Source organism: Sciurus vulgaris (genome assembly GCF_902686455.1).
Source record: "Sciurus vulgaris genome assembly, chromosome: 17".
Taxonomy (NCBI): Eukaryota; Metazoa; Chordata; class Mammalia; order Rodentia; family Sciuridae; genus Sciurus; species Sciurus vulgaris.
The window spans coordinates 29,156,486-29,228,261 of NC_136478.1; the positions used below are offsets into that span (position 1 = coordinate 29,156,486).

At 46.7% G+C, this 71,776-nt stretch overlaps 1 protein-coding gene across 2 annotated transcripts; it reads right to left on the reverse strand.

Moving 5' to 3' along the window:
* Positions 1-22,784: 22,784 nt before the first annotated feature.
* IRX6 (iroquois homeobox 6) lies at positions 22,785-28,903 on the reverse strand. 2 transcript variants are annotated; one of them, XM_079117171.1, is made up of 6 exons: positions 28,127-28,903; positions 26,858-27,115; positions 26,102-26,211; positions 25,603-25,910; positions 24,182-24,772; positions 22,785-23,219 (listed from the first exon to the last, which is right to left on the reverse strand). In XM_079117171.1, the coding sequence occupies exons 1-6, from the start codon at positions 28,169-28,171 to the stop codon at positions 23,215-23,217; spliced, it is 1,317 nt and encodes a 438-aa protein (XP_078973297.1). In that variant the 5' UTR covers positions 28,172-28,903; the 3' UTR covers positions 22,785-23,214. The 2 variants fall into 2 exon arrangements, with proteins under 2 accessions (XP_078973297.1, XP_078973296.1); XM_079117170.1 differs by having other exon boundaries at positions 22,785-23,222.
* Between the last annotated feature and the right edge of the window lie 42,873 nt (positions 28,904-71,776).

Sequence of the window (71,776 nt, forward strand, 5' to 3'; positions counted from 1 at the left end):
GAATTCTGTCTCCAGTTCCACCCGGAGCATGCGTTCTCTGGATTCAGGGGTGAAGGGAGATATGCACGTGCTCTCTTTTCAATGGCTGGGGTTCTGCAAGTCTCTCATGGCCTCATCAATCTGCTTGAGCAACATTCTGTAGTTTCAGGGTAGACATCCTTTTCACAACTTAGCTCTTAAATGCAAAATGACTACATCAGCCAAAATGAACGCAAAGAAATGGCAATCTATTTTTTTTTTAACTAGAAGAAAATCTGACTTTATTGGAATGTATTCAACACATTATTCCTAAAGCTGTGGCTCGTTTCAGAAGAGATCTTCAAGTTTAAGTTCACCTAAATGCCATCTTTATGTCCCCAAGTCCTGGTTAAGATTTTTGTCACTGCATAAACCCATACTAGCATTGAATTAAGTTACCCACATTTAATTAGCTGTTTATCCATCTTTAGAGTTCTGGCATGGTGTCTTAGTCTGTTTTCTGTTGCTATTACTGAATACCACAGACTGGGTAACTTATATAGAATAGAAGTTTAGTTAGCTCATGATTTTGAAGGCTGGGATTTCAAAAGCATTGCACCAGCATCTGGTGAGGGCTTCCATGCTGTATCATAACATGGTGGAGGACATCACCTGGTGAGGCAGTAAGCATGCCACTCCTTCAATAGCACGTTAATCCATGAATGCATGAATGGATTAACCCATTCATAAGGCAGAGACTTTGTCACCCAGTCACCTACCAGAGGTCCACGTCTACATACCATCAACAGATGAACCTGAGGATTAAGTCTCCAGCACATGAAATTGGGGACACATTCCAAGTAGAGTATGTGGGGAACACATCCCTTACTTTCCACCATGGGTCACCTCTTCTGGCAACTCTCTGCTCCTCCTCCCCACCTCAGCAGGAATTCATCAAGGAGGGACTCCATGTCCAGTTCATCTTTGTTTTTCCTATGGTGCCTGGGCAGTTTGCAGCATCCAGTGGGTGATTAATAACTATCTGTACAGAGAGCAAATGTTTCTCCTTAAATCCATGTTTCTGCATCTGACTCAGCCTCAGCCTGTTTCTGAAGAATGTGACATTATTAAAATAAAAACAGTGAAAAGATTACTCAGAGGCTGGGAGAAAATATGTACAAATATTTACAATATACAAAATAAACAAAGGATTCATAATGAGACTGTAAAAGGAGATTTTATGAATCAGTGAGAGAAACTGGCTTGCGGTAGAAAAATTGGCAAAGAATATGGACAGATTAAGTCATAAAGGAGGAAGAGATATTCAATCACTTGTAATAAGGAAGCTGGGAATCAAAATAGCTGTGAGATTCCATTGCTCACCATTAGCTGGTACAGTCTTTTAAACACCAGATAACTTGGAGTACAGGTAGAATGTGGGATCTCAAGAGGACACTTTAGGGGAGAATTTAACTTGAAATTTTTAAAACATTTCCATGACCCAGCTATTCTACTTTTAAAATCCACCCCAAATAGATACATTGACCTGTGTGTCCAAGGAGGCATAAACCTAGATGTCCAGTTCAGCAAAGTTAATAAAAGTTAAATTGGCAGGGGGTTAGAAAGAAGTAAATAAATATCTGTCAATCAAGGGGCAAAATGTACTATGAAAAATGCATACTTTGGGTCACTGGGCAGCAATCACAGGAATGAGTTTACCTTACTGCTCAGGAACAAACATCTTTTTCCTGGGCAGTTAACACCATGTATGGAAGAAATGCAAAAACAAATCTCCCTCTACCTATTTGTAGGGACTTGTACATGCTTATGTGATGCAAAGGAGAGGGTTAGAAGGCAGTACCTCAAATCGACAGGAGTGCCAAAGAAGAATCCAGAAATTTTTTTTTTTTTTTTTTTTTTTTTTTTTTAAGGAGAAGGGGAGTCAAAAAGACTATGGCAGGGCCGGGTGCAGTAGTGCATGCCAGTAATTCCAGCGACTTGGAGGCTGAGGCAGGAGGATTGCAAGTTCAAAGTCAGCCTCAGCCACTTGGCCATGTCCTGAGACCCTGATTCAAAATTAAAACATGTAAAGGTCTGGGAACATGGTTCGGTGGTTAAATGCCCCTGGGGTTTAACCCATGGTACAAAAACAAACAAACAAATCTGTGGCAGAGTGTCTGGCTGCTACTCATACCTGTTCCCTCTTCTTTCTGGCAACCCAACTAGACATTATTTTTAGCTTCCTTTGAAGTAAAGTGTGGTCATGTGACTAAATTCTGGTCAGTGGAAATCGGGCATAGGATGTGTTCCAGGCCTGGTGCATTTAACCTAGCACAGGGAGCCCTCTCTGCCCCTCTGGGACCTGGGATGGTGAGGTCACAGATGGAAGGAGCCAGGTTCTCGGCCCTCTGCCTGGGAGAGTTGCCTGTGGAGAGAAGCGCCAGACTGGACCTTCTAAGAGCAGAAAACAGACTTGTACTGTGTTAACTCCACCGCGTTGTGTGTGCTCGGAGCTGGTTTTATCCAACACTGGGGTTTTAGTGTTCACTGAAGTGTTTTTACTTTTTAAATGAGAAGAAGGCATTCATGTATCACTTGTGCAGCTAAAGATAAATTTTCAAAGACAGAGTGAGCCCAAACCCCACCTCAGAAGGGTTTAGACTTCGATGTGAGTGATAGTGGATGCTTTTCTGGCTCTCTGAAGCTCTTTGTGGAGTCCTGTTACATAACACCCAGAGAAATTCACTCTCCACACCAGCAGAATAGAGTCCAGAGATCTGAAACGCAACTTCTGATTCCACCACCTGTGGAATCGTGTGTCAGTCACTCACCTGTAGCAGAGGGCAGGTTCCCTAGGAAACAGACGCAGAGCCTTCCATGTGTAAGGAGAGCATTCTAGATCTGTGTGCGGCAGAGGACTGGGCTGAGGGCGTGGTTGACTTTGGATGCAGTAAAAAGAGTTCAACCGGTTCTGCAGGCAGCTGGGATGGACATTGAGGGTTGTCCACATTGAGAGTAGGTGGTCTAAGTCCCCTGGCTGGGGAGAGAACCGACCCAGACCCTGAACCGCAAGAACTTTGTCAACTACATGGAACCTATGTAGTCGATTGAAATGTGTACCATTTGCCAAAAGCAAATAGACATATTTGTACTCCATAAATGTACACAATTATTATTTGTCCATTTAAGTAATTTTTTTTCAAAAACACCTTTTTAATAGTTTATGTTTTAAAAAGTAACAATCATATAAGTGGAAAAAATTCTGCTGTTGACCTTCTCTAAGATTTCTCACTTGCCTTTGTCTCTCTCCTTGACCCCCACCCTTTGGTTCATCTCTATCACTAGATTCAATTTCCTAGTCTTTATATCAGTGTTACAAGGGAGTTTGTTCTATGATTTTCCTTTCTTGTAGAGTCTGTATAAGGTTTTTATGTCAATTAAAAAATCCAAATAAATGGAGGTCAGTTGGATTTTCCTGCTCTCTGCTGTCTGAAGGGTTATGGGTGCGAATCCTAGAGGAGATGAAACTCTAACCCTCCAAGTCCAGCGAGGTTCCTAGGCCAAGGTGGGTCCCGAGCAGCCGGTGTGGCTCTTCCTCTGTGCCTTTCCACTTAGCACTGATGAATGGAGGGGTCACACTAAATGTTAGTGTCCCTCCAGTGGTCTGAAATTAACAGAGACCAGGCGGGGGTCAGAAAGGTGAGAGTCAGGGTCATTCTGGGGTGAGATGGAGGGAAATGGGCTCTGGGCGATCATCCGTGCTGCGATCACCATCTGCCTGATTATATTAAACCCTAAGAATAAAACCACCACTTTGTTCATTAAAAGCTGAGACTGCGGTGCAGATTTTGGACCTGGGAATACTTGTTTAGCCAACAAGCCCCAGGTACTGAAAACACGATGCCAAGGAAGGTATCGGCTTCCTCATGATGCCGTAGGCAGATCTGCAGCTTTCTAGAGAAGTCAAATGTGACCCAGGGGTTTCTATTTCCTATGCATGGCACTTGGTAACCTAGAGTGGGGGTGACTGGGTAGTGGGGAGATAAGCAACTTCATATTGATTCCAGAGGTGACTCTCCAAAAAAAGGAATCAGTGCTTTTCAAGGGATGGGGGCTGATATATTCTTTTAGGATGTGAAAAGAAAACACTAGGATTTCTTATTTTCTTGCTTTGTTAAATGAATATTTTATATATATTTATTTTGTATATGCTCCAGTGCATACATATCATTTGTAATGAGACACACTTATATTTTTCCTCTTTAAAATTTTTTAACTAATGGCCATACACACTTTCGGGTGGAGAGAGGAGGATCTTTTCTAAGATCACTGACCCCCTCCTTAAGAATCCGATGACAACTACAGACGCCCTTTTCCCAAGCACTGCACAGTGTGCACAGTTCTTCAGAAAGTTTTAAGAGGTTCAGAGAGTCATGGAAGGTCGCCTGTGGATCCCAAGGGAATAGTCCTTCTTCTGTGTGCTCGTTCAGGGACGACTCTAGCATGTCTTCAGGACCCCGCAGGACCTGGTCACACAGCAGGGTCTTCAGCTATGGAGCCTGACAGTGGGCACTGCAGGGTGTCACTGTATCCCCCTTGCTGGAGACTTCCCCAGCCCAAAGTAAGGGACCCATCTGAGCCAGCCATGCCAACAGTGCACACCAACCCTCACTGTTCACATTAGTATACACACGCATGTGCACACACATGCAGATTTATTACATATTTTTTTATTATAAGGCATGATCTTGCAGAAAATTTGGGAAGATAGAAATATATAAAAATGGAACCATTAAGACACTCATAATCGCATCTGCCAGAGATAACAATGGTCCCCATCTGGGCACACGACCTTGAAATCCACTTTTCTATGCACATTTGAACCTATGAAAAGATTAATTTTAACATTAATTAAAAGGAGGCTGGTCTTTTTTTGAGTTTACTCTGTAATACTCAGGCTTGTATATTTTAAAACTTAATTCCAGATCTTTAATTGAATTTATTTTTTAAAAGTTTTGTTTTTTTCTTGAACACAAACGAGAGACACAATTGCACTGCAATATGCCTAACCAAAAATAAACACCTAACTACCTGAGGTTCCAGGATCTGGAATTCAAGGACTGACTGCTGGGCTCTTCCCTGCTTTAACTGCCTTTGGTTCACTCTCCAATTTTCTGTCCTTTTTCTCTTTTCCTTGTCTGACTTCCTACCCACTTCCTCATTCATTCGCTCTTCCAATCTGGTTTCTGGGGGTCTACCGTGTGTCACGGAGATCACTGTAGGGAAAAGGGTGGACAAAACCAACTCAGCCATGCCCCCTGTTTCACTTCATGTTTCTCTTTCTTGTCTTGAGTCACTTTTTGTCATTGACATCCTACCTGTAGACATTCATTTTTTTCTTTGTGACTTACACCTCTAGAAACATCCACATATGCAGGTAATGTCTCTGAAGATCAGCATTCCAGAAACTGTCAGGTGCACGGAAGAGGCCTCTCTCTGCTGAATTTATGGATTGGCAAAGCCATTTCATAAAACATGATTAATGATAATTAACATTTTAACTTCAGGCCATTTAATGGCCCCCGACAAAGGGGTCAAGTGAAACTCATGGGTGTTATATGTCAAATGTCACAGATATGAGATGGGGCTGTAGAGTAGCTGAGAATTAGATGAAGAAGATGTGAGAGGAACTGCAGATGGCGCTTGTACACCCCTTCCTGGGGAGCCTGCTTCCCCTCTGCCTACAGCCACATCCCACAGTAGAAGTCAATGGGTTCAGTTTGTACATTTGAGAATTCAGTTTTGTAAAAATCATAACAGTATCCAACTCCCTCCACCTGGTGTGTTCCACACTCCACCTACTGTACACAAAGGCAAGCACTCTGAATGTCCAGGATTGAGGGACTCTATTTCTGGAATTTCCCAACCTTGCTTACTTTGGAACTTGGTCTCCACTCTCTGGTGACTCTGCCAGATACTCTTCCATGAGTGTGGAGTGTCCATCCACCCTCATGTCCCCTTTTCACTTCCTTGCCCCAAACCAGGTTCCATCTCTACTTCTCTTCCACCTATTTCCTTGCCCTCTCTTTTTGCTTTTGGAAAGTTTAGGGTTTACCCTTCCACAATGCCCCTTCTGGCCCCAGCTAGTCTCTAGGAACCTCTTCCAGAGGGGATCTCCATTCACTCCTCTGCCTCAGCCTAATAGCCAGGGACTAAACACTAACCAGTGACACAAAAAGTTGAGTGAGCTTGAAGTAGGAAACAATAGGTTTCAAAACTGGAAGGTCAGTGTCTTCCTAGAAAGTGATCAGATGGATGACCAAGGACTAGACAAGATGGCGGACATGATGCAGCAGATCTGGACACATGGGAGATGGAGCTGTGTGGAGAGAGCAGCTGGCTAATGAAAAGGGCAAGCTCCTGATGAGGGAGGAGACCAGCTCCCAGGGACACAACAGTGACATGGTTAAGCAACGCTTCAGTCAGTGTCACCAAGGTCTGACTGAGCTGGGACCTCACAGTGAAGTGGCACAGGAGATGGATACTCAGGAGGAATCTGTATCCTGGTCAGAGCAGGGACACGGAGGGACAGCTTAGACTGCTTGTCCTTTCCCAGTGAGCCCAACCTCAGGTGAACAAGCTGACAACCAACTCCTGCTGACGGTGTGCCCGTCCTGAGGAAGACACTTCAGATTCGGCAACTGACTCATCCTGAGAAACTAAGGCTCAGAGAGATTAAGGAACATGCTCTCTGTCACCCAGGACTCCATGGTCTCGGGGCAGGAACATGAAACCCCCGGGGTCTGCTTCCTGGGTCCTCGTGCTTAACGTACTCACGCCACCATGCTGCAGGCCAGTGAAGCATCTCGCGGGCGCGGCCTGTCAGTAAGCTGGATGTAAATGGTGGGATGCCACAAAATGTTTCCTTATGTTCCAAAAACACTCGTTTAAATATGCAAAAGTGAATCATTTTAAAGAAAAATATGAAGTAAAAATAGCACAAGTTTGCATATGGCCTAAATGTGGAAGGTGAAATGAAAGCCAGCCCAGGCCGTGAGCTCTGAAAGGCACCTCCCAGGCCCCGGCATATGGCGCTGGTGGGCACGTTTGAGGAGCAGTGGGGATAATGAGGAATTTTCCAGGGTGTTAAAACAATTCCCACTGTTAGGCAGAGGAAGAGCCCCGTGCACTGCAGCTCTTCTGACCTTGCAAGCTTGTCAATGTCAATAGCTGTCGTCACCAGCGCACGGGCCTCCCGTTTGGTACTTAGAGATTCTCTTTATGCACTTAAAAGGCGTCATTAGTAGCAAGTGGCTATTAAAGCAGCCTTGCTGTTCGGAGTGATTTTCTGAAGCAAATGCAGAGGAAACGTGTGGAGGGCTAAAGTCATTAGCTGTGACCACAGAAGGACTGACCGTGGGCAACCACGCCATTAATCTTGATGAGGGGAAGAGCGAGCGATTCATAAAATCTGCTTGGTGAGGTTTCTTCCTAAATGGACACCCGAGTGAGTGACCCCGTGTCTTTACTCTAGGTAAGAGGGACTCCTGCGAGTGGTGACATCGACTTGGCCTAAGGAGTTGTGGGGCACAGCAGGGGTTCCAGGCCCCCCGTGGCAGAAGCAGCTGGGTACGGGAGCAGGAGAGTAGTTTCAGCTGAAAACATTCTAGGATGCGTGCTGTGGGTCAGGCACCACGCTAACGCCACATGCTAACTGCTGAATCCTCACCACATTCCTGGGAGGCGGGTCCTGTTGTCATTTCTATATTAGAGGTGCAGAAACTGAGGCACAGAGAGGTATGTCACTTGCCTGAGGTTACACAGCTAGTAAGTGACAGAGCTGGGACTCAAACCCAGGTAGCCTGGTTTCAAAGGTTGTGCTCTGACCACTTGGCTACATAGTGTAACCTTAGAGAAAGAGAGGAGAGAGACAGAGACAGAGAGAGACAGAAACAGAGACATGCTTGCCTCCTGAGTGGCAGGCAAGTGCTCTACCACTGGGCTGCACCCCCAGTTTCTTCAGAATTCTTTTCAACATGGGCTTTGGGGCCACATAGACCTGGATTTGTACCTCTGTTATTTTCTGGTTGTTGGATCTTGGACCAGGGGTTTTATTTCGTAAAGGCTCCTTCATTTATAGAGTAGAGAGTTGTTCTGAAGTTCTAGGAAGGCTCAGGTACTCAGTGCTTCAATACACATGGTACCCTTTTCCTGCACACCAAAGGGACAGACACTGTGTTACCAGGCCAGGATGTCGATGGGGGAATGTGGATATGGCAGGATTCCTGCTTCAACCAGACTCTCTGTGGCTAGGGGTCACCCAGACCAGTGGTAAGAGAGTCAGGGCCTTTTCCTGGGTCCTGCTTCCTTGACACCCTCTTCCATTTTAAGTTCTATGATAGAGCCTATTATGGACAGAACAAAAGCATCCTTAAAAATTCATGTATTGAAGTCCTCACCCCCAAAGTGACTGTATTTGGAGACAGGGTCTATCCTTAAGGAAATGATACAGGTTACATGAGGGCATAAACATGGGGTCTGACCTGAGTCCTTATCAAAAAAGCAAGAAGTATCAGAGTGTGCTCTGTCTCTCTCTCCCCCTCTCTCTCTGTCTCTCCCTCTCTCTCTCTGTCTCTCCCTCTCTCTCTCTCTCTGTCTCTCTCTCTCCCTCTCTCTCTCTGTCTCTCCCCCCTCTCTCTCTGTCTCTCCCTCTCTCTCTATCTCTCTCTCTGTCTCTCCCCCCTCTCTCTCTGTCTCTCCCTCTCTCTCTATCTCTCTCTGTCTCTCCCCTCCCTCTCTGTCTCTCCCTCTCTCTCTCCCCCTCTCTCCTTCTCTCTCTCTCTCCCCCTCTTCCCCTCTCTCTCTCATGTGAGCATATAATGAGAGTGGTCAGAGATGCAAACCAGGAAAAGATCCTCACCAGGAACTGAATCACTTGGTCCCTTGATCTTAGATTTCTCAGGCTCAAGCACTGTGAGAAAATAAATTTCTGTTGTTAAATGGTGGTGCTACGGCCGTCCAAGGTGTCTATCAGCTCCTCATAAAAGCACGTTGGATGCAGAAGTGAAGTCTGAAAGTATGACAAAACTGACCTTCACTAGCCACACCATTTTGGTCAAGATGGCTACAAATTATTGGCTGCTCGTCCCATGAAGCAGTAGAGTCGAATCTCCCTCCTCAGTCCCCTCCTCTTGAATGGAGACGTGATAATTGCTTGACCCACAGAACATGGTGGAAACTATGCTCTGGGACAGGTGATAAGAGGCCTTGCAGCTTCCACCCAGGCCCTTGGCTCTCTTTCTCTCCCCACACACTTAGCTGCCATGATGGGAGGAACCTCAAGTGGCCACAAGCACTCTACAGGGCGTGGACCCTGGATCCTGCTGAGGAATGGACCCTCCATTCCAGTCTTCCAAGAATAGGATACGGGGCAGAAACACATCATTTCCACCGAGTCCTATCCAAATTGCAGATTCATGAGAAAAATTAATGACTGCTGTGGGTTTTTCTAGTCATTAGCTTGGGGTGCGATTTTTCTACTGTAATATGTAACTGGAACATCGAGGAACACTTCCAAAAGACATCCACCCCAGCTCAACCTCTGCGTTTCCCCAGTTGGTGACTTGGTGCCCAGAATCTCATGCGAGGAATCTCCCCACGGAATTTCCACAGTAGGTGCAGAAATCTGGAACTCAGAATGAGGAAGGACCAACAGGGGTCTGTCCTGGCTAGAAACTGACCTGGAATCCAGGAATACATCAGTCTTTCAATTTTTTCATAAACCATGTGGTAAAATGTAAATCTGAGACCCATTTTGCCATGGGGAAAAATATGCAGAGTACAGAGTCAGGGAGAAGCCACAGGCTTCTAGACATCCCTTGTTCAACTCCTCACCCTCACGTACACATATACATATCTAGAAAATGCAGGTGCTGGACAAAGAAGCAGACTGGTTTCTCACTGGTTCTCACCCTGACTGCACACTGGAATCACCTGGGAACTTTGGAAAACACCGCTGGGCCGCACCCCTAGAGACTGGATTTAACTGGTCAGGGGTACAACTTCTGTGTCCATACAAAAAATAAGACACAAATACCTCCCCAGTTGATTTTATGCACCACCAAGGTCAAGAACTATGGCCCTAGGCACATCCTCCTTATCACTGGTAGCATCATAGTTCTGGATCAGGTTTTCTAAGACTTTAAATAAAGCCCAGATGGAATTTGGAGACAGTCTAAATGAGGGAAGTCCCATGAAATAAGACCAAGGTCCCTGGTGATCACATTAAAATAATCATGCTTGTATCAGTCTATTTTCTTTGCTATAACAAAATACTCAAAACTGGATAGTTTATAAAGAATAGAAGTTTAGGAGATCCAAGATGGCGGACTAGAGGGAGGCTGCGTTCCACATCGCTCCGTAACTCCGGTTTCAAGCAGAGGATATCTGTTTCTCAGCGAGGCAGTTTTTGCTGCTTATTGATCCCCTGCTGTTTACCCCATTTGTCTGCTGTGATGACCTGCAGTCTGCCAGCATAGCCACGCCTTTTTTGAGTGCAGATTGCTCACTGTCAGGCATCTATCATCTGCCATTTGCCTGCCTCTCACCTGTCCATCGCCTGCCTTACACCTATCCATCACCCAAAGCATGAGGTTCACCTCCCGATCATCCAACAACAGTCAGCAAACTGATCGCCCACTGCCAGTGGAGCACCAGCTGCCTGCTGTTGCCTGGAAGTTCACTGTCACAGTACCTGCAGGTTTGATTACATGTGGCTGCCGCCATTTTGAGACAACAGCCAGGCCCATTAGGACTCCTGGCTGGACTGACTGAACCCCGTCTCCAGGATCCCTCAGCCCGACCGATCACTCCCTGCCTCTGGGGCCCTCACATCGACTGACTGCTCCCTGCCACCAGGACCCCCAGACCAACTGACTGCGCCCTATCACCGGGACCCCAGACCAACAATTGCACCCAGCCTCCAGGATCCCACAGCCATATCAAACACACCCAACCTCCAGGACCCCTGCCTGACCAACCGCATCCGGCCTCCAGGACCTCCAGCTGACCACATCCACACCCTGAGCTGCAGCTGCCCATTTGCCAACACATTTCGAAGCCAGAGCAGCCATCTTGGATAATCCTGGAAGCCGTAGCTCCAATCTTTAGATGGGGCAAATCCCATCCTGAGACGCCTGCTGGAGGCTTGAAGATCATTGTCAGGTACCTCTCATGCATCAGGCTACTGAACACTGGGAGATTTCATTCTATATGACTGTTATATTGTAGATTTTCTTTTATCTCCTTATTGAAAAAATTTAAGTTTTTATATCTTTACTTTTCTTGCTCTCTTTTCCTTCTGTTTAACTGTTCCCTCAGAGTCTCTTTCTCCCTTTTTTGCATGCTAAAATACAATTTCTTTTGATTACACTCTCACCCTTTCTATTTTCTAGAACTTCTGTATATTCTTTTCTTAACCCATTAACAGCCACATTCTACATCCCTCTGCATCCTCTTTGTCCTCCATTAGAAATTGCAGACCTTATTGCAAAACTGTTTGTTTTACCGAAGATAATATTTGAACTTATTCTGTTTATTATGACAATTTTGCTATTGTCCTCATAGGGGCTATTTGGTCTAGGATTGCATAGAGTCTGAATTGGGCATAGCTAATATTGATCTCCCCTTAAAGAAAGGGTTTTGGAAACCTATAGGGCCACTATTAAGCCTATAGGGGGAAATCTGCAATACCCCAGATCTGCACTGCTAGAGAGGAAGATACATGAACAACATGAAAAAACAAGGGAAGGAAATGACCCAAACAAATCTAGATTCTATATTAATAGAATCCAATGACAGTATGTTAGAAGAAATGTCAGAAAAGGACTTCAGATTATACATGATTAAGATGATTCGCGAAACAGAGGATGAGATTAGAGAACAAATGCAGGCAATGAATGATAATACCAATAAGCTGAAAGAGCACCTGCAGGAAGCAAAAGATCATTTCAACAAAGAGATAGAGATTCTCAAAAAAAAAAAAAAAAAAAACCAAATGGAAATCCTTGAAATGAAGGAAACAATAAACTAAATAAAAAACTCAATGGAAAGCATCACCAAAAGACTAGACCACTTGGAAGACAGAACCTCAGACAATGAAGATAAAATATTTAATCTTGAAAATAAAGTTGTCCAAACAGAGAAGATGGTAAGAAATAATGAACAGAATCTCCAAGAACTATGGGACATCATGAAAAGACCAAATTTAAGAATTATTGGGATTGAGGAAGGCACAGAGATACAAACCAAAGGAATGAACAACCTATTCAATGAAATAATATCAGAAAATTTCCCAAACCTGAAGAATGAAATGGAAAATCCAATACAAGAGGCTTACAGAACACCAAATGCACAAAATCACAACAGATCCACACCAAGGCACATTATAATGAAAATGCCTAACATTCAAAATAAAGATAGGATTTTGAAGGCCACGAGAGAAAAGCATCATATTACATACAGGGGGAGACCAAGATGGATAGCAGCTGACTTCTCAACCCAGACTCTAAAAGCTAGAAGGGCCTAGACCAACATATTTCAAGCTCTGAAAGAACATGGTTGCCAACCAAGAATCCTATACCCAGAAAAACTAACCTTCAGATTTGAAGATGAAATAAAATCCTTCCATGATAAACAACAGTTAAAAGAATTTACAAATAGAAAGCTACAGAATGTTCTCAACAAAATATTCCATGAGGAGGAAATGAAAAACAACAATGTAGGTCAAAAGGTAGAAACTACCTTAGAGAAAAACCACTCAAAGGAGAAACCAAGCCAACTTAAAAACCAAAAATAAGCCAAATGACTGGGAATACAAATCATATCTCAATAATAACCCTGAATGTTATGGCCTAAACTCATCAATGAAAAGACATAGACTGGCAGAGTGGATTAAAAAGAAAGACCCAACAATATGCTGCCTGCAAGAGACTCATCTCATAGAAAAAGACATCCACAGACTAAAGGTGAAAGGATGGGAAAAAACCTACCACGCACATGGACTCAGTAAAAAAGTAGGGGTTTCAATCCGTGCATCAGATAAAGTGGACTTCAAGCCAAAGTTAGTCAGAAGGGATAAAGAAGGACATTTCATACGGCTTAAGGGAAACATAAATCAGGAAGACATAAGGATAGTAAATATTTATGCCCCCAAAAATGGTGCATCCCTGTACATCAAACAAATCCTTCTCAATTTCAGAAATCACACAGACCACAACACAATAATTCTGGGTGACTTTAACGCCCCACCGTCACCACTAGATAGCTCTTCCAAACAAAATCCAACCAAAGAAACCATAGAACTCAATAACACAATCAATAACCTAGACTTAATAGACATATATAGAATATTCCATCCATCAACGAGCAGATTCACTTTCTTCTCAGCAGCACATGGAATCTTCTCAAAAATATACCATATGTTATGCACAAAGCAGCCCTTAGGAAATGCAAAAAAATAGAGATGCTGCCTTGTGTTCTATCAGATCATAATGGTCTGAGATTAGAAATCAATGACAAAATAAAAAAGAGAAATTACTCCAACACCTGGAGACTAAATAATATGCTATTGAATGATACATGGATAACAAAAAACATCAGGGAGGAGATTAAAAAATTCTTAGAGATCAATGAGAACGACGATACAACATATCAAAATCTCTGGGATACTATGAAAGTGGTACTAAGAGGAAAATTCATTGCATGGAGCGCATTCCAGAAAAGAATGAAAAGTCAACAACTAAATGACCTAACATTCCAGCTCAAAGCCCTAGAAAAAGAAGAACAGAATAACAGCAAAAGTAGTAGAAGACAGGAAATCATTAAAATCACAGCTGAAATCAATGAAACTGAAACAAAAGAAACAATTCAAAAAATTGATATAACAAAAAGTTGGTTCTTTGAGAAAGTAAACAAAATAGACAAACCCTTAGCCACACTAACAAAGAGAAGGAGAGAGAAAACTTACATTACTAAAATTCATGATGAAAAAGGAAATATCACAACAGACACCACTGAGATACAGAACATAATGAGAAGCTACTTTGAAAATCTGTATTCCAACAAAATAGAAACTACCGAAGACATTGACAAATTTCTAGAGACATATGCTCCTCCCAAACTGAACCAGGAGGACATACATGATTTAAACAGATCAATATCAAGCAATGAAATAGAAGAAGCCATTAAAAATCTACCATCCAAGAAAAGCCCAGGACCAGACGGATTCTCAGCCGAGTTCTACAAGACCTTCAAAGAAGAACTCATTCCAATACTTCTCAAAGTATTCCAGAAAATAGAAAAGGAGGGTACCCTACCAAACTCATTCTATAAAGCTAATATCACCCTCATACCCAAACCAGGAAAAGACACATCAAGGACAGAAAATTTTAGACCAATATCCTTGATGAATATAGATGCAAAGATCCTTAACAAAATATTGGCAAACCGTATCCAAATACATATTAAGAAAATTGTGCACCACGATCAAGTGGGGTTCATCCCTGGAATGGAAGGATGGTTTAACATCCGTAAATCAATAAACGTAATACATCATGTCAACAGACTTAAGGATAAGAATCATATGGCTATTTCAATTGACACAGAAAAAGCGTTCGACAAAATAAACACCCCTTCATGCTCAAAACACTAGAAAAAATAAGGATAGTAGGAACATATCTGAACATTGTGAAGGCTATTTATGCTAAGCCCATGGCCAACATCATTCTTAATGGAGAAAAACTGAAACCATTCCCTTTAAAAATGGGAACAAGACAGGGATGTCCTCTTTCACCACTTCTATTCAACATTGTCCTCGAAACTCTAGCCAGAGCAATTAGGCAGACCAAAGAAATTAAAGGGATACAAATATGAAAAGAGGAACTTAAGCTGTCACTATCTGCGGATGACATGATTCTATATTTAGAGGATCCAAAAACCTCCTCCAGAAAACTTCTAGACCTCATCAATGAATTCAGCAAAATAGCAGGGTATAAAATCAACACCCATAAATCTAAAGCATTTTTATACGCAAGCCATGAAACAGCTGAAAGGGAAATGAGGAAAACAACTCCATTTGCAATAGCCTCCAAAAAAATAAAATAAAATACTTGGGAATCAATCTAACCAAAGAGGTAAAAGATCTCTACAGTGAAAACTACAAAACATTGAAGAAAGAAATTGAGGAAGACCTTAGAAGATGGAAAGATCTCCCATGTTCTTGGATAGGCAGAATTAATATTGTCAAAATGGCCATACTACCAAAAGTGCTACACAGATTCAATGCAATTCCAATTAAAATCCCAATGACGTACCTTACAGAAATAGAGCAAGCAATCATGAAATTCATCTGGAAGAATAAGAAACCCAGAATAGATAAAGCAATCTTTTAGAAGGAAGAATGAAACGGGGTATCACAATACCAGAACTTCAACTATACTACAAAGCAATAGTAACAAAAACAGCATGGTATTGGCACCAAAATAGAAAGGTAGATCAATGGTACAGAATACAGGACATGGACACAAACCCAAATAAATTTTCTCATACTAGACAAAGGTGGCAAAAATATGCAATGGAGAAAAGACAGTCTGTTCAACAAATGGTGCTGGGAAAACAGGAAATCCATATGCAACAGAATGAAACTAAACCCCTATCTCTCACCCTGCACAGAAATCAACTCACAATGGATCAAGGACCTTGAAATCAGACCAGAGACACTGTATTTTATAGAAGAAAAAGTAGGTCCAAATCTTCAACTTGTTGGCTTAGGATCAGACTTCCTTAACAGGACTCCCATAGCACAAGAAATAAAAGCAACAATCAGTAACTGGGATAGATTCAAACTAAATATCTTTCTCTCAGCAAAGGAAACTATCAGCAATGCCAAGAGAAAGCCTACAGAGTGGGAGAATATCTTTGCCACTCATACTTCAGATAGAGCACTAATTTCCAGAATATATAAAGAATTCAAAAAACTCTACACGAAGAATACAAATAACCCAATCAACAAATGGGCTAAGGATATGAACAGACACTTCACAGAAGAAGATCTACAAGCAATCAACAAACATATGACAAAATGTTCACCATCTTTAGTAATAAGAGAAATGCAAATCAAAACTACCCTAAGATTCCATTTCACCCCAATTAGAATGGCAATTATCAAGAATACAAGCAACAATAGGTGTTGGAGAGGATGTGGGGAAAAAGGTACACTCATACATTGCTGGTGGGGATGCAAATTAGTGCAGCCACTCTGGAAAGCAGTGTGGAGATTCCTTAGAAAGCTTGGAATGGAACCACCATTTGACCCAGCTATCCCATTCCTCGGCCTATACCCAAAGGACTTAAAATCAGCATACTACAGAGATACAGCCACATCAATGTTCATAGCTGCTCAATTCACAATAGCCAGATTGTTTCTTTATCCATTAATGAATGGATAAAGAAACTGTGGTATATATATATATATACAATGGAATATTACTTAGCTATAAAGAATAGTAAAATTATGGCATTTGCAGGTAAACGGATGAAATAGAGAATATCATGCTAAGTGAGATAAGCCAATCTCAAAAATCCAAAAGACAAATGATCTCACTGATAAGCAGATGCTGACACATATTGGGGGGTGGGAGGGGGCAAGAATGGAGGAAGGAGGGACTGTATAGAGGGAAAAGAGAGGTGGGAGGGGTGGAGGGAAGGAAAACATAACGGAATGACTCAAACATCATTACCCTATGTAAATGTATGATTACGCAAATGGTACGCTGTTACTCCATGTACAAACAGAAACAACATGTATCCCATTTGTTTACAATTAAAAAAAAAAATAGACGTGTATTTGGCTTACAGCACTGGAGACTGAGAAGTCCAAGAATGCGGCACTGGCCTCTGCTGGGCATCTGGCGAGGACCTTCTCGCTGCATCATAATACGGCTACGGGCACCACGTGACCAGGCAGAGCAAGTGTGCTGGTGCAAGTCTCTTACTCTTCTTATAAAGCCACAAATGCCATCACGGAGGCCCCACCCTGATGACCTCATCTCATTCTAATTATCTCTCAAAGGCCTCCAAATACTGACCGTGAACAAATTTGGCGATTCAGTTTCAACCTGTGAATTCTGGCGGAGTACTCTCAAACTACAGCAGTGCTCCACATGAACCCAGATGAGTCACCAAAGGACAGAACGGGTCACCGCTGGCAACAGGGCCGGTCACGGCATGAAACAGTAGTGCGTTCTCAGACTAACTCCAAGTATTTATTCCCTTCCAAATGTCTCTTCATCCTCAGATCACACCAAGGAGACGTCGCCGGTGCTCACCTGCCTTCTACAACCAACTCTTGCCACCAGCTAAAATTCAAGTGATGCTGCTCTTCCTCTTTGTCCAGATAAAAGAACTGTGGAGCTTATGAAAGAGCCGCCTCCCAACCTGCCAGGAGAAAACTGAGTCTCAAGACTTTGGGTGACTTGTCCAAGAACTTCGGTCACTGCCCCCAACCCCTTCAACTTAACATTTATTTTTAAATTTTCAATTAAAGCAGAGTAAGTGTTCCCCCCTTCAGTATTTTTTCTTTTTTATTTGTTCTAATCAGTTATACATGACAGTAGAATGCATCTTGACCCATCATACATAAATGGAGTCTAACTTCTCATTCATCTGGTTGCACATGGTGTAGAGTTACACAGGTCATGTAATCATCTTTGCAAATAGGGTAATAATGTCTGATTCATTCTACTATCATTCTGCCCCCATTTACCCTCTCTCCCTTCACTCCCCTCTGTCTAATCCAAAGTATCTCTATTCCTCCCTAGTCCCACTCCTCCTTTCAGTGAATTAGCATCTGCATATCAGAGGAAACATTTGGCTTTTGGTTCTTTGGGACTGGCTTATTTCACTTAGCATGATATTCTCCAGCTCCATCCATTTACCAGCAAATGCCCTCATTTCATTCTTCAAAGGCTGAGTGATATTCCATTGTATATATGTACCACATTTTCTTGATCCATTCATCTGTTGAAGGTCACCTAGGTTGGTTCCATGGTTTAGCTATTGTGAATTGAGCTGAGGCAGTGTAATTGTATGGGGTGTATTTATTGGGTACAGTGTGACATCTTAATACATGCACATAATGTGTAATGATCACATCTGGGTTTTTGCATATCCATCAGCTCAAACATTGATTATTTCTTTGTGTTGGGAACTTTCAAAATCCTCTCTACACTACTTTGAAATGCACAATCGTTGCCAACCATAGTTATTGTACCACACTACAGGATAGGAGAAGTTATTCCTCCCCCCCAGCTGCACCCTTTCCCATTAACCATCCTCTCTCCACTCTGCTTCTCCACATCCTTCCCAGGTTCCCAGGTAACCAATATTCTACTCTCTACTCCCATGAGATCAACTTTTTAACATCCAGATAAAAGGGAGACTGTGAAGTGTTTGTCTTCCTCTGCCTGTAAAACTTAATTTTTTAATTGAAGAAAATTATGCTGATAGGCTCTTTTGCCATATTATTGGGAGATGTTCATCTTTATGGTTTAGATATGAGCTATCCCCCCAAAAATCATGTGCAGAACAACACAAGAATTTTCAGAGTTGAAATGATTATGAGAGGTGAGACCGACTGGCTTATTAATCCACTGATAGGAATTAACTGGGCAGTAACTGTAGACAGGTAGGATGTGGCTGGAGGAAGGAGGTCACTGGGGGTGTGCCTTTGGGGTTTATATTTTGTCTTTGGTGAGCGAAGCTCTCTCTGCTTCCTGTTGCCATGTCTTGAGCTGCTTTCCTCCATCATGCCCTTCTGCCATGATGTTCTGCCTCACTAGGACCCAGAACTGTGGAGTCAGCCGACCATAGACTGAATCTCTGAAACCACGAGGCAAAATAAACTTACCCTCCTCTAATTGATCTGGTCAGTTCTTTTGGTCACAGCAATGCAAAAGCTGACTAAAATACCATTAGACTGACTCCATTTCTTACCCTGATTACAGAGTAAGGGGCAAAACAAGTTCCACTGGGCAACAGGGAGAATCAGGGAGGGAAGAGAAAGAAGGAATCATGGAGAGGAGTAAGACTTATTGATTCTGGAGACAAATTTCAAATGTTACAGGGAGAAGAAATTTGGTTTGAAACAGAAAGAACTTTCTAACCCTCAGGCTGAGACTGGCGGTGTTAGGAGACAGGGTGGAAGGTCCCACCCCTGCTGGTTCTTTCATTTGCTTAAGATTTGGTCTTCCCTAGTGAGATCCTGGTGTTGCAGTTCCCTAAATGCAAATAGATTCTGGACTGCAAGGTCATGTTTGGGGACGCCACAGTACAGGGCACTACCAAGGAGCTTCCAACCCTGGAATCCTGAATTTAGGCAGCTGGGAGGCATTATCCTCCGAGGTCTCTTCCTCCCCTTTTCAGTAATAAGCCTTTGAGCTTCAGAATGGGGGGGGGGGGGCATGCAGGAGGGGCAGGACAAACCAGATGAAGAGATTGAATGTGAATCCAGATTAGATCCAGGCGGAAATGTTTGCACCTGTTACTGGAAGCGATTTACTCTTGGCCAACAGCAGGTGTCCTTCGCCCTCCTGCTGAGCTTAGAGTCTGGCCACTTGAGGCTCTGTAGCCACCTGGACTGAAGTCAAAAACCCATCAGACCACCTGGGGTGCTTTTTACCCAGGTAGATCTCTCAGCCCACCTCCTAGTGTGATTCTTCAGCTATGGGCTGACTCCGACGATAGAGATCCAAGGGTTACATTTTGCTGAACACCAAGGGCATCTGAGACATTAAGTCCCAGGGAAATGTGGCAATGGATAGGTAAGAGAGACTCTCAGCCAGGACATGAGTGGGTCCAGGAAGCAACAGAAGTCTTCCCCCTGGCCATTCCTGAGAAGAAAGGAGAGTAACGTAGGATTCCAGAGCAAAAATATATGTTCTTAATAATTCAATAAAGGATCTTAAAAATAATAGAATGTATTAGCAGGAGAGTCAAGGGGTTAAGAATTAGTCTTCCCTAGAGTCTGACTTCATTATTTGGTTGCTGGATAAATGATATGAAGTTACTGAATCTCTCTGAGCCTGTCTTCTCACTCAATACATAGGTGGCCATATTAGTTAAGTATAACATGATGTTTCTTCAAAATGTTGTAATATATAAATGGGCCCATGCATTGCTAGGACATAGGCTAAAAAAGAATTCATGGGTTGAAACCAAACCCTCAACGTGATGGTATTTGGAGGCAGGGTCTTTGCGAAGTGTTGGGTAACGCGTGTGGAACCCTTCTGAATGGGATTAGGGACCTTGTGGAAGAGACCCCAAAGAACTTTCTCCCTCTCCTACCATGCAGTGTGCAGTGAGAAAGTGCCGCCTAGGAACTAGAATGGGCCTTCGCCAGGCGCTGAATCTGCTGGTGCTTTGATCTTGAACTCTTTAGCTTCCAGAGTTGTGAGAAATGAATTGCTGTTGTTTATGAGCTACCGGGTCTCTGGCATTCTGTTACAGCATCCAAATGGACTAGGATGCACCACATTGAGTCTGCACACGGGAAGAGGTCCAGGAGGTCTGGTTATTCTTAACAGGGTCATAGAATAAAATGGCCACAGAGATCTAGTGTGTCCAGTGTCCACGTGGTGATCAATAAAGGAAGAGAATCCTGGGTGACTTCCCTGAGGAGCTTCCTCTCTCCTCCAAGGGATAGGTCCCTGGTGTTTCCCAGGCATGGGACAGGGTGGATCAGTCACGGGGGGGGGGGGGGGGGCGAGCTTGCAAATCCAATCTCAAGCTCTGCATTCTGCATTTACGGACACTCACTCTGCAGAGCTCACAGCTGGTCCAGCAGTCTGTAGGTACCAGCCGCCGAGGAGAGCAGAGGAGCATCCTCCCTCCCCTTGCCCTGGTGTTTAATCAAAACTGTATTCAAAAATATGATTCTGAGAGATTATACTGGGAGATTTGCAGGAAGCGCTCAGTGGGGACAGAGATAGTGGCAACAGATTGTGGCTGGGGGTCTGAGGCTGGGATAATCGCGGGCTCAGACATGCCATTCTCAGGCTCTTCGCCTGGACCCCTGGAGCTGGAGGAGACTCTGAGCACCAGGGTGGGACGTAGATTATCTCAGAATTGTAAAGCTGGAGAAGTCAGAGGGGAGGGTCTCGTCCAAGCAGCACACAAGGTAGAAACGCAACTGAGAAGGTAGCGTGGGGTTTAGGGACTCTAGGCTACCCTTTCCAGCCCTCCTCACACCTCACTGTCTCCAGTTAGGCCCAGATCTTGGGAACAATTCTAGGCTGCTCTGGACTGGGAAAGGAAGGAGAGTTCTTTGAGTCAAGAAAAGGTTCTTGCAGCTGGAGAGACAGTTGCCTGGGGCCCAGAGTGTCTCCTGTCCAGGATCCCTGTGCCTGCAGGAGGCTGCAGACAGTGGGGAGGAGGGGATCCCCCACCCCTGACCTCTGCAACCTAGCCCCTGCTAAGCCACATGACCTTGGGTGTAGGCCACTCCCTTCTCCGATCTGTCCCATCTCCCAGCGCTGACTCTGTGTGGTGCTCAGGGCCTCTCTCCCCTGTACCAACCACTAGCTGGAGCCCCATCCTCAACCCGAGGCCCCACAAGGAAATCTCTGCCGCCTGCGCGGTATCCGGAGGGGTCTACCTGGCCCCCCAGGAGGGGGGTAGGGTCGAGAGCGCCTTGAAAGAAACCTTCAGTTAATGCTCTTTATTACAAGCGTTAATCCCGCAAAGCCGACTGGAAATAATGTTTATCTTTTCGCAGTTTAATTTTCCGGACCCTAAGCCGGGGGTCAGCGGGGGCGACTGGATTGTGTCCTCAGGGAGGCTGGGGGTGGGACCAGCTGTTGCCCAGGAGCAAAAAGAAGCAGGGAGGGGATCTCCCGGAGGGTGGGCCAGCAGGAAACGGAAAAGGGGGCTTAGGACCCAGAGTGGAAAGCTAAGGTACGTTTCCACCACGGACATGCATGACCTTGAACCAGTCACCTGCCTCCCCAAGTGGCCTCCGTTTCCTCATCTGAAGAAGAGGTTTGTGTTTTTGTAATTGTGATCCTTAAAGACCCTTCCCACTCCAAAGGGGTCTCTCCTATAGAGAAGTAGAAGGGGTGGGGCGAGGGAGGGTGTGGGGGATGGCTCGCTGCCTCGGCTCACTCTTCCCTCTTATTTCCTGCTCCCAGCTCCCCACTCCGCAGCTCCGAGGGTTTAGAATCTCTGCCGAGTTGATTCTTCTCACTGCAGCAGCCTCAGAGCTGGTCTGGAAGATCACCTCGCCCAGAAAGGGCGACAAAGCTCCTGGAGGGATCCAGCGCAGCCCTTGGAGGCTGCCTTTCCTCCAGCGCTCCGGACTCCGTCAGCCACCGGCGCTTGCCTCTAGGACGTGCCCTGGTCCCTCCCTGCAGCGGTGCGTTCACTCACTGGCTGCATCCCGAGCCTCCAGACTCGCTCACATTCAACTCCCCACGTAAATTTTTGCAACCCAAGTACGAACCTGGGAACAAATATCCTGACATCTACCGGATCCGGTGTCACCTCCCACATTGGCCAACCTAAGGGGACTTCAGCCTGGCTCAGCTGCTTCTTCACAAAGTTTTGGGTCTGCTAGACTGCAGGCTCCCTGTCATTGCGGGTCCCAGTCAGTTCCCCTCCCTGTTAAAAGTCTGCAGTCCGTTCGGCCCTGTCCCCAGAACTCCTGGCTGTGTTCCATCCTCCTCCACCCTGACCTTTCTAAGCGTCCCTGGCACAGATAGGCTGCACAGTTTAGGTTCAGCTTGATTATTTTTAAGGACACAAGGAGTGGGGAAGGGGAGAAGGTACGTGGTCCTCAGGGGCCAGACCAGCGATAAAGCTACGAAGTGAGGGGGGAGAGGGGCAGGGATGAGCAGGAGAGGAAGCAGTCCAGGCCTTTTATCCAGAGAAGGAAGGCCGACTCGCAGAGTCTGCGCCCAGCAGACTCCCCGGCTTTCCTCAAGGTGCCCTGCCACTTCTTCCTCGCAGGATCTGGGTAGGCACAGGTCTGTCCTGCCACCTCCAGCTCTGCGTTCAAGGATAGCCGCTATAGGAGGGTTTCTGTGTGTCTCTTAGGCGAAGTGAGAACTCTTGGTCCCTGTCAAGGTCTGGCAGTTTCCCAGAGCGGAGATGAGTTCAAAAAGTGGGCCCATTTCCAAGATTCTTCTGCAAATCGCGGCCGTTGCGCTAACCTGCTGAGAAAGGAAAGGTTGATTAAAACCCGAAGACCACCTGGTGTCGGTTCCTAGGAACTCCCAGGTCAGCTGTGTCTCATTCTAAGAGAAGCAAAAGTCTAGAGGCAATTTGCTTGCCAGAGGTATGGCTTGGACTCTCCGTGTATATATTCAAATAAAAATGGAACCTAAGTTGCTAAGGCAGTAGCTAATGCTGGGAGAAATTACTACGAAGAACAGAATCTGACAGTAATTGCTAAAGGTCGCCTCATGCTGGGGGGAATGTCCCTTTGTGGGGTGAAATTCCCTTCCACCAGGTCCTAGCATAAGAAGGAGCCAACTGGACGCAGGGAACACCAACTGGCAGTCTTACCCTGCTTGGGAATGAGACTTTGCTGGTGAGTGCTGTCCATGGACAGCACCAACCTCAGCTTCCAGGTTCTGGAAAACAGGGGCATGTCTATATCTCCTAGGGTTTTAGTTGGTCATGAAGAGTGCTGTAGGCTGTACTTAAGCAGTGACCTTGAACTTATAGAATGTGTCTGGCCCACCCTTTCAGATGTCTCAGAAATCTCTATTGCCCTAGAAAGCCCTGGGTACCGGTACAACTAGTGACCAGGGGAAGGGCAGGCAGAAGGCAAGGGTGCTTGTGTTAGAAGTGTGGCAAAGCACACCAGGTGCAGTTGGAAGAACAGTGGACCATGAATTCACAGATCTAGGCTGTCCATCCTTCCAAAGACTTTCTATGTGGATCCTGGCTCAGTTTGTCTCTCTGAGGTTAATACTATTATTTGGCTTTAAAACCAGAGGCCTAGAACTTCCATCCCTAAGCATCCCTTTGAAGGAGGAGCTGTAGGACAGTCCCTGGCCAGGTCTGAACCGGGATGGCGTCAGAGGCAGAGAGGGTATGTAATGCCTGGGCAGGATGGTGGGTGGGTGTCTTTTGGGCAGGCATTGCCAGCGCGTTGGGGACCCACTACCTTCTGCTCCGGAAGGGTACTGGCACTGTGCTGCAGGCTCCCTCCGCCTCGGGCAGGGCGCACAGTTCAGCGGCAGCCCCTGAAGGGTAAACGCGGCGTTTCCAAAGGCTTTGGCTATGAGGGAAGACTCTTCGCACGCGGGTCTCCTGGCGGAGCCTCGAGACTGTCCGGGAATCATATGGCACTCAGGACTTTGTGGCCTGGGCCGGGTTGAGGATGCGCCTTCGACCGCGCTGGCTCCCGCGGTGTGAGCCAAAGACCAGATGCGCGGTTTCTCTGCGCATGGGTAGTGCATGATCATCGTCGGTCCCCCTGGCTCCGCCGCGATGAAGTCCGCTTCTCCTGACCCGCGGGGCTCGCTGAAGGAGAAGCGGGGCGCCGCCAGGCCGCACTCCCTGCCCTCCGCCCGGCCCTCCCGAGCGGCAGCGCACGCCGCGGGCAGCGACTGCGCGCCTTTCTGGAAGCCCGCCAGCCTGTCCACCGCGGTAACCGCGGCTTCCTCTTCTTCGGCCTCCTCCTCTTCTTCCTCTTCCTCCAGGTCTTCCAGGTCACTCAGAGGGAGCCCCTGCGCCTCCTGGCTAGCAGTTACGTCTGCAGAAAATCAAATCAAGAGCGAGTGAGAAAAGCCCAGGGCCCATGGGAAATCCCGGGAGTGCCCATCCCGCAGAAGCTTTTAGCGAGACGCACCCGCGCTCGGGGTATTCGCGGTGTGATTCACCAGACCCGCGGTGCCAACCCGCACGCTTGCCCCAGGACTGCTGGCCCGCCCTTGGGAAACAACTCTCACTCCAGGCCTGTCCCACACACCGCCCCTTGGAAGACTCGCCCTTCCTGAGAAGCCAGGGAAAAGCCACCTGGCTGCTGCTTTGAGTCTGGATCTCAATTTCTCAGTTGTAAAAAGGCAAAGGACAGTTCTTGTCCAACTTCAACATCCACGGGTGCCTGCTGTTACATTGTTTAATTCAGCAAATGTTTGCTGAGCGCCAGCTATGTGCCAGACATCCTCTAGGTGCTAGGTATGTAGGGGACACAGTGGTAAGACAGCTTCTGATAGAGCTGGCTTTCTCAAAGGGTCAGGCAGACCTTAAGTATGTGAGTGTTCTTATAACGGTCAATGGCAAAAGAAATAAAGCAGGTCGATGTGATAGAGAATAACTGGGAAGCTACTGTGGTGTGGCTGAGGAGGTGACACTTTTTTTTTGGGGGGGGGGCGTGACAGTTTGAAGCAGAGAAGCAGCTGTTTCTGCAGGGAATTCCAGGCAGAGTGAAGTGCATGGGCAAAGGCCCTGGGGCGTGCAGGGGATTCCAGTGCAAGAGTGAGAGGATCATCTTCCCAGAAAATCTGCCCCACAGGGCGACTTCCATCAAACTGCAGGATGGCTTGTGAAACCTATCAGGTGACGGATGAACACGGCGGGTACCTTTGGTGTCACTGTGTAGGCAGCCCAGTGACTCCTCTGCTCTGGTCTCTGCCTTCCTCTCCTCCCCGCCTTTGTTCTTGGGTGCCCAAGTCATCTTGTTCTCCTTCTTGAGGCGCCGGCGCGCGTTGGCGAACCAGGTGGACACCTGGGTGAGGGTCATCTTGGTGATGATGGCCAGCATGATCTTCTCGCCCTTGGTGGGGTAGGGGTTCTTGCGGTGCTCGTTGAGCCAGGCCTTGAGTGTGCTGGTGGTCTCCCGGGTGGCGTTCTTCCGGCGCCCCGCACTGCTGAACTCCACCCCACCATACCTGCAGGGAGAACCCAGCTCATCCTCCACCTGCGAACCAGGGGCTTTGGACAGGGGACCTCTGTCACCTGAAAGTGTGATTCTGCTCCCTCCCTTTCCCTTCTTCCTCCCACTCCACCTCCACATCTGGCCAGAGGCAGAAGCAGTGGGGAGCCTGCTGGCAATTTGCGCTCCTTACCTGTCGCTCCTTACCTGTCGTACTGATACTGCCCCAGAGTTGGCTCATAGGGGTAATAGGCTCCTGGCTGCCCCAAGCTGGGTGTGAAATTCCCCGCAGCCTCCTTGAATTCGTACTGTGGATTCTGGTGGGAAAGGAAAAGAGAATTGAGGACGAAGTGTGCGGAGGAGGAGGCTGGCGGGCGAGGTCATGGACTCCGGGTTCCAGCCTGGCTCACACTCCAGTCCCACCGCCTCCATTGGCTCTGCGACTTTGGACACAGTGCTTTAACCACTCTCTGCCTCAGTTTCTCCCTGGGAAAAGGAACTGATGATACCAGTTCCTGGAGGTTGCAGAAGAAGCCCATGCTGGTCGCAGGCTGGGCAGATTCGCCAGGTCACGCAGTAGCTGCTTTCTTACTGTTCAAACGCCAGTGGGGTGCGTCCCAGCTTTGCTCTTCTTCCAGAGCTACTCCTGACCCTCTGCACCCTCGTGACTTCACAACAACTTCCTCATCTGTGAGCTGGGAATGTTGGTGGCTGACCACCTCACAGATGTAATAGAACTACAGAATGCTCTCTAAACAGCATGGACACTATCTGTAAATTCTAAAGTGCTCTAAAGTTGATCCCCCACCCGGTGTACACAACCCTAACCATTTCCTGTCCTTGGAGCTGTGTGCCCCTCCTAGATTTTCCTTGGAGAGGTCACAGGCTTTCCCCTGTCCTTACTGCCCATGCCCTCAATCCCCACATGTCCTGCAGGGCAGTCCCAGGTCCCACTCTACTCACCAGTGCCCCATACAGTGGGGGTGGCTCCGGTCCATAGGGCAGGTAGCCAGGGTAGTTCTGGGCAGCTGCGGCAGCTGCATAAGGGGCTCCGTAGATGCTCAAGGCAGCACCCAGCTCTGGCCGGGCACTGCCCAGCAGCCGACTGTCATAGGGGGCACAGCAAAGTGTGGGTGCTGGGGTGGAGCCTGAGGCTACCTCTGAGACTGAGCGTGGAGCAGATTCGCAGCAAGTGGCACTGGAACTTGCAGACACCAGAAACTGCAAGGTTGAGAAAGTGGTCACTGGAGGTCAAGACCCCCACCTCCCCCTGCCTGGGACCAGAGGGAAGTAGGGAACTGCCAGATCACTCCTTCATTCCACTTCAACTAACTGCCACCGTGGCAGAGTGTTCTGCTACCTGCAGGGGCGGGATTCTCCCCCCCCCCCCCCGGGGGGGAATTCATTCAAATTCCTCTTATAAATGTGCCTATGCCATTACTACAGTTTCAGAGTCCCAAAGGATTGGGGAAATGTGAAAGTCAGAAGCCTAAATTGGAGAGTGAACCTCTGCTTACCCTCCATCTCTACAAAGATAGAGCTAGAAGTTAGCCTTTGAGACCATCATCAACCTCTCATTCCTATTCCTGTTATATAGCTAGGGAATTCAGGACCAGAGAGTGATAGACTTGTCCAAGATCACACAGCAGGTCAAAGGTCAAGCTGGTACCAGACCTCAGGAAAGAATTCCAGGCACTCTGGGGAAAAACTGAATAACAGTGGTGGGATTTTTCCAAGAGCCTCTTGTCACTACGCAACACCTCCCCACCACTTGGAAAATTGAGGAACCCAGAGGCAGAAAACTTGGACCAGCCCAAAGAAAGAGAAGGATAAGAACAGAGGTCAACACACGAGCAACAATATGGCCAGAAGGGCAGTGCTCCGTACTGGAAGTCCTCTTTTTCTCCTTTGAGAGTCCTCTGGTCAGCTCACACATCTGTACCGACAGGAGGCCTGACTGGAAGATCCCTGAGATCCCACCCACCTCGCTGAACGCGTGGTCAGGGTGCCCACGTTTCCACGGTCACACGGTTTTCCAGCATGCACTTGGGAATGGAACGTTCTCAGTCAGGGACTGGGGGTGTCAGAGGAAGCTGTGATACACTACCCCGGCCTTGCTCCCTCTGGCTTCCCGGGGGACGCGGAGCGAAGAGAGCTCAGGGTAGGCGCGCGCACCAGGCGGCCACCCCTCCACCCAGGCTGCCCCCCAATCCCCGTGAAGGCACTTCTTACCTGGGAAGCGCCGCCGTATGGGTGTCCGAAGTGCGGGAAGGACATAGTGGCTGTCCCTGGCCTGTCTCCCTCTTCCCTTAGGAGTTCCCCTCTCAGCCCCGCGGTTCGGCGCCCCTAGCCTTGCGGCGTCTGGTTTCCTTACACCGCTGCGAGTGCCCAGCGCCGGTTCCTTCGCCCGCTTGGAGCGACTGGAGGCAGAGCCGAGGGCAGCCCAGCTGCCAAGCCCTGCGCTCCGGAAGGCGTCCCTCCAGCCCGCGGGGTCCAGAAGACAGAAGGGCCCATGGATGGGCAGGGGAGGGAGAAGGCGCGGGTTCCCAAGGGCGCGCGGTGGCGAGGTGAGGCGCGGCGCGGCGCCTGGCTGTAAGGCTCCCGAGGTGTCCCAGTCCTGGGTGGCCAGAGGCTCAATGTGACGTCACGGTAATCCCGGGCTGCCAGACCGGACCCCGGGCCCCGGGGCCCCGGGTCACCAGGCGTACTAGGCGCAGCCAGCCCGTGCGCGCGCGCGCGCACTCTCACCCACGCTCACTCTTGCTCCGGGAGATTTGTGCAATCGGCGAGGAACGTCAAAGACCCTGACCCTCTCCGCTCGGCGCTAGATCCTACCCCTTTTTGCCTCAAGCTCACGCGCGCGCACACACACATAGACGCTCTCCAAATTACCCGGGAGAAGTCGGAGAAACGCCTCCCTCTGCGCCGCGCAGGCCCCGGGCGCAGCGCGCACACCTCCTCCCCTGCGGCCCGGAGGAGGCGAGAGGCAACCGGGGCGGCGAGGGAGGAGAGAATACAAAAGAAGAGACAAGAGAAAAGTGGGGGAGAGAGGCAAGAGGGAGGAGGAGGAGGGGAGAGAAGAGAGAGAGAGATGAGGAATCTAAGTGAACCGAGGCGCGCGGGGGAGGGGGAGGGAACTGGGGTGGGTGAAGGCTGGGCGGAGGCTGAGCACTGGCAGGTGGAGGAGAGCCGAGGCTCGGGGGAGAAGCCTCCAGCCCGGCTCCTCCGCCTCTCCGCTGCAGGAAAGTTTGTTCGCACCACCAGCCCGGCGCTCCTCGGAATGGCTCCGGGCAGCGTTGGTGGATCCCTCTGGACCGCCCATCTTTGTCCTGGGGATCTGGCTTCCTCCTCAGTCTCCCCAGGACTCTGCCTAATTCCGACTCTCCAAGCCCCGGCCTCTGCCAGAGCCCTGACCCTGGGGCTTCTTTGCTGCCGCTTGACCCTCGAATAGGCCGAATAGTGCCCCCTCCAGGCCAGAGTTCAGGTCCCTTTCGGATTCCGTCTGGAAAAGCGCCAAGTTTGACCCTTGGCAACTCAGACTAGGACCAATGCCCCTGGGCAAATCCTCGGAAGGAGAGGCTTGGTTGTCCCGAGTACTTCGCCCTTGGCGTCCGCCGGGGATCGGGGAGCGGGCGGAAGGCGTCGGGGCCCGGCTGCAACCGCTGCGCTCCGCTGGGGGTGGCGCTGGCGAGCCGCAGTGGAGAGCTCTGGGAGGACGGCCCATTCCCTGAGCTCCGCCCGGACGCCGGGCTGGGCCCGCGGTGGAACCCCGGCTTCCATTCCAGGGGTCCCTGTCAAAGGGCACCGATGGGCCTGGTGGAGGTGGACGTTTGCTGGTGCCGGGGAAGGGGCTTCGTCCTTTAGGGCCCGCCCCAGGACAGGGGGCGGTCAGTTTCAATCATCGGTTTGCACATCTGATGGCGCCATCCCCAGGCCACTAACCCAGGGCGTCTAGGGGCGAAAAGGGACTGCCAGTCTGGCAGGGAAGGCCTTAGGCGGGTGTTGCCGGGTCAGGTGGAGTTTGCAGTTCAGAAACCTCAGAAAGCTCTTCCTTCCTCTCAACCGGGTCACTGCGCCCTTTACACTTTATAAAATGCTCTTCCTCTCTGCAGCTCCCCGAGGAGTGCTGCGGGTTGGTTCAAGGCCTCAGTTTTATTTTCTAATTGGAACACAAGACCGTGTGGCCCAGAGGAAAGGAGCCGCGCTGGGGTTCCTACTAGGCGAAGAAAGCCCAGTAACAGGCAGGTGTGGGTCCCTGGCCCGGGAATCTCTCACCGCTAACTTGCCTCTGGCACCTTGCAGAGGGAACTAGTAGGCCCCAGGGCCAGTGACCTCTTTAGAATGACAGCTCTGGCTATACCGCACCCCTCTTTTCTTTCACAGATTCTGCAGAACTCTCAAGGAGCTTAAAGAGCCCACAAACCGCAGACGACTCCAAGAGATTATTAACATGAGAACAAGCGCCATTCTAAATACTGACAAACCCAGCCGCGACTGCCTGCCTAATGCTGTTACCTTGGAGAAACCTTGCTTTCAAACCGGGAAACTCCTAGTTAGAAAAAGAATTATAGTCATGGGCAGACTGACTTAGTGATAAAAATCACAGTAATAAATAGATCCCTTGATTTTTCAAAATGCACTTTGGAGGCACCCATCCATTGCAGTTGGATACATCTAAGCTTTTTTTTTTTTTTTTTAAGTAAGAATTAAAGAATATTCATTAAATTAGTCTCTTGGGGAAGATTACTACTAATTAATTAATTGCAAACATTTCCAGAGGGAAGGTCTGTCAATTGGAAAGTAATAAAATTAGATAGTCGAAATACTTACTCAGCAACTTTGATTGCCCATTCACTCCTGAGCAGATTTTTTTTTTTTTTTATGACATAAAAATGGGGATGGTGGTGGAAAAAAGCATTAGCCCTGTCCCTTGGCAATATGGTTGCAAAGCAGAGACTCCCATATAGGATTTATTGATTTTCAGCTGATTTATAAGACCTCTGTGGTATCAATACTGTGAGCAGGGGCTCCAGGCTTGCCTCTTGTCTTAGAACTAGGATTAGAGAAAGGCACTAGATTTTTTTTTTTTTTAAAGAAAAGAAAACAAAAAAACTGTAGCAAAATAAACTGGGAGTAGAACAGTGAAGAGATGTCAGTATTTTTTTTTTTTCTTTTGTGGAAATGGACAACACACAAACAAAAGAGCATGTTTTATGTTAAGGCACGTCACCTATTGTCTTCAAAGTTGCTTTATGGTTCTTATGACTTCGATCAGAATGTCTCCCAGGGAGAAAGCACTACCTTGTCCCCCCTCGTTTCTGGCTTTTGGGAGACCCGGATTTAATATGTCTTTCCCAGGCGGAGACTGCACCCCACAGCCAAGCTCCCTTGTATTGATGACATTTGATTGTTACCACCTGGAGTATTTAATGGGATTTCCTAAAAATAGTTATTATGAGATATGTCCAGACTTCCTGTTATTTTGGGATCCTCATAACAAAAGCAAAGCTGGTAGGTTACGACAATATCAACCTGTGTGTGTGGCAGAAACCTCAGGTGTAAAGGAGTCTGCTTCTTGGAAAGTCTGATTCAGGAACGCTGCTGTGGAATTGGTTTTCGTCTTCTTGTCTCTTCCCGGGCCCTCACTTCTACAGCCAGGTGCTCTGGGCTTCTCTACCAACGTGGATTTTCATTGCTTTGTTCGGGTGCTGATTAATTTAGTTTCAGGGGGAAATCCCCAATTGTATAGGTGTGCACATAGAATTTTATTGAAGCAAGTAAATAAACCCATCAAATACAGACCCCCTCAGTTATATTTAAGGGAGTCATCCCACTGAACGTATTTTGAACAAACGATATAGATTCTTTTGTTGTATTGTGCAACATGCCCGATAGTTTCTCTAGCTGCTCATTAAAACTAATATGAAGCAAAGCAAACAAAAGCCGACCTGAACCACAGAGAGTACTAATCCACATTGTTTATTTGAAGTTCATATTGCTTTGTGGGAAATGCACTGAAGTTCCTGAGCAGCAGAGTTAAGAATGTGTGTTTGACAATGAGCTTGAAGGCAGGTACTTCCAAAATAAAAAAGGAAAAATAAATCATATTTCACTTTGGGTGGTTAAAAATGTCTAGTGTTTCTGAATGATTTATAAAGACAGCAGATTTTACAGAAGGGGAATAGCAAACTGGAACTGCCCCCAAATCAGCCTGAAATGTCTCAAATCACAGACGATATGAGTGAGTTCATGGGCATAGTAACACAGTTGAAAATGTGCTAAATTATATTTTTTAAGTATGGAATTATTTTTCTGACTGTTTTTGAACTGAGAAGAATGAATTTTCCTCAAATCTATGCATGAATGAACAAGTGCATCTGGACAGATGCATCCATAATTTATACTGATCAGTCACCGCAGGTCTCCCCAAGTAAAGCCGAAATGAACACTAATTGTTTTGACGGAAGTAGTGTGCGCAGCATCTGATTGTGAAATGCAGCCGTCCCTGCTTTGCCTGAGTACATATTGTCAACAGCAACTCTGGCATCAGGAGGAGAAAATAAAAAGGCAATAATTCCCAGATGAGGGTGTTGTTGTTGCTTGTCAGCAAGGTGGCAAATAGAAAGAAAGAATTAACTTCTGTGAGATAAAGTATATAAAATGAGATTGGGTGTGGAGATCCAGTCTTGTCAGCATTGAACCTGAGCTCAGAGTGAAAATGAATAGCTTGTTCATAATGGCGAGATTCCTTTGTATTGTGTCAGGTCTGCGTAGCTTTCTGAAACACCTCGGCTTTATCTAAGGTTCATGATAAGAATATTGGAGAGGGGAGAAGCAAGACCAGGCTTGCTTCATCATGTAGCCAAGCAGGTGACACAGAAAGGACCAGATTCCAGATCTCCTGGCTGGGGGTCTTTCTCTAAGACCTTATTTCAAGCACATACCCAGCCAGACCCAGCCAGGAGGTATTGTGAGTGCCAAAGGGATGATGGGAATTCACGTTTAGTGCCTCGTGATAACACAGGGTAATTTAGCAGAGAAAAATATCTAAAGAGATGCCACTGTGGGAAAATGAGTGCAGAGTCTCTTCTGCATGCTCTTATATCAATCTGCATTATGAAAGAGCTTATGTAATAATTTGGAGGTTTTAGAAATTCAATGTGGATCATTCATTAAAATGGCACACAGCAAACAGATCCAGCTGTGAATAAGTATACACAACCAAAAACAGCAACCCCTCCCTCTCAAAAAAACCCCTCTTTGAAAAAAATCCAGCTGGGATATTGACTATATATTTACACTGACTTAAAAAACAGTAATAGAATTTGGTTACTGACTATTTTCAGAAGAGGTCTTTTTAAATTTTTTTTCTTTTTCTTTCTTTCTTTTTTTTTTTTTTTTGCATCAGTGCATAAGGGGTTTGCTGCATGAACTTCTCAATTTCAGAGCCATTTTTATGTATAGGAAATTCTTGATTATTTTTATCCTGGGAATGATGACTTCTTTTTAATGATAAGCTCAAGGCATCTGATGTGTTTTCAGGGAATTAGGCTTTAAAGTAAACAACACATGTATAGATTTGAAGACCAGGAAACAGGTTTTGAAGCCAAAGTCTTTGAGAAAGAAAATTTATAAGCAATAAAGACCTTAAAGGGATAGCATGTAGGGACTCATGGGGAGAAGACGCCACGTCCTTTTCTTCCCTACATGACAGGGCCTGGGATCTTGAATGTACGGTTGGGGAACAGAATCATGGCCCAGACAAATGAGAAAAGGAACCACAGCATTGTCAGCTGCCACTGCAGTAGGGATGGGGTGTTTTGCATACAGAGCTCTAACTGAAGCATTGCTAAGGAGCAGTTTATAAGGATGAGGTTTTATCATTCTAATCCTGAACAATTTCACTGCATAGACATGAGGACTTCAATTAAACTAGGAGCAGCTTCATGCTGTGGACATTGCCATCTGATTAGTGGCATTCACCCAGTGTTCTCTCTTGCTAGGATTTCTCTGAAAGCTGAGCATTAGAATTGGCCAGGAGTCTTCTCTTCTTTGCCACCTGGGGCCCACTACTTTGGGGAAGCTGGGACCATTTGTGATATCACATGCTGGCCAAGGTTAATTTATGACAAATCTTCACACACAAATCAATAAAAATATGGGGAGTATATCATTTTGAGAAAGAGAGAGAGAGAGACAGGGAGAGAGAGAGAGAGAGAGAGAGAGAGAGAGAGAGAGAGAGAGACGAGACATGCCTATTAAGGGCATAGCTATTCTAATACCTACAAGTCTGCTTGGGTCTGCAATTAAAAACATTCTGATAATAAATCTCCTCACCGTCTCTTTTAATGCTTTTAACTTTCCTGAAGGTTCAAATTGGTATCCCAAAAATGTGCCAGGACTCTCACAAGGTATTTTATAGACTCATAAATAAATACGGCAATTAATCTATGCTATATTTCTTTCATATTTGATGACGATTTATTATGGCGTTCACCCATTCAGTGCACAAAAACTCTAATGCACTTAAAATCGGATTTCAAACCAAACATTTTATGGGAAAATATAGTATTGATCATCCATTTAAAGATATCATGAAGATGATTCATAACCCGCCGTAAAAAAAGATCTCAAGAGGATCTTACAAATGAGTGGGGTGGCGGGAGAGTCTATTCATAAAGCCAGAGCTATCGGATCAGCTTCTCTTGTTTTCTTCATCTATCTTTGAGTTTTCTAGCACTGATTACTTTTGCATGCCGCTGTTTTATAAGAAAAATCCCTTTCCATGACATTTTTCATCATGACAGAGGTTGTGGGATTTCACAGCGAATATTTTCTCTGCGATTTTTCTGCTGACATTCTGACTGCAGAGTTTCAGGGGTGATGGAAGTTTCTGTAGCTTCAGAGTCAAAACTCCTGGATGGGGTCCTCATGCTCATCCGCCTTTAACAGACGGTGCTGCTTCTGGGCCGCCTCCCACCCCCGGCGGTCCCAAGGTAGGATAAGTGCTTCCGCACCTCTTGTGCACCTACAGCCCAAGACAGTGGTGAGAACGGAAGAGGATCCCAGGGTGCTGGCCCTTCTCTAAGAAGAAAGACACACGTCATTCATTCAACAGATCCTGGGAGTGTCTACTGAATGCCAAGCCTGGTTCTAGAACAAGGGCAGATGATCACCCTCATTCAGGGTACCTTCTGAAGAGTTAAATAGTTTCAAATCGCCCTGGAATCACTTGTCTATCACCATAATAATTTGCAAAAGGGGCCTGGTGTTTACTGGAATACTCAAAAGTTTCTAAGTATGAGATGATGCACTTTCATATGACCCTTCTTTCCTTCTTCCCAAAGCGTTTATTGAGCACTTATTATCAAAGGGCACTGAGGTGAAGCCTGGAGGTTTTTGTTGGTCAGAAAATGACAATCTCTGTCCCTACACAGACTTCACAATTTGGCTCTGTTATCTACTTGGAAAGTAGATATCATTTGTTTCTTTTCATGGAAGTTGGAGCTTAAGAGAGATCCACCTGCCCAGGGTCATAGAGCTAGTATTGACTATCTGGGTTTGAGCTCAAGCTGTAGGCTTCAAAGTCTTAGTGGAAAAAAAAAAAATCTCAGATTAAATATTTAATTGTGGAAATGATTAACTTCAAGAAATAACGACCTCGCCCCATCCATGGTGCTATGTTCTTTTTATATCACGGGTTCGTTTCCCCTAATCTTTTATGTCTACACAATACCAACTATTTATACAGAAAAATGTGAAGGTTGAGGGAAACCAGGTAGAGACATGTTGGTCTGCTCAACACTGGTGCCTCTGGATGCTCGGCTGATGTTTTGCACAGTTGCCTTCAATGATGACTAGTGCCATTGCTAATGTCCAAAGGACAAGCGCATGTCCCATAGATATTGGTTGATGGGGGTGGAGGAGGACGTGGAGTCTGGCTGGAAGGGTAGGACTCGCTCCCTCAGTAACCTCAAATCCACTCACATCATCAGCCACACATCTGACACTTTCCTGACTTGCTCTCTTGGACCATCCCTGTCACTCTGGGGGTCAGATAGGGCAGAGTTCTCACCCTCTTTTCACAGACCAGCAACAGATGTGCAGAAGGGTTGAGCCACTGGCTCGGGTCACGTGTAACTGATTAGCACCAGAGACAACCCAGGAGCCTTTGGGCGTCTGAATTCCTGCCTGGTCCTCATAGGCTTCAGTATCTTTGGGAAAACAAAACAACAACAACAACAGACAAACAAACAAACAAAAACCCCTAACAGGCTTAAGAGAGATTTGACCTTGGAGGTATGAACAGGATTTAGGGATAGCCCAGCACTCTTCCCATCTCAGGAAAGCGGGCACCTTGCTTTTTCCAGTTTGGTTTTGCAACTGGATTTGTCCTGTTTGAGAAGCACTGTGCCTCTGCTTTCTCGTGGTCTGGGTTTGCTCACCTGGAGCTCCAAAGAGAGAGGGCGCGTCCGCAGCGCTCACACAGCACGTGGGTACAGCACCAAGTACCAGGGATTTAGTCAGCGGCATGAACTCACACAAGGGTCCCTTTGCTGCATTTTTGAGCCCCTCCACCCTGAACCTGGCTTCTTTCAGAGGGGGTGTCGGGATGGCTCCAGGCACGCGCTATTCTGAATCTGCAGAGACCAGAGATGGAGGCTTAGGGGAAAATGTCTACCTCGTGGCTGGGAGAAAATGGAGTTGACAAAGACAGCCTGAAATACAAGAGGGGGATTAGACTGTCAGTGAGTCCAGAGAACATAAACCATCTCCTGTGTCACACTAGGCTCGAGGGCAGGGGCAGAGCAGAGGGGAAGCCTGCAACGATGATTATGACATATAAATTCATACTTATGTAAAGGGAAGCCTGAGAGTAGATGTGAACCACTGAAACTCCTTCGCACCGGAGACACCACGGAGGGACGGGGAAGTGTGTGGGGATTAAGGGCATCTTGTGGCATTGGGGCTAATTTATGACGCTCGATGACGCAGTTACAGGAGAAAGGGAAAACCGATACTCGGCTGTGTCTCTGTAAAAGTTAAATGTGAGCAATGAGAAGGTCCTGCTCTTGGCTGTGCACATTTGATGGTGGGGAATAAAGGGGTCAGGGGTCGAAGGCAGCAGAGCGCGGCTGTGGGAGATAGAACTCTGGACTCTACCGTGGCTTTGCCAATGATCCCCTGAGAGGCTTTGGACAAGGATTCCCCCAATCACGGACCCTCAGTTTGCTCATCTGCAAAATGGAGGCATTGAGATCAATGATCCACAAAGACCTTTTAGGTTTATATATGTATAGATGTCAGATTGCACTTCTTATTCTGGTACTCTAAAACACTTCTGCTACCTTTTTTTTTGTGGGGGTGGATAGTGGGAATTGAACAAGGGGCACTTTATCACTGAGCCACATCCCCAGCCCTTTTACTTTTTTAAAATTTTGAGTAGGGTCTGGCTAAGTTGTTTAGGGCCTTGCTGAATTGTGGAGGCTGGCCTCTAACTTGAAATCCTCCTGCCTCAACATCCTGAGCTGCTGGGATTACAGATGTGCACCACCACATCTGCCATCTTTAAGTGTGGACTTTCTGGAAAGTTCTTTTTTTTTTTTTAACCATGAATGGTGGATTAGATGTTTTAAAAAACAGGGATACCCATCCTCACCCTCTGAGATTCTGAGCAAGACTGGAGTGGGTTCAGGCATCTCTACTGAGCATACACATGGTAGAATCCACACTACCTGTGGGCAATGCCCTGCTTCCTTGCTGAGAATAGCTTGCGTTGCCTGGAGGGGCATGCATGGCTATGGACGCCCCTCCTGGCTTTCTAGCACTTGAGGTGGGCTGGGAGCATGCCATCTGACCCTATTCAGGCCAATAAGACTTAGGGGGAATCTGCAAGGGGGATTCTGGGAAAGGATCTGTTTTCCTGGTACCCGCGGAGGGAGGCACCAGTGCTATCTGCCCCTTCTTTAGAACATGATGTACCTTCATCCGCCGTGTCACCCTTGGTCCTTCTATTCATTCACCAAAGGTTCACTGAGCTCTTCCTCTATCCTGGGCAGGGTGTCAGGGTGCTGGGAGGTGGCTGTGAAGGAAGCAAAGCGGTGTCCACACAGCTGGCATTGCACAGAAAGGAGAGAAGAAGCAGGTGTCCAGGTAAAACATGAGGGTGGCTGAGAGCACATTCCCTGGAGAAAAAAGTAGGGCTGCCAAAGGGAGCGGCCATGGCCGAGGACCCAGCTCCTTGCACAGAAGTCGCCCTGATGTCAGGCAGACAGCAAACCACTCCTGGACTCCGAGCTATGCAAGACAAGTAAACTGGTTTTGTTCAAGTCTCTGTTAATTTGGTTTTCTATTACTCACAGCTGAGTGATTTCCTGAGACAGTGTGGTGGGGTGCAAAGAGACAAATAAGTCATCTGATTATTTCATCCCCTCTCCCCAGAGGCATGGATGCCTAACAGTTTCTTGGCTACTTTCCAGAAATTTCCTATGTTAATACAAGCCATATAAATATAAGCTACAAGCCATATAAATATGAGCTATATATACAAGTGACCTCCCTCTCTCCCTCCCTCCCCCCCCTCTGTCTCTGTCTCTCTCTCTCTCTCTCTCTCTCTCTCTCTCTCTCTCTCTCTCTCTCTCTCTCTCTCTCTCTCTCTCACATGCACACACACAGACACACCATGGAAATACATACCATGGTTGGGACCCTGGGTGTAGGTAGCCATTACAGAACAGCATGATATAGTAGCCTAACCACTTAATAGTTATGTTATCTTCAACAAGTTGCTTACCCTCTATTTTTCAATTTCTTCATCAGAAAAATGGGAATAAGAAGGCTACCACACGGGTTTTTTCTGACAATTTACTAAGTTACCGTGTAAGGGATGTAGCACTGACCCGGGTGGGTACATTGTAATAACTCACATAACTTAGTTATTGTATATGCTAATGAGAATGGTCCTGTTGTTTTCCTTTTTCACTTAACAATCTACTCGTACAGCTTTCCAACATACACATGGCTATCCCTTTTTGACCCCTGTGTACTATTTATTCCCCAGTATGGAGGAACCAGCACTTTTTCTCTTAAGGTTCACAGGATGTTTTGATAGAAGTTCTTGATGGAGGACCACGTTCTGCACACACGGAAGCTGACCAAAGTGAAAAGGAAAATCTGCTGAGTTGGATCTTCTTTTCTTCTTTGCTATCCTTCACAGGACTCCCTTCCTGGTCTCCCACTCTGTCTCACTTTTCCCTTTAGTTATGTGAAAGGTCAAGTGTGCTCACAGGGTAGGATTACTGACAGACGATTCCTCAATATTTAATAACTGATTCTTCCCAGACTCTTTCTCCCCCCAGGAGGTCACATCTCCTGTTTTAGGACAGGCTAAAACAAAAGCGCAAAAGCAAAACCCAGAGGTCCTCTCTGGACAGAGGTATGTGGTAGCTAATTTGGTAGCATTCATTTTGTGAAGAAAGAGGCATTTAAGGAAGATGTGGTCCAATGGTGGACAAAGACACTCAATCAGAATAATAATACAACACGAGAAGTGGAATGAGGGGGGTCAGTGTAAAAGGAACGGGAGGAACTAATTTTGAGAAGTTCTGCTGGAAGTGATCTGGCCACGTCTGAACTGGTTGGGTTTCTAACCAGAGGAGAGGGGCATTCCAGGAGAGAACTGCACACGCAAGACCAGGCAGTGAGATCCAAAGAGTGGGAGGGAAGGGATGGACACCTGGGGCCTGGGAAGGCGGTGGGGAGGAGCAGGGGGAGCCGGTGGTGCCGGGCCAGTCCCCCTGGGATCTCACGCAGAGCCTCATGCGTCTCCACCCAGACAGAGGCTCAGGCGCGGCACCTTCCAGAAAGAACAACTCTTGCCCAGGCACAGGTGCTCAGCTTCTGACCTGTGTGTCCCACGACCCAGCTTCCATGGGGACTCTACAAGAAAGTAGGTGCAGCTGCGAGGTTTAGGGGAGAAATAATACGGGAAAGCAGGTCGCGGGCAGTGCGGAGATAGAGATGATGCGTCCTGTGAGGATGGAGGCGAGCGGGCATAGACGCTAGTCAAGGTTCTTTGGCTGCAGCACCAGTGGATGCTGGCTGGCTTCAGTGACATGAGAAGACTTGCTGAGGAGGGCAGTGAGTCGAAATCCTGCCTTGGGGGCCTGATCTGGAGATCTCAGCAAGAGGCCCTTTCTTGCCCGAAGTCTGCCATTAAGACTTGGCCTCCAACAACTCTGTTCCTTTTAATAAATGTCCTGTTCCTAAGAGAATCTGATTGATCCAATTTGGGATCCAATTGTGGCTGAACCCATCAGGTAGGACTCCAGAAGGGTGGAGGTGGGGGTACAAATTTGAAATTGGAGGTTGGGGGACCTGCTAGGAGCCAAGCAGAACCCTTCCCCAATCCAAAATGGCAGATGGTGATTTGTTAACCCTTGAAAAGAGTAAATAAGGTCAATCCTCAAGAATAAAAACGCTCGGTCTCCTATTCCAAGCACGGAGTGGGGGCAGAGCTACCCTTGCTGGATCCAGGCCCTAGGAAATTTGGACTTCATAATTTACGAAGGCAACGGGGAGCCAACAAATCCATTCAGCACACATGAAATATTTCAAGTGAGGCACCAGGGACCTGGAACAGGTCTTAGAGAAGATGGATTTACATCTGGCAATAAAATCCCAACTCCAGTAACCTTTGCACTTAGGTCTGGATTTTGTCTGGATCTTAAAGCTTTTATAAGTGTTTAAGAGCATGAACTCTGTAAGGGTTGAAATTTCTCTTGCCTTCTCTCTCTAGGGATTGGGCTGCCAGGACAGGATGGGGGACCTCATACCTTTTATTCCATTGGCATGGGAACTTTTCGCCCTGGGTATGCTGCATCTCTGTCCATAGATGATCTTGGCTTCATGGACTCTTGAGTGATATACTTAACCTTGCTGAATCCCAGTGTCCTCAACCTGTGAAATGAAGGTATTCCTATCAACTTCACAGGACTTTCATAACAAACTGGAATTTTATTTAAAAAAAAAAAAAAAAAAAAAAGAATGAACCAATGCAACTGTTACGGAATGGTGGAGTTTGGTTTTGGAAGCAGAAAACCCTTGCTTTAGGTGTCAAACTCTGTTTTGGGGAAGCAATTTCATCTTTCTGAACCTCAGTTTCCTCTTCCATAAAATGGGGACAATAATTTCTGTCTTGTAAGGGTTAAATGGGAACACACATGACTTGTAAGATCTGAAGACAGGGTCAAGGTAAAGCATGTGATAATCATCCTTACGTTGACTTGGTGGAACCACTGGTTCTCAGTCACTACACTGTCTTGCAGACCTGTTGCAAAGATGAACCATGGACATTTGGGGGATATTTGTTCTTGCAGCACATCCTAGACCATCCTGACTAATACATTGTTATATTTGCTTATTTACCTATGTGCTTTTGTGCAAGTCATTTAACTTCTCTGAGGTAATTTGCTCACCTGTAAAATAGGATAAATAGTGACATTAACTCATAAGGTTGCTAATGAGAAGATGAATATAAAATGCTTAGCAAAGGGTTTGGCATATGGAATGTACTTGATAGATGACACAGCAACAACAGCTATCGTGGTAGTCGTGTGATGGGGATGATGATCATGATGCTGATATTTAGAAGCTGGGTGTGGTCACAGATTCAAACCGTTCTATTTAAGTAGTTGAAGCCAGGTGCTCTCTACTCTGGGCAGTGAGAACTTTCCTGATACATGTTGACACAATTTTTTAAAAAATATGGTTTGGTACCAATTAATTGCTGATATCTGTGGCTGTTTACACAACTCCCTGGTCTATGCTTAAAAAGATACACACAATAAAATTAATCTCATTTAGAAAACTATTCACCAGAAAGTTCAGCCTGCAGACTGTATTTCTATTTCTAGTGCTATTAATGACTTTTTTTTGCATTTAATGAGAATGTGGAGTCAGCATGATGCTGAGCCCTGCCACTATAGCAACCAACGGGAACTGGCCTGAGCCCTCGAGGAACTCACAGTCTAGTTGATGTTCATGAAAATGACTTCGGGATAGTGTTTGAGTTTCTCTCCTCTCCCACCTTGACAGATGTCAGACTCTCTCACTGTGGTTCCCTGAAAAAACTCTGGGCTTTGTAGGCAGGGGGATTTGAGTCTGAATTCCAGCTTTGACATGTTCCAGCAGAGTCTTTGGGTAAAACTGCTGACCTCTGTTAGCCTTAGGTTTCATATCTTTCAAAGGGGGATAACAATTGTTATCATGTTATGATAATTAATTACAACATAAGTAACATATCTTGAACAGATCTCAGCATTTAATAGGAGCTCAGTAAATAAAAAACATACATTTTTTCAATTCTGTATTATTCAGTATTCATGATGCATGGCTCATAGAAAGCATTCCATCTCTATTTATGAAATGGAAGGCAGAGAAAAGTATATGCACCAGAAAGCAGTTTTGAGGGTATTCGAAATATTTGTATATTTTGAATTCACTTAATGTTTTAGCAGAAACCTTTATTTAACTGCCATATTTTAAGATAAATAAAATATGAACCTCTGTCATAGAATTATGCTACCCAAATATTTCAGTTCTTAACCCATGGTTATCTTTGCTCAAGTGAGACCTTTGCTTGCTAATTGTATTTATATTTTTTAATGATTTTCATTTCTGTTCTTCCCATGAGGAGATGTGGGTGATGTCTGTGGAGTGTATGATGTAGCTTTTGGATGTGTTTCTAATTTATGCAAATTGAATTTACTGAAAATTTCTTCACTTTTCCCCTATTTTCGTAATTCACCCATCTTTTCTGTGTATGTCTAGCTCATTGTTCCTTACTACTGTATAATATTCCATGTAGTCACTTTCTATAAACCAGAAAATTGGATTTACCAGAACATCTCTATTCGCTGGCCAAGTCCGCTATGCTAGAAATGTTGTCTTCATTTAGTTCTGGGTAACTCAGTCATTAAATTATGACTTTATGAGGCTATTGTAGCAATAACAATGGCACATGCCCACTTACCCACATTAAGAATTACAGAAGCAAAGAACTAAAGGCAAATTCTTTGATTTTCTGTTTCTCTCTTGTGTGTACGTGTGCACAAGTGCATATAAGCTTTTGGTTATATTGTACTTTCCTGTGTTTTAAATAAATATTCCAATTTACATAATTGAAGTGAATTTCCATGGTGCATGAAAATATAAACTCAGGGCTCTGATGTCAATTAGAACAACTCATATCCCACAGTAAAAAGAGCCTCAAGTGTAGAGCCAGGCGATCTATGTTCAAGTGTGGGTTCTGCCTCTTGCAAGGTGAGTGATTTGAGCCAAGCCGGGTCACCTCTTCCATAAAGGGAGACTAACAAATACAGGAATGTCAGAAGCCAAGGTGACATAGCAATTAGAGATGCTGGAGAAACGAACAGTGTTTCCCGTATGTCATTTCATTTCAAATGCAGAGTTCTAACCCTGTGCCTGTTGCCTGAGGTCCGGGTGCATACTGACCGGACTCCTTCCCCCTGGGTGCCCATGTGAGGCATTGCTACCTGAGCTGGACACAGCCTCATGCCACTTCCCAACTCAGCCCTGCAGGAAGTGACTGCCCACTCTTTAGCGCTGACTCCACCCCTAAATACCATATTTGCCATTCCCAATTTAGGCACTGTACTAGGAGGTCTATGGGAGATAGCAGAGAAAAATGTGTTCCCGATCTGTCCTCAGACAACTCCAAGTCCAGCAAGGCACACGCACACCAACCCTGAGACAAGATGAAATCCAACCTTACTGCACACCAGCCCCATGGATGGAGACTGGAGGACTGGGAGGTTGATTCCATGAGAGGAAGCAGTGACAGCGACGGCTCTCTGGGGGCTGGTGACATTTTAGCTACATCTTCAAGGTCGGAGACAATTTGGGAGTGGCACATGCAGGGAAGAATACCCCAGGCAAGAGGAAGAATAACTGTGTAAGATGTGGGTACCAAGTGTGTGCAGGGAGTCCTCAAGCTGGCTGAAACCCAGATGGGGTGTTTACTAGGACAAAGAAGATGCATTGAAGGTTATGGCAAGTTCAGGATTTTTTTTTTTTTTTTTTTTTTTCTGCTGCTGCTACTACTATCAGCACTATGCCTAATACAAACTGGTATTTATCGAGCATTTACGCTGTTCCAAGCACAATGCTAGGCACGCTGGATACATGATCTCATTGGATAATTATACAAACTCTCTGAAATAGTGTGTCAGTTTGTGATTGCTGTGTAACAAGCCATTCCAAAATATGGCAGCTTCAAAGAACAACCATTTATCATTTATCACAAGCCTAGAGGGGTTCAGCAGACCTGGGCCAACCTTGGCTGATCAGACTTACTCACACACCTGGGCTCGAGGGGTGGGTCAGCTGGGGCCTGGCTCGTTTGCTCTGGGCTGTTGATGGCTTTCTTTCAGTCGACTAGCCTGAGCTCATTCACCTGCCTGTGGCAGGATTCGGAAACATACAAAGTGTCCCGCAGGCGAGGCTTAGCATAGGCACACGGTCACTTCTGCTGGATTGTCCCTGCTTCAGGTGTCCAGCCAAATTCCAGGAATGCAGCAATAGACTCCACCTCTTGAGGAGAGGTGCTAAAACTCACCTTGTAATCTATCCACCACAAGTACTGGCTCCAGTTATTATTTTTGTACTACAGAAGCAGGGACCGTGGTTGCACAAGGGTGAGTATCAGGCTCAAGTTCCTGATGCTGCTAAGTGAAGAACCAGCCTTGCCCTTGGCTAAGTGAGCAGTGCAGGGGTCATTGAAGACCTTGAGCTTGGGAGAGATGCTATTGGCAGACAAAAAAGGAAAGGCTATTTCTATGGCTAAATAATAGCACCGGGGGAATGCAAATCGTGCGCATCCCAGTCCAAGCTCATCCTGTGTTTCCCACAGATGTACTAAGATCTTGGGGCTTTGTATTCTCTCTGCCAAGCTCTGTGCTCACGATGCTGGCTTTGGAGAGACATCCTCACTGGGCTGCTTTTGCTCCAGCCCTTGGATGGACTAGGCTCCTCAGGAAACCCAGTTCCATCCTCTCAAAGTGCCTTCTCCAGCCTGTTGTGGGATTTTGAGGCACCTGTAATGTGAAGGGCACAGTCAATCCCAAGACTCACATGGGTACTCACCTCCACATCCCTATGTGGCAGCTGCCCTTGACCCAGTGCTCTAGAGACTGCTGACAGCAGGGTGCACCGAGCATTCTCAGCTGCCTCATCTGCCAATGGGGGGGTCCTGGAGCCAGAAGCAAACCCGAGAGCCAGAGCCAGACCCATGTAGCCGCAGAACCGCATGATCACTTACGCAGGCACCTGGAGGGAAAAGGCACGCAGCAGCCTGCTTTCCCTCTAGGGCAAAGGCGAGGGGTCTTACATAAGTTACTCACTCCACAAATTCAGAGCCAGGTGACTGTACCTGTCAGCTGAAGTGGCTCCTGTTCAGGATGGAGCGTGGGACAGGAGCACAGACTCTGAAGAAAGGGGCGGATTCCGCCCTTCATTTCCTCTCTGAGTGGTGCGGTAGATAAGAGAGCCTCTCTGGGACTCAGTTTCCTCTTCATAAAAGGAAGATGACAATATCTATTTTTCAGGGTTGTCATCGGAATTGTTGAGCTAGGGGGACAGGGACCTCCCCAGGAGCTGTTATGATCAAGAGCACAGATGCATCACTAGATAGGAATAATCTGGAGTCTTACAAAACTGCTCAAGAAAGAGCCAAGTGCCTGCAAAAAACCGATCACTATTCAAGCCCTGACTTCCCGCGATTTACAGCTCTGCCTGTGGCTGCTGTCGTGCCCGGGCAGACCCACTGTCTGGAGTTTTAAAAGTGGCTCCATGTTAGAAGCACTTGATTTTGCAAATCTCCCTGCCAGGGTCCATCCCTCCACCCATCAAAGCAGAACCTCTGGTGATGTGGCTCAGGATGGGTATTTTTTTTAAAGCTTCCTCACAGGGTTGAGACCATTGTCGGGTAAATCAACTGCCTAGTTGGAGAAATTCAGGGAGTTCCTCGTCTTCTGGTGGAGACATTGCCTTTACATGCTGCTGAGAATGAGCACCCCCTTAAACGCTGCACCTAGGTGCCCCCAAGGACTCAGCCCAGTCCTCACTCTGCTCTCAGGGGAGTCCAATGGTCTGCCCCAGTTTTAGCAATGATACACACATGATGAACTTCCGTAACGGGCCACCAGAATGGCTGGATTTACGAGCATCCTCTTCCATCTTCCTTCCTCCCCTCCACCCATCTGCACTTCCCTGGGTCCTTTACTTTCTCCTCTCGCTCCCCGCCCCCATGGAACTCAGAGGCGCTGAACCACTGAGCCAGATCCCCAGCTCAGGGTCTCACTGAGTCGCTGAGGGCCTCGCTAAGTGGCTGAGGCTGGCTTTGAACTTGCGATCCTCCCGCCTCAGCCTCCAAGTCACTGGAATTAGAGACGTGAGGTCACTCACTCTCTCAAGTGTGTAGTGTAGTACATTTTTTCCTTGACGTTTCTCAGGGGGACCCTTTGATTCCCAGTGACTTACCAGGATTTCCTTCTGAATAACACTGGGCTCCCCACAAGAAGGATCTGCTTAATCAAAGAAAACATAACAAAACAAACCCCCGCACCCCTGCCTCTCTACCTCGTAGCCCCTGATGCTTACATTGCTATATTATTTTGCAGGGGGCTCTCCAGCAGGGCCATGTTTGGCTATGGCCATGGCATCTCTTAGGCACCTTGGAAAATGAGCAAGCGAATGCGTGGCCCTGTGTTTTGGCACCACCTGATCTTCCTTTTGGGGATGTAACGATCCAGTTTCACCGTAGCTCACTCTGGGAGCTGGCCCAGGACGGGATGACTGTCCACACCACGCCTTGCCAACAGTAGGGGCATAGGATGCATTTATTGAATGAGGCTAAGCACGCGTGCCCCTGGAACTCAGCCCTCTCAGCCTGCAAGGGGCTCCAGGAAGCCCCCAAGAAGAGCCAACAGCTTGGTGGGCCATGCTGTGAAAGTCAGGGGCTTGAAACCAGAGCCTGCCATCTGTCCCACGGGCAGTGGGAAGGCCAGGTGAGTCTGTGGCTTGAGAATGTGTGCCCAAATGGGGAGGGATGGGATGGGGCTGGAGAAGAGAAGGCTGACCTCTTCTTTCCTCCCCAGATGACCTTATAGGGTTGAGGTGGGATGTGGGGTGGGGGAGGGAGGGTTGGAGGCGAGGCCCAGAGTTCAATTTGCCATCAGATATGCCACCAGCTGCCTCTATTTGAGGACATATATCTACGAAAGAGACCTGCGATTCATAGCTCGGCAGCAACCAAAATCTTTTTTTTATTAAAATGCTTTGTGCTCCCGGATACCAGGGAGGGAGTTAAGCTGGTCTGTCTGCAGGAGTATGTTTGCCTGGAGCACGCGATTAGATACTTTGTCTCCTTTAAAATAACACTAAGAGATGGGCTTTATGCCTCTCCCTCCTGCATGATATTGCAATTTGCAGAAACGGGGCCACTGGCCTGGATGCACCACCAACGCGGGGCATTCAGGCTGCCTGGGCCCCCGGAAGTCTGCAAACTGGAGAAAGCCAACTGGTTAGCTTTCACCCAGGTCGCTTGTGAAATCATGAAATCAAGGCCTCGTGCACCAGGCTGGAGACAGTGTCTTCCAGCTCCATGGCAGAGTGACAAAGGTGGCCACATCTTTCACAACGGCACTCCTGGCGGATAAAAGATTTTATCGAGATCATTTATTTATAAAGAAAATAGTGCCTAGAACGGCCTCATTACGCTCTCCGTTAATCAGCTCTCTGCCTTTCCCGCTGTGTTCAAGCCCATAAGCATTAGGAAGATAAAATAGATACATTTGATTATTCCTTGGCAACTCGGGATTGAAAAAGGAAGAAGGGAGGGAGGAAAAACAGCGGAGGGCAAATCCTTTCAAGTGACGGCTTTTTGCGGGCTGCGTGCGCAGTTTTGCGTTTCTCCAAGCGCGCAGGCCTCTCGGACCGCGGGCGGCGCCGTGCAGCCTGTCATCTTAAGTAACCACCTCCTTAAACCGTGCAGGTGCAATCGGTATTTTTAATTCAAGCAGAAGCTAGAAGAAATGTCGTGTTTACAACTGCACGAATGCTGGGACTCGGTGATCTGTCGCCAGTCGCCCCTTTCCCCAGATTCTCCAGGACTGCCTGAGCCCTGCGCCTCTCCACTTAAATCTCTCCTGCCTGGGAAGTCACAAAGAGCCTTTGTGCATGATTCTGAAAGGCCCTAGGCAGAGGATGATGTGTTCTTACACGTCTTATTTTAGGCACCCACAACAAAGTATACCAAAGGCAAGTTTATGTTTAGAGCTATCAATAAAACATGACTGAGTCTGCTAAATTAGTAATCATGAAAAACCTTCCCTGTTTTCTCTCTCTCTCTTCTCTATCTTGATTTCTCTTTTTTACTATTACAAAGCAACTTTTAAAGCCTTTGCCTTCGGTGTTTGGGTGGTCTCCTAAGACGACATATACTTAAATATCTCAGAGGTACCTCAAGGCCTTATTTGGGGATTGAGATATCCAGGGAGAGCTAAACGAAAATCTAATAATGGTTTTCAGTTAAATGCCTTCGAGTGTCGCCAAGGGTCTAGCAATCAGATGTCCATCGGGCCGGCATATTTTCTCAGCAAGATGGGAAAGATACTATTTGTCTGCCGTCGTTATTAATGCAAACGAAGAGCTAGTTTTACGGAGGCCTCGGAAAGTTCTGTTTCCCTCTCGCGGACACCGACACGGGGAAACCACACCTGAAACCATTTAGCCAAGAGCGACAGTGACTTCTCCTCTCATGGCAGTGACTCTGAATTTTCAGAAGGGAACATAAGCAGCCAGGCGGAAAAGAAAGATGCTCGCCAGAGGCCGCGTCAGAGTCCAGGACATGGACAGGGCTGCTGTCCGGGCTGGCCTTCGCGCTTGGAGGGAGAGGGAGGGCGGCCCTGCCGGTACCCCCAGATGTGGGCTGCAGACAGGCAGCCGGGCGCGGTTTCTGTTTTGGAGCCTCAGTCATTTGCGAGAGGTTGGCGGGCTAGAAAACAGACAATTATCTCTCTTGACTGCGAGGATATGAGAGCTGGAAGGCCTCCGAGATCAGTCGACAGAGTGGTTTTCATTTTCTTTTTAGCCTCAGAGCTCTTTCTTCCCTCAAAATATTATGCAGAACTCTGATTATAAAAAAGATAAAAGCAGCCAGCTCTGGTTAAGGTGGGGCTGGGGGGTTAAGAATCCCACCCACCGAGCGCCTCGCCCTCCTACAGGAACTTCTGTGAATGCCTCAGGGTGCAGCAGAACATCATCTTAAAGCCAATGTGTCTTAGTCTCACATGCTCCCCACTCATAGGTATAGAAGCCATGTCTCAGAGAGGGCAAGCAACTTTTCCAAAGTCACACAGCTTGCCAAGGGCAGAAAGGAAAGAGGAATGCCCGACAGGGGTGCTGCGTGCTAGAGTTATTGATTCAAAAGCAGGTAACTGGCTTCATGGCCACACCTTGTCACAGTTGATTTGCCAGACTCAAATCGGTTGTGGTTCTCTTTCCTACCTTGCTTTGTTCTTATTGGCAGCGAGCAAGAATGTTCATTATTAAATTTAAAGATGGCAAATAACTCTGGTGACTAGTTTCATCTCATTTTATTTTTAAACATAGGATGCTTGCCATGTATATTGCTTCTTTTCAATTCATCATAATTCTATAGAGAGGCAGGGACTTTACCTCCTTTTGGGGCATCGATGGTATTATAGACCCAGCATCTCCTAATGGCCCCTCTACCCAGCCCTGTGGTTCCAGCAGGAGCAGCCGATTTTTACCAAACCCGTATCCCGACCTCAGTTTACCAGCCTGGGACTCTGAATGGAACCACGGCATACAAATGCAGGAGCCGGTCAGAGCCGCATTCTCTGCCAAGAGGAAGGAGGGCTCATCTGCGGTGAGGGAATGAATCCTGCCTGCCAGCTTGGGGCCAAGGTGGAGAGCCCTCGGTGCATCCCTGCAGCCTGCTCCCTCCTGTGCAGTGGCTGCTTTGCCCTTCCTTCCGTCAGCTGGGTGCAGCAAACAGGCTGCGGGTTAGACTCGGGAGCTTGGGGTGTGGGATCACACAGACCCGATCACTAACTCTGCTGGAACAAGCCACCTGGGGGCTTCTCTTGCCTCAGTCCCTCGTCAGTGGGATGCGAGGGTGACAAATGCCAGCCTTAGAGCTCTTTCAGCCCAACGCTTGCTCAGAACTCAATTTCAGGAGTGGACATTGGGGACGGCTAAATCTTGGGGTTGCTGGGACTAGGTTCTGGAAAATCAGCCTTCGCTCAAAGTGTGACAATGGGAAGACGTGTGGGTGTGAGCAAGCGGTGGCGTGGCCAGAGCTCGGACAGGGGCGCAGGGTTCACCCCTGACCCCGCCTCCTGCAGATGGCACGCAGAGCTTCCCGTCCCTGGTGAGTCCTCCGTCTGCACAGCTGCTGTCGCCCGGAGCTGGCATGCTCTGAGCCCCCCGTGGGTGCCTGCTGGGTTATCTTCAGCTTCACACAGTGGTTCTGTGAATTTCTGGGTTTTTGACATTCTAATATGACAGAAACTTCCTATTCTGAGTCCGTGAGCGTCATTCCTTCCATAACCAGCCCACGGAGACCACCATACCTGTAGTATTTTCCTTCCATGCATTTTACTAGCTAGTTTGAGTCTGGGTTGGAGCCCGTGCGTGCAAGAGGAGCCCTTGCAAGAAATGCAAGTGTGGAGACTTCTAGACATTCATCCCGGCCCCAAAGCTCAGGGTTGCGTCCCTGTTGCTCCAAGCCCTCTCCTGAGACACTGCAACCAGGCACGCTACAGGCAGGTTCGTGCATTGGCACAAATGTTCTCTGAGTGCCTCTGGGAAGGGAAGACAGAAAGGGCAGCGCCGGGGGACCAGGGAAGTGCAGATCGGTGGGAGTGCAGGGCAGGGGCGATTGCTTCCCGCTCTGGAGATGAGGAGGAGGCTCACAGAGAAGGTGGTTTTTGCTGTGGCTCTTGAGGAGGTGGGGGAACACCCATGACTGCGGTCCTGGGTCAAGACAGAGCAGGGCACGTTGTAGCCGGTGACGCTTCCTCATGAGGACACCCTAACAGGAAATGTCACTGAAGGCCTGCGTTTGGGCCAGGCAGCTCCATCCTGGGGATCCTTCATATCTGTCACACTTATTTTATGTGCCTTGTTGGTGACAGCATGGGTGTGGGATCTCATCCCTCCCTCCCTGGATGCTCACGCACACTCGGTTGCTAGATCCCAGATCATTTCTACTCCCAGCAGAGTTTGCACAGGTAAGAGGTAGGGCTGGGATTCGAACCCCTACCAGGTTGTCCTATACGAATGACCATGACTTATGGCCCCAAATGCACAGGACCAAACCCTGGGGGAGAAGCTGGTGAACAGACAGCCTCCTGCAGCTCCAGGCCACATGCCTGGGTGAGTCTAGACTTCCCTCTTTCTCACGTCCTTGTCTTTCTACCAGCTGGCTAGATGCAGTAGCCTCTTACCTCCAGTGTTGAGTGGCGTTTAAATGCACAAGGACATCCGTGGAGACAGCAGCAGCGTCTCCCAGTTGCCCAGCAGTCCCTGATTTTTGTGGTTCTGGGCAAGCTGATTGGATCCCTGGCCCAAGGTGGAATGTGAATGACAGCATGCTGAGCCAATCAGAGCATTCCATCTACGGTTCCCCCGTTATTGCTCAGGAGTGGGTGTGTGACATCAGTTGTCTTGGTCTTATTGGTCTTTGGGATGCAGAGACAAAGATTATTACTACTGTTCTAGGACATGAACAAAGAAAGAGGAAGCTCTGGAGAGAGTGAAACCTACCTTGTCACTTGGAGAGAAAAAGCTAGCTGAGATTGGAGTCATCACCGAGCAGCTGGAACAGATAAATCAAGATGGAGAATCTAGATCCTGGTGATATCACTGGGCTCCTGGATCACACCTCACCTGAAACCTCCATAGACCCAGCTACGGATTTTGTAGTCACAAAAGCCAGTTTGAGTCACGAGCTCATTGAAATCTAAAGCTTATGGCTCTGGAGGCTTGGTGGCCACAACTGGCATGGAAAAGGTTCTCTGTCATGGTCTGCAACCCAATCTTTGTGTGACCTTAAATCTCCAAGTCTCAGTTTCTTTACTTATAAAATGAGAAATGTATTCAAACAACCGTAAGAATGACAGTGACTGCCCCTTCTCAGGCACTTACTGCTTGCCATCTGTCCTGCTGAGGTGTTTGCCTGTAGTATCTCATTTAGCGGGAGCAGTGGCCTTATGAAGTAGCCCTCGGAGGCAACCGACGCCCAGAGAGATTGGCTCACTGGCTTAAGGCCACACGGTACCATTAGGAAATGGCAGAGCTGAGATCGGATTCAGGTGTACAGCACTGTGGACCAGATTTTTCTTTGGGGATCAGCTTCTTCAGTGCAAAATCACATTGCTGACTGGGCCTTGGCTGTGTTACCCACCCTTTATTCCCAGACATCGACATTAGCACTTACCTGTCATAGCGCCTGGCAGAGAACAGACATCCAGCGCGCGTTGATTGAATAAACGGATGAAGGGATGGGTGGTAGGTGACCTCCAGGTGCCCACCCTGCCCGCGGGTCCTCTGAAAGCTGCCTTATGCTCTTTGGCTAATGAAGGTCCCAGCAGCATTGCGCGGGTGAAGGGCGAGTCCCCTTTCCTCTGAACTAATGCTTGCTCCCCTGCTGCCCCCCACTAATGAGAGGACACAGCCCACGGGGACTCTGTCTCCAGGCTAATTATTTTCTGGCTGTTCCGGCCACACAACTCAAAATATTCAGGCTATTGTTGGTGTTTTACATCTTGGCACCACTGTCTTTATCAACTTCCAAGGGCAGGAAGCCACGACCCAATGGGCTGGCCCTTTCAAGGTCAGCTTGACGGCAAACACAAACTTAATTGAGCCGGAATAATATATATATTTTTTTCCTTTGCTTGATGTGCAGGTGACAATACTTAAAATATCGACATGCCTTAATACTTTTAAATTCAGTTGTTTGCTGATCAGCCGCAGCTACTTAAATTGACCAATCTATCTTGCCCGGCTGGAGATCAAGGGATCAGCACTTAATTTCATTCCCTGAATAAAGAATTTTTTTTTTTATATCCACATGGAAATATCAGAACATGAAAGGTTAAATCAATATGGAGTTTTACATTGCTTAAAGGGCATTAGCATCCAAGCAGCCTTGAATGCAATTCACTTGTTTAATGAATTTTTTATGCTTATTTAATGAATTTCACAAAGGTTTGGTGTTTTTCATAAAATGGATAAGGACTTCCAGTTTTATGAAATAATAAAAATGGAACTGAAGTTATGAAATGAGCAATCTCATTAGTTAGGCATGATATATTCATATGAAAATGTACATGTCTCGGTATTATTGCCTGGCCACCATTATGCGAACGGCGACTTGTTATAATAGCACGGCAAATATTCCTCTAGTTAAGATATCAAGAAGTGACAGAAGGAAATTGCATTTTCTCCCCATTTCTAATAATGACATAATTAATGCTCATTTAAAATAATTACCTGGGCATTGTTTCCCAAGAGTGCCCGGGCCTAACTCAGCGGTAAACGTGTCCTAAGATACTTTTGAACTTCAATAACTCAAACGATGTCCCTGGCTTTTTAATTACTTATTCGTTGAGGTAACAGTGATCCCCTGTCTGGCCATTTTAATGTCTTGGTGCACAAACAAAATATACAAGATGAATTCTATCCAATACAGGAAAAAAACATATCTCCTGCCAGAGACAGAGACAGAGAGATGGAGACACTCAGAGAGACTGTTGTGATATTAGTCTTCCTGGCTGGGCGTTGTGTGGGGTTTGTATACTTCTTGGGCTTCTTGTTGGGCATCCAGAGTTTGGTGATACCTTGGTGTTCAGATGTCAGACAGTGTCGAGGTTGCGGTCCAGACCCTGAAATACAGGTCTGTGACTTGCCACTGCGTGCTTTCTTTTTTCTTATTTGGTACTGGGGACTGAACCCATGGAGCCGCCTCCCCAGCCTGTTTTTGTATTTTTATTTAGAGGGTCTCAGGGTCTCACTGAGTTACTTCAGGCCTCCCTAAGGTGCCGAGGCTGGCTGGCTTCGAAGTCGAAATCCTCCTGCATCACCGGGATTGCAGGTGTGCGCCGGGCACTTGGCACTGTTTGACCATGGGGAAGTTACTTGACCTTTCTGAACCTCAGTTGCAAAATAAGGATCTGCTCTTGGTAATTCCTGAATCCTGGGGCTGTGGGCAAGGTCGACTAAGCCTGTGCATGTGAAGTGCTGAACACAGTGATTGGCCCCTGGAAGCACCCCATGAGCTCAGCGGTGCACAGGTGGTGGGCAGCTGCTGCTGGGATGGCCCGATGGCCTCTGAACAGAGAGGTCCGTGAACGGGCGCTGGACAGGCCCTCGATGGGGAGACACGGAACTGTTTTGTCCCACTCTCTTTTTCTATTGGAGAGGCAGCCGGAGCGCTCCTCTGGCTGTCAGCATGGATGTCCATCCAGGCCACCTTAATCAAACAGCGGGACCAAATTCATCCTGCCTCCTCTGACATCACCAAGGGGACAAATCAGGTGAACACTTCAGTGAGCATGTCTGGGCCATCCAGTGGGTGCTGGGTGCCAGCAGAAGGGACCTACAGAAAGGGAAAAGCATAGCCCTTAGTCTCAGGGAGACTTCAGTGTTGGTCAGGTAATATGAATAGACCAGGAAACGATTTTACCCCAATAAAACTCCTATACTCGTATAAAAATCTTTCAAGAATTACATAGTGGCACCTGCTAATTTATTAGGACTCTATTGATCGTAGTTTGAAATAATTTCCCTGGATATAGTGAGGTACTTAACATTGTAGTGATCCAATTGGTCCCCCACACAGTTGGAATTGGGTCTTGGCACTTGGTCTGCAAATCTCTAGCTGTGTGACCTCTTGCAAGTCACTTAACCTCTCTGAGCATCAATGTCCTCATCTTTTGAATGGATGATGACCCACCAGATCTACTGACATATGGGACACACCCCTCCCTCTTTCCCTCCCATATTAGAAATTACTATGTCCTATGTGCCCATATTCCAGGTGGAAATGAGTTCGAGAGAAATAGTGGGAGATGCTGCCCCCTAGTGGTGAAGCTGGGCTATGCAGTACTTCACAATCAAGGTTGGGGAGCCTTTCCTCTTGCTAGTGGTGGGGGTTGGGACCTTCTTACTTTGTAATATTTTTCTTTGTACTGGGGCTTGAACCCAGGGTGTCACGTAGTATGTGCTCTACCACTGAGTTACACCCCCAGTCCTGCTTTATAATTTTTAATAAAAATTAAAGCCTAGAAGCCCTGTGACTGATTAGAATTTGAGTTCTTTCTGCTGTTTTCCGTGTTCACTGATGTGTGTGTATCAGTGCGTATCTGTGTGTATACAGCTTTCCCTCTATGTCCATGGATTGTGTTCCAACAGATTTAACTAACTCAGGATCAAAAATAAGAACAGCTGTACTGGGTGTTATAAGTAATTTAGAGATGATTTAAAATATACGGGAGGCTGTGTGTGACATACAAATACCCTGCCACTTTCTATAGGGGACTTAAGCACCTGCAGATTCCCCAGTGGTCCTGGAACCAACCCTCTTGGACCAGGGTGACAATATGACATATTGTGTATACTTTCTCTCTCTCTCTCTCTCTCTCTCTCTCACACACACACACGATTATTAAAGTGCTGCCATTTTATATTCTCTGCAGTTTTAACAAATATTCAGAAACCAGGACTTCCTGCTTGATTTCAATATATAGTCTACTGCATTTAGGATAGTAAATTAATTTATAATTATTATAATAAAATAATTTCTCATATAAATCACTTTTAATGATAATAAAAGTACTCAATTTCTTCCCTCTTTCAAGGTGAAACTTTTGATATGTTAATGACAAGGAATCCAATGCTATTTCTTTACCCAGGGGCGTTCGTGCCCCAAGTTGGAGAACCTCCTCTCTCCTTGGTCTCTCCTGAGGCCTGAGCTCCCCCCACACAGGCTCTTGATCCTGAGGCACAGCAGACACGCCTGGGGACCTGATGACGTGGGCAGCCAGCCCTCACAGGGCAGGGGTGGCCCTGGCATCTGGGCCATGAAAATACTCACCTTGTTCTTCTGATTTGTCCCCACAAGGCAAACCACGTTCTGAGGCCAAAGGTAAGCAGCCCTGAAGGAACGTGGCTTGGATTCTAACCGAAGTGCAAGGAGAGGAAGGGTCAGCCTGGACCTGAAGCCACCGGCTGCGTCTGCCTGCGCTCGGAGCGTGGCTCACCCCGCAGCCCCTGGAGGAGAGCCTCCGTGTTCAGACTCGCAGGCCACCTCTGCCCGGCCCCAGCCCCTGCCTTCCCACACGGGCTCTGCAGGGGCTCAGACCCACTCCTGGGTCCTCCCTGACTTCCCTCCACCTCTCCCCTTGGCCCCTGGGTCAGCAAACCCCGCTGGCTCTCCCTCCAGAACCTGTCTGGCAACTGGCGCCTTCTCACCGGGCTGGGACTCCCACTTGCAGCCACACCGTGCGTGCAGTGTACACCCAACAGAGGCGCCAGCCTCCCCCGACCCGGCCTCCTGCCTCTGCTCTCGCTCACCGCCCCTCCTCTGCTGCCCAGGCAGGAGGCAGGATGAGGCTTTTAAGTGGCGGATCAGATCATGGTCTTGCCTCTGCTCAAAAGCCATCTCACTCAGGGTTAAGACCCTGCGACCTTCTGTCAGGCCCCCTCTGGCTCTGATCCTCTGAGCCTCCCGCTCTCTGAGCCTCACCTGCTCAGACTAACCCTGCCTGCCTCTCCCAGACTCGCAGCTGATGCACTTCCGCCGCCCCTGTTAGGTTCGGTTGTGGTGCAGAGTGTCCGAGGTGAAATGACCGGGTGGCAAGAGCTGTGACCTCGTGGGCCCATGCCAGTTGGAACGGATTGCCTGGGGGGTCACTGCGGGCAGGTGGGGTGCGGCTGGAGGAGGTGGTCTGGGGGGCGAGCCCCGGCAGGGCGCAGCTTCCCTGGGCCCCTTCCCTCCGTTTCCCTGCCTCGCAGGACCCTCCTGCTGCCCCCTGACTCATCTAACTTCCTAGGTAGTGCCGGGATGGCCGGGCACAGCGTGCCCTGTGGCTTCTCGCCTTTGGCCTGTCTTCCCCCGGCAGCTGGCGGCTCGGGGCTGTAGCCCGGGCAGAGCCGCGGACGCTCAGTCAGGGACGGGTGGACATTTGTTGTAGGCCCCAGGATGACCTTTAGCCCGTGTCTGGGCCTCTTTCCCGGGCTCCCCTGTCACCATGCGGGGACAAGGGCGCTAGCAACAGGTGACTGTGGGGCCGGGGACCTGCGTGGACTGGGTTTCAGGGACGTGTGCAGGTCAGGCCTCGGGCTGTCTGGAGTTGACACAGCTTGTATGCTGTGCAGATTAGTCTACGTCCAGTGTGCCTCGATAAAGTTTCCAGAAATCAAATAAAGCTTCATAGACAAGGGCGCCAGCGACCAAACCGTCGCCCGAGCGCCTCCTTCCCATTCATCTCTGAGGGGAGTCGCCTAGAAAATCCAGCTCGGCGAGTTCCCGCTGTTGAGGTCCTACTGAGCATCCCGTGTGGCGTGGCTCAAGGCCCTCTCTGTGCCTAGTGCCACTCAGGGCAGGGACAAGAGGAGGACTTTGCTCTCCAGGGGAGACTCCACTGGGGACAGAGACCAAGAGCCAGTGGGGGAGGTGACAGGCTTGTGCTCAGGGCCCAGAGGGTCTGTTACATCCACTCCTGTTCCGTCCAATTCATTTCCACCATTATTACCAATATTACAATAATAATAGTAGTAATTTCTGCTGGGCCTGCTTTCTTCGGTGTCAGGGGTTATTTTTCTATCGCCAACATTAATTTTAAAGGAAAAGAACTCAGCATTAAACACAGCCGTCCCTGCGGATGGTGGGGGACCGGGCTCCTCCTGGGAGGATGGGGCTTGAGAGTATCTTTCGAGGAGCCAGCCCCCGGCCCCGCCCACCTCCGGCTTAGCGTCACTGCACATGCCAGAATCAAGTTGCATTGGGGCCTGTCTGTCTCAGCTTTGCCATTTAATGTTTAGCATCTGGGAGGCAAAAGGTCCTGAAGTTTTTAAACAGGAATAAAGACAGGCATTCCAAGTTTGCAGCGAGGATCGCCGACAGGGGCTGGTGCTTCCTATGTTACAAGACCAGGCTGGCCAGGGTGCCCCGTGCCACCCACAGAAGGCCCTGGGAAAGCATGGAGTAGCGGGGGTTGGTTTGCCTCTGCACGGTTCCTAGATTTCAAAGGCTGCTTGAGGTGGTGGAGGCTGCCCTTTCCCCGCCCCACTTTGCGGTGTTAATTGTGGGCATAATCGGGATCCACTTTTAGATTTAGGGAAAATGTTGAAAGTAACTCTGGATACACTAGAAAGGAGGCGGTTGTCCTTTATTGTGGCTCATTAACCATGTTACCATGTTTTATTTCAGATGTCACAAATGAGGCCCACAGGGTAATCATGGGCTGAACAGGTGAAGTGGGTCCAGGTTTTAGTGTCCCCCTTACCTGCCACTTTACTTTTTGACATTTTGGTTTCCTGCAGTCTGCAAATATCATATAGAAAGTCCCATAAACAAATGATTTGTGAGTTTTAAATGGTGTACCATTCTGAGTAGCATAATGAAATGTCTTACTTGAGATATGAGTCATTCCTTTGTCCAGCGTCTCCACCTGGTATATGCTACCCTCCTGGCAGTCACCCAGCCATCTCAGTTATCAGATCAACTCCCAATATCATAAATTACACTTATTTTACTATGTTGGCCCAAAGAGCAAGAGTAGTGACATTGTCAATTCAGATATGCCTAAGAGAAACCATACAGTGCTTCCTTAAAGGAAAATATTACTTAAAATAGGCAAGAGATATTTGAAGTCTTTTGAGAGACCACATTTGCTTATGTTTTATTATGGCATATTGTTATAATTGCTCTTTTACTAGTTATTGTTAATTTCTTGCTGTGTCTCATTTATAAATTAAACTTTATCATAGTTACGTACATAGAGGGAGAAAGCATAGTGTAGGCAGGGTTTGGTGCAACCTGAAGTTTTTGGCATCTACTGGAGTCTTCAAACACATCCCTCTTGGATAAGGATGCACTACTGTGCGCGAGCATTTTGTGAGTGGTGGGGGCCTCTGAAAAGCAGGAAGATCCGCCTTTATCTCAGAGAACAACCATTACTCAACTCTGGTCAGCTGCTGCCCTTTGGTCAGCTGCTGCCAGGCAGGAATGCCTGGGCGCCGGCAGGAGTCTGGATTTTTATTGTGATGGTGTATCCCCAGGGAACACACCTGAGAGCCACAGAGCTGCAGTTTGTAAGTACTGCTGTGTGACTAAAAGCAAGCTCTACAGGCATGATAGGCACATTGCCCTCTGTGAACATTCTGCTGTTCGGTTGTGCGCCAGGCCTGGTTACACACACGACCCTTCACTGCTGTGCAGTGCTTCACACCGCAGTGAGCCTTCCACAATACTAGGCCCCATTTCCCAGAGGGGCCTGAGCTTAGGTAGGGCTATCAAGCTGGTTTAGGAGGTGGGGTGAGACTCCTACGTCTCCCTTTCTTTCTGGGTAGCATGGACTTTGGTGCTTAGATAAGCAGTTGTGCTTGGATATACAATTGTGGTACATTTAAAATAGCTGCAGATTTTGGGATGCCTCTTCCAGGCCTGCTTGGTGTTTCCCCCACTTTGCATCTGGGCTCACCTGGAACTGCTTTGACCAATGAAGTGCGGTGGCAATGACAAGAAGCCAGCTCTGGTGGGGCCTTTAAGAGGACTGGCAGTTTCCAGTGCTTCCTCTTAGAGCTTTGGGCTTACATTGAAGAAGTCCAACTAGTCAGCTGCACGGAGGAGAAGTGGGCTGGGTGACCAGCCTTTCAACCACCCACCGAGGCACCGGAGATGTGAGCCAGCAACTTTTCCTGCAGAACATGGAGGAACTCAGTCAACGACAGCACTAGAGACAGCCATCTCTCACCTGAACTCCCTCCGCATTCCTGACACATGAAGCTACAACATTAAATAATAACTTGGTTGTTGTCTTAAGCTGTTAAATTACAGGGAAGTAGGTTATGCAGACAGCTATGTAGATAACTGCAGTTCTTACCTGCCTAGCTCATCTCCGCATGAATTCCTATCTTTCTTATCTTATTCTGATTTGCATAAGTATGTCAATGTCAACATAGTAAATTTGCAGAATGCAGAAAAGCACAAAAGAGAAATTACCTTCTATCTAAAGATTGTCACTGGTAATATTTATCTCCATATCTTCTTCTTTTCTTTTCTTTTTTTATTTTTTTTTAAACAAAATTGAAATCAGACTGGGCTTTCCGCTGTGTAATCTGCTTTTGTCACTTAGTGCATTGTGAGCACTCTCCCATGTGATTGAATATTCCTCAATGTGATTTCTAATGGCTGTATGGACAATTTGTTATGGAGATCCTGTGATTTATGTGACCAATTTCATGTTGTTTGAAAATTTAGTTTGTTTTCAAATTTTCTATATTATAAATATTGTTGCAATCAGTATCCTTGTCCATAATCATTAATTTATGTCTCTGATTATTTTTTAGGATGCATATTTGCAAATGAAATTGTTAGGTCTAAACTCTATGCACCTATGCTAGGCTTTTGAGCATTGGGAAATTGCTCATGGACTAGCAATACTTGAAATTAACAATTTTCTAATAATATTTGAAATACTGGGTGCTATTGTTATTATTTTTGAAAATTCCTCTTTTTTAGCTATCATTTTTCCAGTACTGTGAGGTACTGAACTGATAATGACTCTATAATTATTAGGCTTGCTCTGCAAAGAAGAAACCAAGATTTAAAGAGATTAATGTCATACCCATATTTGAAGAGAACTGTGTGACTCTACCCTGTTAACTTTTCTAACATGCTGCTTTTTAGTAGTTTAAAAAGTATTATTTTAAAAATTTGTGTTTTCCTGCTACGCAGTGATGCCAAACATTTTTCCATATCTATAAACGATTTGCCCGAAATCTTTTGTGAGTTAACCATTTATGCCCTGACAATGTTTTTATATAATGCTCATATTTTGTCACTTATTTGTAGATGCTCTTTATATATTAAGGGCACCAACCTTTCACATATGCTACAGTTTTCTCTCAGTTTTTCTTTTCTTTCCATACATGCTCCTTTTCTACTTACAAATTTAAAATCAAAGATATATTCTATTAAGTTACCAAAGCATCAGAGATTACAAGACTCCAGACCTGGGAAGAACTTTCAAGGTTATTTAATGTTCACTTCATATTCACATGAGGAAGAAGAGACCTGGAGAATGGGCTGCCTGTTCTATGATGGAAAAACCATTAGTTTTCAGGAAAAATTGCATATTATCTTATGTATCTCTGTGTACGGTTGGAGAAAAGAAACTTGGTCAAAGTAACAAATTGAAGTTTCACAAACAGTAGGCTATAGTTTGGATGTTAAAGTAGTGGAGCCTTTAATAGGTTGGGCCTAGTAAAAGGCCCTAGGTCAATTAAGGGTGTGTGTTTGGACAGGATTGTGGACCCCAGTTTCTCTGGCTCCCATCTGGAGATATATTCTTTTCCTCATATACATGCTTCCTCCATGATGCAATGCAGTCAAGAGGGCTCTTACCAGAACCTGAGCCCATGGAGCCACCCATTCTTGGATTTTCAGCATCCAAACCCATGAGCTTATAATAAACCTTTCTGTTTCACAAGTAACCTACCTCAGGTATTTCATTATAGCAACAAAAAAACCGACTGATGCACAGAATCTGATGCCTTCATTTAGACATTTTCTTTAGTAAGGGATTTGTTCATTTCAAACCTCAATTAGATCATCTCATAGGACATCCATGTTGGACATCCTCTGTCATCTGGCACAGGGATCTTTTAGCAAACCTCAGTGTGAACATGTGTTTTACCTCTGCCAAGACTCACAGCCAGATTTCCAACCAGTTTAGTCTGGGGCCACTTTGGTCTTGGATAAGGCTTTCCCTTCGTGTCCCTGTGCTTGCTCAGAAAGTCTGCTCTCCCTCTCAGTTCGCGAGCTGCTGCAGGCCTACAGGACTCCGCACAGGTGAACACTATTGGGAAAGGGTGTCTGGGCCAGAGGGGGCTGCAGGCCACACCTTGCCTCCCTCTCACTGCAGAGGCTGCTGCTGCCTGAACCACTTCTAACAGCTGTGCTCCAGCCTGGGCTACCCTCTTCACGAACCCCCTTTAACTCTTTGGAAGCAATAATAATTATAATAATAAAAGGCTAAGGGAAGGAACTAAAACAAAACAAAAAAATGTGATACTTTGAGGTGCCTTCCTGACCCATCGAAGCAAAAACACAGGGTTGTGGTGGGGTGTACTTTCCTGTCCCCAGGCCTGCTCCCAAGCCCGCCCTGAAGCCGCATCAATTAGCAGGGCCTGTGACACAAACTCATGGGACAAGGGACTCCACAAGAGATTCTTAAAACCAGGAACCAAATCCACCTCGTCATTGTAACTCAGGCTGAGGAAGCCCAGAGAAAGAAACAGACTTGCCTAAGCTCACACAGCACATTAACAGTTTGTCCAGATCTTAAATTTGTTCGTATGACAAGCTAGTGCTCTCTCCAGCTGATGTGCTGCCAGCCAAATAGAAATAAAAAGACATCAAATAAAAAATCATTTTTTTGTTAAGAAACATGTCACAGAATATAGATGTAGAGAAAGACGGTATCATGAGTCCTTCCACATATTCGTCCATAGCTTTAGCAGTAATTAGCCCAGGTTAAGAAGTTACCATAAAGCCGCCAGTGGCTGTCTAGATGTGTGATGGAGCAGGTGGGAGTCTGGGGCGGTGACATGCAAGTGGCCAAGTGGCTTCTGGGTGGGGGTGAGAGGGGGGACGGGCACCAAAAGTGAGGATTTATCTTGTTCTCCATCCTAAAGGAAAAGCATTTAGTTTTTCACCATTAGGCATAATTGAGCCACGCAGGTTTTCGTCCATATCCTTTGAAGGTTTTCATCTATTTCTAGTTTGCTGAGAATTTTTTTCTTAGTACAGGTGATGAATCATCTTTAACATGTTTTCTAAATCTACTGAAATGAAGATAGGGTTTCCCCTTTCACCTGCTACTATGAACTGCGCTGATTGTCAAGTGTTAAACCAACCTTGCATTCCTGTGACGAACTCTGCTTGATCGTATTACTTCTTACATAGTGTTGAATCCAACTGCTAATACAAAGATATGTAATATATAAGAAGTGAAGCGATACGACAAGGTTAAGAACTCCTGTGTTCATGTTCATTAGGGGTTTGTTACATAATTTTCTTTTCTTGAATGTTTTCGAATGGCCCTACTATCATGGTAATGGTGATCACATAAAACAAGTTGAGAAATGGTCCCTCCTCTTCTGTTATCTGAGCTTGTAAAATTGATGTTATTTCCTCTTTAAATGTTTAGGAGAATTTTATCATTAAAGTGATTTGGGGCTGGAATTGTTTTGTGAGAAAGGTTTCAAATGATAAAATTGAGTTTCAACAATAGACAGAGGGCCCTTTGGCTATTCCGCTTCATTTGTGTCAATTTATGAAGTGACATTCTTCAAGGAACTTTTTCATTTGATTTAAATTATCCAAAGTGTCAGCACAAAGTTATTAAGGTGTTCCGTTAGTATTCTTTTCATGTCTGTGGAAACCATCATGATGTAATTTTTTACCTTCCCATTATTAGTAATTTGAATTCTTTTTTTCTCTCTTTTTTCTACTTTCCCAATTCAAAAAGAAGAATACGTGTAGCTTGAAACGTATCACGTTCATCCATCTTTTCAAAGAACCCGCTTCGATTTCATTCACCTTTGTTGACATCTGTCCATTTCACTGGTGACCCATCAGATTTCCTTCCTTCTATTCACTTTGGAGTTAAGTTTCTATTTGTCCCCCTAGTTTCTTGGCACATGCATTTTGGGCCTTTCTCCTTTTCTAATATAAGTTTGTACAGATGAACACTCCCTTCCACAATGTTCTATCTGCTGGCCACAAGGCTCGTTACCATTTCATCAAATTACTCTCTAATTTTTCTCCTACTGCCTTCCTTGACTCATGGGCCGCTCAGAGTGGGTTGTTTACCCTCTGTGTTTTGGGGGAACTTCCAGATGTACTTTGCTCTTGGCTTGTTGCTCCTTCCTAATGTGTGTCTGAAGAGTTCCTCCAGGTAGGAAGCTGGGGTGGTCTCTCACCTCCTCTCTTCCCTTCCACCAGAATGGTGTCTTCAGAGCAAACACAGCACATCCACTTCAATTCGATTTCCAGATGAGCAATGAAAATGTTATAGCATATATACGGCATGGGATTTGGCCACTAAAACTGATTCATTGTTTATCTGAAGTTCATGAATATAATAAGGATTGAACCAGGGATGCTTTACCACGGATCCATCCCCAGTCCTTCTTGCTTTTAGTTTGAGACAGGGTCTTAATAAGTTGCCCAGGCTGGTCTCAAACTTGGGATCTTCCTGCTTTGGCCTCCAGAATTGCCAGGCTTACAGGTGTGCACAATTTGTTTGACTTGAAATTCACATCTGGCTGAGCATCCATGGTTGGTTCTTGCTGAACTTGAAATGCTACATAAGGGTCACACGGTTTCTCCCTGCCTGTTGTCCAGTGTTTGAAAAGAGCTGATTCATGCATTTTTTTCCCCTCCTTCCAGTTTTCTGGTTGACCACGGTGGGAAGGAAAGTCTGGTAGAGTTTGGTAACAGCTATTCTGTCTTATTTAGGAGAAATTTCATATTTGTTCCCGAAGCAGAGGACATTGGGTTCTTGAAGAACAGGGTTCTCCAGGTACCGAGGAGCACAGGTCTGGGTTTCTGATTGCTCTGGAACTGCACTTCTACGAGACACTCTGGGAGAAAAGGTTTCTTGTTCCACATATTGGGCAATGTTGCCTTCTTGACTTTCCTCTTAGAGATTTACAATGTCTATTGGTCTATTTAATATTCTGGAGAGTTCTGCCTAATGAATCCTCATTTCCTTTAATTCAATAGCTTCCCATTCTATTTGACCACTTAGACCTTTGGGTCTTCTTTGACATGACACTATAAATGGCACAGATTTCACTGGTCACGAACTCGAGTTGTTCAAAAATACAACTGTTTAAAATGCATTCTGTAACTTCATGTAACTTACGTCTTGATTCCTTATTCATTAAGTGATGTAAAACTTTACTCTTTCCTTAAATATTTTTTTCACTGATTTTTTTAAATGTACAGAATAGCACTGCATCATCCAGTGAAACATTCATGGAGTGTAATTTTTAAAAATGTAGTGAAAAGTTTCCCTTTCTTCCTGTCCCCCGTCTGCCTTGGTCCCCACTCTCCCTGCAATCATACTTTCATTTCTTGCATATACCCCAAAATATGTTTTGCACACTCAAATAGTACAGATTTTTTTTTTTTAATTCCTCATAAAACATACCATCTTGATTTTTCCCAGTTAGAATTTTTTTTTGGGGGGAGGGTGCGTACCAGGGATTGAGCTCAGGGGCACTTGACCACTGAGTCACATCCCCAGCCCTATTTTGTATTTCACTTAGAGACAGGGTCTCACTGATTGCTTAGCGTCTTGCTTTGGCTGAGGCTGGATTTAAAGTCATGATCCCCCTACCTCAGCCTTCTGAACCTCTGGGATTACAGGTGCGCGTCACCCCGCGGGACCCAACGAGGATATTTTGACAATCTTTCCATTCCACTACATAAAACAATTTCTCAGTTTTTGTTTTCTTTTAGTGTTTTACAGCTTCACGGTGTCTCCCAGTATCTGGATGTATCTGGACGCTTGGGTTGTTTGCAGTCTGGTCCTATTATGAACCGTGTGGCAGTGGTTGGACTTGGGTTGAGGTCAGTTCCTCCCGTGTGTGTCTATGTGCAGAATAAGTCCTCAGAATTACCGTGCCGAGTCAGAGGGCATCCTATCCACCTTCGTAATTCTGATTAATATTGCCATTAAGGTATTTATTCATGCAGCCTTTCTCAGCACTGTGTGATTTATTTTCATATGACGCACGCCTGTTACCCACTGTCCTTGACAACAGACGAGGTTTACACAACTTTGGGGTTTTGCCAATCTGATAGGTAAAAAACCGGGGCTCAATGCACTTTTAAGAAAAATTTCATATATTTCCCATGGCTGTTTTTCTTTGGAATGACAGGTCTTTTTCTTATCTATTCTTGTAGATAGTTGTTATTTACACTTTTCTTTTTTTCCTTTGGGGGTCTTGCAGAAATGTTTAAAATTTTTATTTCATCAAATGTATCAATCTCTATTTTAATGATAGCTTGATTTTGAGGTATAGTTAGAAAGACCTTTACTCTTCCAAGAAGATAAAGGCAATTTTCAATTGTTTCTGCTGAAACTCTTCTGGCTTAATTTTTAAAATTTAAATTTGAGATTAAGTTTTAATTTACCACATTAATTAATTAATTAATTAAGTTTTGGTACCAAAGATAGAACCCAGGAGTGCTTAATCACGGAGCCACTTCCACAGCCCCTTTTAAAAAATTATATTTAGAGACAGGTTCTCACTAATTTACTTAGGGCCTCACTAAGTTGCTGAGGCTGACCTCAAATTAGTGATCCTCCTGCCTCAGCCTCCCAAGCTGCTAGGATTATAGGTGTGCACCACTATGCCCAGCAACTTTGCAGGTTTGAGATATGGACTAATTTTGTTTCTGTATTACTTTATTATTTTTTCCTTCCAATTGGTTGTATTGTTCAATATTTGCTGGTTCATTGTCTCTCTGATGATTTGAGACAAGGTGGCAGCAATTGGTCAATTTAGGGTAAATTAAGTCAATATGTATTTCCCCCAGGAAACAATAAATGACTTGCTGTCTCCCTGGTCCCAACTCAAGAAGGGAGCCTCAGGGATTCTCCTCTGGGGTCCCTACCCGGTCTGAGGATTTTATAGCTAACTCCAAGATCTTTTATTTATTTATTTATTTATTGGGAAGATCTTATAGCTTTTGTTTTAGAATTTTAATTGACAGAAAAATATACTCATATAAAGTTACCATCTTATAAATAGATAGTTGAATTCAAAATGTGTTTTCTGGCCAAATAGGACAAGTTAAGTTCACCTGTTTGGCGTGGCTAAAGTTTAAGATTTTCATTCACCCAGGGTCTTGACTCGAACTGGGAGGGTCCTGGCCAACCTTGTTCACTGCCACCCCTCTTGTCCTTGACGTGGATGGCTGTACTTTCAGTATGACCACCTCAAACCACGGGTGCCGGGAACGTAGGAACCTTTTCTCTCTAACCATTGCTCTTGCCTTGAGTTTCCAGCATCTGCTCTGAAACTCAAAAATCTTTCTCTTTCCTTCCCGAACCCTGAGGGCCATCACCCAGAATGCTGGCCACCCCTGGAGGCCAGTATGGGCAGGGAAACTGGCCCAGGAGGGCAGGGTCCACCTCCCCAAATCGTCCTCAGGCCGCCATATTGGTGAACACGGTTCTGGGAATGCTACTTGGCCACCTGAGGCCTTTCTGGCCTTTGAAATAGGTCTGGAGTATGGAGGTCTTTTTCCAGGCCTGGTTAGACCAGGTCACCTCAGGGAGATTGGGTCACTTCCCTCTCGAAGGCTCAGTTTCCATTCTGCGCTGCCCTCCTCCCTGCTCCCTGTGAGAATCCAGACCCATCACAGAGGCCAAGCGCTTTGTCCCCCTCAATGGCCGTACACATGTAAGGCATTACGGTTATCTTCGTCCCCATCAAAAACATTTATGGAGGGCCCCCTGTGTTCCAAACACCCTTCCAAGGCATCTGCTCTAACGCATAACAAATACCTCTTTGAGATGGCTTTAATTGCCCGTTCGCTTCCTTTCAGGCCTGATTCATTTCTGATCCCAGCAGCAACAAAGGGAGCTTTTATTGCTGGGGTTCATTTCTGGAAATTAAATTTCCATTTTCAACACTAATGCTACTGTAATTCGCAGTGGTTTCTGTCTCTTTTTATTGTGTCTGACAGGGACCAGCCTATCGGCGTAAGTGGCTGAATACGCGTGTGTATGTAAATGCATGACATGAAAAGACATTTTTGAAAAGCAGAGGGAAAGAAAAACATTTAAAGGAGGAAATTAGAGCAGTCATTGGATCCCACACCATGGTTAATGAGTGCGCAGAGAGCAAACAGTCGCTGGCTTGGGGACCTCAAGCGTTACAGCCCGGGCGACACTTCTCTTGTTTTTGGAAGGAAATCAGTAATAGTCCCCACACACGGGAAACCTTCAGTTTGCATTTTTTAATGCTCCAGGGAGGACAGGGTTTCTGGTTTCAAATCTGTTAAATTTTTCTTTAAAAGACCGGTTTTGTTCAGAAACCAAAACAAAAATTAGCATGTTAAGAATATATGCAGGTCACGCCTGGGTCCCTGGGCTCCAGGATTCCATCCAGCATGGGCGAAACCATCGGCGGGTTCCCAAGAAGCAGGGTGGGACCTGGTCGCTTTGGCTTAATGAGATAAAATCTCTTAAAAAAAACAAACAAACAAACAAACAAAAAAACAATAAAACTCATACCTTACTTTTTATGAAGAATGGTGTATATAAAATCAGCAGGAGGCCCATCAATGTATCAAAGATACCCAGCCTGGGAGAGTTTTTTTTTTTTTTTTTTTTTCTTGTTTATCTGTGTTTTCTAAATTTTCAGCAGCAGCAGACTGTGGCTTTAGGACTTTAAGACGTGGAGAGCACTTCAGCTTCTTTATTTTACTCCCGTCGGGTCTTAACAACCAAGGAGTGAGCCTACTTTTTCTGAGGCCCCTTGACGTGCTGGTTCTGTCCCACCCCCGGGGGTCCTTCTGCCTAGGGACAGTTTTTTTTTCCCCTTTTCCAAGCGAGTCTTTCTGAGTCGGTCCTCATGCCACTCAGGGACTGAGCCAGCCACGGGAAACTGGTTTGAAGGTGATGTTTGTTTTCAAATTGGGCAAAGCAGGGAAGGCTTCCTCATGTAAATGCAGGCTGGACTCGCGCCTATGTAGAATATTCTCAGGGCTGGAGACATTACTCCGAAAATACGCTTACTCTGCAAAACTTTGAAATTTAAGGCCCCCGGAGGCCTGGTTTTTGTACCATGTTGCTGTGGGAACTCGGGCAAAATCTTTCTCCATTTATGGGGGGACGTTGACTCGGTCGTTGGGAACAGGTTTGGGAAGCGCAACCAGGAATGGGGTGTCCCACGAGGGAAAAACAAAGAAGGACTCGCTCGGCTGGTCCTCAGGGCTCAGGCGCCACGGTGGAGAAGGCTTCAGGAGCCTCTTCTTCCTCCCTCTTTCGTCCCTCCCTGCTTCCTCCGCCTTCCTCCTCCTCCCTTACCTTCCTTCTCCACTCCCCAGCCCTCCTTCTAGACCCCAGCTCGCAGTCCTGCCCTGCCATTAGTCTGCCTGCGTGACAGAGTCGCAGTCAACAGGACCTGAGTCAGAGAGACTCAGGCTTTTCTGAGCCAAGGCGTGCCGAAGGAGCCTGAGACCAGGCCACCGTCTCTTTCCTCCCTCCAGCTGGATGCAGATGAGCAGACCCCGTGGGATAGAGAAGCGACGCCATGGGAGAACACGGGTCCCTGAGCAGCATGTGGAAGGAAGCCCCCGTGGCCAGAAACATCTGCCTGAGCTATTCCAGAGGAGAAGCCACGGCTGATGGCCTTTGAGATGTCACAATGTGGGGCCTGCTTGTTACCAGCATGTGCCTGACTAATGCAGAATCCAGCACTGAGCCACAGAGGGTGAGGCAGGATCAGCGGAAGAGCCGGTGGTGGGGTGATGTGGTCTGAACGAGCCCGACACTGACATGTGGGGCCGGAGGAGATGAGACAAACACACACTCATGGGGGCTCCACCGCTGGCCTTTAAGACAGAGGAGTCGCTTGGCACCATTAGGTTCCTTGGGCTTTGTCCCCGTCTATACCCTGGGGTGCTGGACAAGATCGAGAGGAGCCAGTGGAATTCATCCTGACACGAGTCGACGGGTCAGGGCCACCTGGAGCACTGTGTCGAGAAGGATTCTGAAGTTGGATCAGAGACACGGAGGAAAGAGTGCCATGCGCAATTCATGGTCAGGCACGGGAAGGGACAGAAGGGACATGCGTACCCGAGGGGTCCCACCATACCAGATGTTCCGACATCTGAGTCTCACTGGGCAGATTGCCTTGAAGCTGGACTAGCAATGGTCCAGCCGAGGTCGCCCTCAGAGATGGACAGGTGGAGGCCCCTCTGTCTCTTACAGGACCCTTAATTTAGGACTTTTAATTTCAAAGATGCAAACTGTCTGCTTCTGTGTGCAAGGAAATTCTGCCAAGGTTTTCATTCCTGTTCTTCTCAAATTATTCTAAAAGGGCTCCATGAAAAGAAGCTCTAGTAAATTTGACCCTGGGAGAGAGTTCCCATTGAGTTCTAACCAGGTCAAGTGCTTCAGCCAAATTCGCTTAGAAAAAAAAAAAAAAAAAAGATGATGTAGTGAGAGGCCCTGGAAAGAGCAAATAATTCTGGTGTAACTTGAAAGACAAGCCCTTCCAGGGTGGCCCAGAGGAGGAAAATGAACCCGTCATTCAAATCCCGGAGAGTTAGAGCATGCTGCTAGGCCTGGCCTCCAGAGTTTCAATCTCATTACCAGAATGCTGTGTGGCTTTCAACCAATGACATCCCCTCTCTGAGTCTTAGTTTCCTCATCTCTAAAATAGGGTTTTGGACTCCATGAGTGTTTTCTGAACTGCACTCTAAAGATTCAGAGAGTCTGTGCGGGGTGGTGGAAGAACAGGGCTGAGTGTGTGGGGTCCTGGGTCCCCTTCCTCATTTCCGCTGGAGTGACCTCCCTGTATCTGCTTTATGGATGGGTCTAAGTGTGGTGTCCTAGGGATCCATTGCACCCCAGCTGGGAGACTCCTCCCTGTCAAGGGGGATCCCAGAGGCTGCTGCACACCCTGGGAGCTGAGCAGAGGAGGGAGGGAGCTGGGAACGGCTCCAGCGGCCCCTGCCATCTGAATGTAGTGCAGCTGCCTAAATATTTAGCCTCCAGATTCCACCCCAGCTGCCCATGCTCCGCTTCAGCGGGAACTCTCACCCTGCTTCTGTTTTCTGTGGGTTCACCTCCCTTAACTGGATATTAAATCCCCAACCAAGTGTGGCTGTGGCTCCTTTCTGGTTTCACCTGGACTTGATTTTATGAGTGCGATCGTAGGCGTAGTGTTCACACATTGATCACGATAGGGAATAAATACAGCCCTTCGACTTTCAAAAGTACTTTCACCCACATTAACCCACTGACAGACAGACAACCCGACCCATGGAGACTTCTCTTCGTTGCTCTCTTCAATTGCAAATGTGGTGCCTTTATCCTGTATTGAAACCATCCACTTCGGTTCCAGGCTGCCATGATTTGAATCTCAGTTCTATTACTGACTAGCTTTGTGACTTGGGGTAAGTTACTTACCCTCTCTGAACTGTGGTTTTCTCTTATATAAAATGGGGATAATGCAGCACCTCCTGCACCAGCTATGCTCAGGATTCAATGATTTAAAATGTGCTTGGAATAGTGCCTGACATGTGCTCAATGCTGTAAATGGATTCACTACTGTCTTTTAAACAGTTAAACAATCAGGAAACAACTAATAATAATAAGGGAGAAACCTGACATCTTCCAGCCTCACCTGTGCATCCCAGCAGGGAAGGTCACGTCTCCAAAAGGGCAAAAATGTGTTCTTGGCAAGTGTATGGAAATCCCACTCTTTTTAAATGTATAAAGTGCAAGTGTA

Excerpts from the sequence above, each read along its gene's own strand:
- IRX6 (XM_079117170.1), bottom strand. The coding sequence starts at position 28,171 with ATGTCCTTCCCGCACTTCGGACACCCATACGGCGGCGCTTCCCAG. Across the intron at positions 27,116-28,126 it reads CATACGGCGGCGCTTCCCAG|TTTCTGGTGTCTGCAAGTTC; the intron begins GTAAGAAGTGCC and ends TCAACCTTGCAG. Across the intron at positions 25,911-26,101 it reads GGGCAGTATCAGTACGACAG|GTATGGTGGGGTGGAGTTCA; the intron begins GTAAGGAGCGAC and ends TTCTCCCTGCAG.